Source organism: Vipera berus (genome assembly GCF_964194415.1).
Source record: "Vipera berus genome assembly, chromosome: 2".
Lineage (NCBI taxonomy): Eukaryota > Metazoa > Chordata > Lepidosauria > Squamata > Viperidae > Vipera > Vipera berus.
Window position 1 is genome coordinate 139,115,595 of NC_138203.1, and position 72,089 is coordinate 139,187,683.

At 43.2% G+C, this 72,089-nt stretch overlaps 4 protein-coding genes across 4 annotated transcripts; all 4 read left to right on the forward strand.

Annotated features, from left to right (window-relative positions):
- Nucleotides 1-17,766: 17,766 nt before the first annotated feature.
- HOXC11 (homeobox C11) lies at nucleotides 17,767-20,430 on the forward strand (the record flags this gene model as incomplete). Its single annotated transcript, XM_081321133.1, has 2 exons — nucleotides 17,767-18,481; nucleotides 20,148-20,430. 2 exons carry the CDS (start codon nucleotides 17,767-17,769, stop codon nucleotides 20,378-20,380), a joined length of 948 nt encoding a protein of 315 aa, XP_081177259.1. The 3' UTR covers nucleotides 20,381-20,430.
- A 12,312-nt stretch (nucleotides 20,431-32,742) lies between these two features.
- On the forward strand, nucleotides 32,743-37,565 carry HOXC10 (homeobox C10; the record flags this gene model as incomplete). Its single annotated transcript, XM_081317052.1, has 2 exons — nucleotides 32,743-33,604; nucleotides 37,288-37,565. 2 exons carry the CDS (start codon nucleotides 32,743-32,745, stop codon nucleotides 37,563-37,565), a joined length of 1,140 nt encoding a protein of 379 aa, XP_081173178.1.
- A 14,188-nt stretch (nucleotides 37,566-51,753) lies between these two features.
- On the forward strand, nucleotides 51,754-54,886 carry HOXC9 (homeobox C9; the record flags this gene model as incomplete). The annotated part of the gene is made up of 2 exons (XM_081316297.1): nucleotides 51,754-52,312; nucleotides 54,639-54,886. The coding sequence occupies 2 exons, from the start codon at nucleotides 51,754-51,756 to the stop codon at nucleotides 54,884-54,886; spliced, it is 807 nt and encodes a 268-aa protein (XP_081172423.1).
- Nucleotides 54,887-63,113: 8,227 nt separating this feature from the next.
- On the forward strand, nucleotides 63,114-66,313 carry HOXC8 (homeobox C8; the record flags this gene model as incomplete). Its single annotated transcript, XM_081316958.1, has 2 exons — nucleotides 63,114-63,863; nucleotides 66,021-66,313. Exons 1-2 carry the CDS (start codon nucleotides 63,428-63,430, stop codon nucleotides 66,311-66,313), a joined length of 729 nt encoding a protein of 242 aa, XP_081173084.1. The 5' UTR covers nucleotides 63,114-63,427.
- Nucleotides 66,314-72,089: the final 5,776 nt, after the last annotated feature.

Here is a 72,089-nt window from a genome sequence, read left to right on the forward strand (position 1 = left end):
ATAATGTATATACTGTTTGCCCTGCCTTGAATAGCTCTTCTCTCCCCCCCCCCACTTCCCATCGATCTCCCTTGCAATAGGCATTTCCCAACTTACTATAGATGTGTTGAGCTGTGGAAGAAATGGAAGAAGCAGTCCATCAATCAGAAAAGGGGGCCCTCCAATTATGGAGACAGTAGTGATTCCAGTCCTGTCATCCTTGTACTTTGACAACCCCAAATTGAATTCCACAGGTCTAATTACTGATCATTCACAAGGTGTTGCTCTTTTGAAGCAACACCTTACGAAAAGAAATGCTGTCTGGGCAGGGTACCACTGAAAAGCAAAGGTATCTTCAATATTGAGGAACAGTGAATTGCTTAGAGTTGGGACATCTTGGGTTTGAGCTCCATGGAAGACCTATCTTGGGTTTGAGCTCCTTGTCTGCTTCAGCCTTGGATCCAGTGGTGACATTAAAGAACAGTGCAAGGAGTCTCATTCTGCTCCTTTGGTGCTCTAGAAGCAACTAAGAACCTGTGGAGAAAATGGAAAATGCAACAAAATTGACATTCCAGTTGCTCCCAAAATTATAAATATAAATATAAATATAAATATAAATATAAATATAAATATAAATATAAATATAAATATAAATATAAATATAAATATAAATATAAATATAAATATAAATATAAATATAAATATAAATTATATATATATATGTATATATATATATATACATATATATATGTACTCCTTTGCTCAATAAGCAGTGGCTAAAGTCATTTGGTATATGCAAACATCACCATTTTAAAAGAGAAGATAGGAATAAGGCACAATTAAGGGTGAGCTGTATGAATGTAAAGATGATGGTGGTGATTCTTAAAGGGACATGTGAATGTATGCAAATGCTAAATGTATTTTCTTTGACCATGTCACGGTTAAAGAAAGAGTTGGACAAAAAATGAAACAGCAGTACTGTAGTATTTTTAATTGCAGTAATCAACACCAACCAACTACAGTTTAAAAAACATTAAGCCATCATCCCACTTTAATGGAATTTAATCCTCTTTGCATTATCCTAGGAAGGAAGAAAAGGTGATAGTGGTGCTCAGAGGAGCTGCTGAGTATATTTATAATACATGAGAGAATTATTTGCATGCTGCTTTGAGATGGCAACAATGGGAAGTGATGTACAATATATATGAAATAGACGTTTATTTCAAAGAGTTTAAAAAGATGGCTTTAACTTGCCCATTAAAATTGGAGGTATGCTTAGTTTGGTCTGCATTCTTCCAAACATCCAGTGTGTGTGTGGTGGTGTGGTAGTGGGGAAATAAGAAAATAATCTTAGGCACCTACAAGCTCCTTTCCTTATTAACCTTAGCCCCATAAGCAGAAGACAGACTTTGGGATAACAGAAGTTCCTAACTGCACTCTCTTTTTTTGTTTTGTTTTAATTCTGCTGCCAGTTGAACCTGTGCAGTCCTATGAATGTCTCTCGGAAGCAAAATCCATTGGTCTTAAGGGGATTTTGCCAACTCAGCAATGCAATCTGGGCATATCACTTAGAAAGCAGCCGTGTCAGTTCAGTAAGATAGAATGTATATAATATAAGCTTTGTTCACCTCAATGGGCTGGCTCTCCGATTATTCTACACAGAATTGCAGTCATATATGGTATGCATGAATACTTAATTGCAACTTGTATTATCCTTTAAGTATTAATGTCAGAAATATTATTTATTGACATTTATATAATTATACAATTAAGATTATTATTTTATAATTCAGTACATCTGTCAGGTGTTGCAATGGATGTCTGGCTGATGATCTTAACTGGGGCTTATTTGGGGGGTAGGGCTTACATTATGAGCACCCTGAAAAAAATCACGCTAGGGCTTATTTCCTGATTGGGTCTTATTTTCAGGGAAACACAGTAGCACTATTTGGACCATGGGCATCCAAACTTTCAGCTTGCCTGGGACACACTGAGTGAACAGGAATTGTCTCGGGCCACATGTTAAACATGTAATATAGTTAATGTATATAGATAGCAAACTTCCTTGATTTTTTAAATATTTTTTATTATCTCGTGGGGCCATGTCATTAGCTGTTTAGGGCCACACGCAGCCTATGGGCTGCAGGTTAGACACACCTGTTCAGTATGAAAGGCCTGAAGCAAGGTTGTACTCACAGCCAGGGACACCTTGACTCACAGGTGTCATATTGTAGATCCTGAGCACCATCATCCTAATCAGAAACGACCCACATGAGGTTCACTAGGGTGATCCCGGCAGTATTGATTGACAAAGGTTTGGAAAAAGTCAAAGTGAGCCCTCCTTGAATAGCACCAGATGCTTTGTGTTGGGTCAGAAGCTGAGTGAAATTTTACCTCAGCTATGAACCACCCAAAGGACCAGAAGACTGCGAGTTCCAGTTTTGATTTAGATGCAAAGCTCACTGGGTGACCTTGAGCCAGTCCCTTTCTCTTAGCCCTGAAAAGAAGGCAAGAACAACTCACTTCCAAAAGGCCTTGACAAGAAAATCTCAGGGATTAACAAATACCATCAGAGGAAGAAGTAATTAAAAAAAAAATACTGGAATGCGCTGAGATGGACAGACTGACTATGAGTCTGAAAGACAAAGAAGAAACAGAATATTACCAAAGCTGGAATTTATTCTACAAATGTTTAGAGGAGAGAACCAAAGAGTAGGACTTGATTAGGTATTAGCATTTTGTGAACCCAGATCACAGGCTGATTGGAAAATTAACATATGTATGTAGAGAGAGAAAAAAAACAATAAAAAGCTTACTATGGGGGGGAGGGGGAGAAAATTGCAGGAATTAATCTAGGCAGTTCCCAGGATCCATGCTGACTGGAAGGTGTGCAAGCATATGTGGATGTGCGGATATGCTTGAATCCATGCATGAGTGCTCACACACTTCAGTAAGACAGACAGACTTTTGGAATTATTGCTAACTTCTTCCTCATTTCTTCATTCCCCAGGTTCTGGATGAACCTAATATTATATTCCAAAGTGGATACCTGCCAAACAAAATCAAATTCCCTTTGAATCCTTCATATGAAGCTGGATACCTAGTGAACTTATGCTTTTTAAGTGACAAGTGCCATAAAGAAAATCAATATGCTTACCTATTTTTTTACAGAGTATTTTCTCTGCTTTTATAAGCATTGGCTTCATAAATACTCCATAAAGACAGAGCGGGCATAATTAGTAGTGTTTACCAACATATGCCACCCACACCATCCTTGATTCCTTCTGATACTTTGGGAAATAAATAGAATACGAGTAATTAGTTTTAAAGCAAAGCATTTGAAACAGGAAAACTTATGGGTAAAGCCTAATGAACTGCAGAAGAGGTTTTTTAAAAAAATATATATCTAATTTTTATATAACGTGGTAGATAGCAGCGGGAGACATAGCAATATTTTACTGCTGAGAGAATAAATTAATTAATACGTCTGTAGCAACCAACTGCAGTGGCTCCATGGTTGACTGCATTTAAATGAGATATATGTATCAAGCCTCACTGGTGTTGTTAACAAGAGTGATAATAAAGATGAAAAGGATAGGAAAGATGAAAAAGATGGGCCCGTTTGTATTCCTTGCAGGAGCCATAAGAGCCTGCTTAGATTTTATTTTTTTTTAACAAAGCCTTGTTGTGTGATTACATCAACCAGCTGAGTTCATGAATCAAGGCTGCTCCTGTTTAGAACAACCCCGATCAGAATATGTATATACAGCTGTCTGTCAATATAACTGCATTTGTCTGTACATTTATGCAATTACTTTATGTGAATCTACATAGTTTATCCAGAGACACACATATTCTCTCTCTCTCTCTCTCTCACACACACACACACACACACACATTTTACAAAGGAATGATTTGGTCCTTTAACATCTGATTTCAGTTGGATAGTTGTTAGCCCATAAACCATTTATACTTACTCTGAAGCATACTGAGTTCAGTGAGGCAAGACCAGTGATTTCCAAGTAGCACTGTGGACTGAAACAGGTGCTTAAATCTCGCCTCCTGAAATCAGATATTGCAGCTCCACTGGTTCCATTAACTCAGAAGTACATTAATATTTTAAATGGAGCTGCCCAAGTCTTCTGCTTAAAAAAATAAAACCACAGACCTGTATCTGGGAATAGGCCCGTTTGAATTTAAGGGTAATTTACTTCTCAGTAGTAGTGTGGGCAGAATGTTGCCTCAAGAACTTTTCCATAATTAAGTACTCTTTAAAAAAAATCTTCTTTTACAGCATGCTCAGAAGACAGAAAGTCTTAATGTCTTTCTAGGTGTTAAATAACATTACCATTTCAATTTGTCTTTGGCTGGAATGCTGACTGTAATGTACCAAGGCAAATTATTTGCTTAAAAAAATGTGTCTTCTTCCCTCTTCCCACACTGAATAGAATGGTAGGAATTCCTCTCTTGTTATGCAGTATTTAAAGATCTTTAAGCATCCCAGCTGAACTCAAAGGAGGCTTTAGCAGCCGTACCTTCCCTTTATCTTCTCCAAGACACATGTTCATTGGATACGAGTGTATAATTTACAGGGTGTGTGGAAATTCATTTCCGTGACAAAGAATAATTCATCTGTTATGAGATTTGGGAACAGAGTGATTATCATGCATCATTAGCATTATTTCATGAAAGAGAACAGGGGGAAATGAAATACTAATATTAAATAATGGTTCCAAATGCAGGAACATTATTATTATTAGCATCAGCATCTGACCTAGAAGGATATTACCTTGTGCGGCTCCCCACCCCACCCCACCCCAGACAGCAAATCTAAGCTTCTCAATTGCTACCTTGGGTTTTCCTGCAAAACCCTGAAAGAACCAAAAATGTGTTGATTCAATTGGAGGAGGAGATATTGCCACACTGAGTACTTGTAAGGTTGGGTTTTTGTTTTTTTGTTTTTTTTGTTGTTGTTGTTTGTTTGTTTTTAATGGTGGTAATAGAAACAATCAGAGGAAGAAATGCTGCTTGTTTTTCAGGACTTGTTGCACACCAGAATGCAGTCCTTTGGATCGCCTGTGGTTATTTTTGTGAATTAAAATTAATCTAATTGTTATTGCTTGCCAAATAGAAGTACTTCTGAATTCAAAGGAAACCGAGAGAGCTTTGAAAGAAAGGCAGCAACTAAAATGTCAGGATTGCATCCATATTTATTGGCGTAGTTTCCAACTTAAATCATCCTCCTTTCTTCACGCCTGTAATGCCCCCGTAAAGTGAATGTTTCCAATGTGGGGGGGGAGGGGAGGCTAGTCAGAAACCCAGGTTGACTAGAGACATGGAGGCAGATGACACACACAAATAAAAATATTTATAAACCCATAAAAATCCACCCAGGCTTCATCAGGCACACATTGGCCTACCTTGTCAGGATGCCAGCATACTACAACTTTACTAACCTACCTCTATGGGCTGCTACCCTATCATCAGTTTGCCTGAACCAATGAAGTAAAGTACAAGGTGGAAGGTATAGCCTCAATCTCTCTCCCACTGAAGGAGATTGAAGAAGTTACTGGCTTTTTGTGGGCTGCCCCCTCCCTACATTCCCTTCCTGAAATCCGAAGGAAGAAATCCATCTGGTTTTTAAATATTTGGGATAGCATCCTTCACATTGGCCAAGAAGTGGATCTCCCATCCTGCCCCATTCACTGAAGCAGAGGAAAGTGTCTTTAAAATGTTAAGGCTTGCATACAAATCTAACCCCTCCCCCTGTGTGCCCTTTCCTTCTCTCTGATGGGAGATATTTTTTTTTCTCTCTGTGGATGTCTGGCATATGTTTGTGGATGGGTGTAAGTGTGTGTTTGTCATGTGTGTCGGAGTTCCAGAGATACAGTCAACAGACCATTTCTGTGCTTCTCTCTCTCTCTCTCTCACACACACACACACACACAAATGTGGAATAATCCTCCTTGCTGAACCAGCTCCACAGCCTACATTCAACATGCAATAGAGCTTAATCTTATTCTCTGATCAGTTGCAAACTTTAACCACAGCTATGAAGTAACTGAGGAAGGGGTGGTGTTTCTCTCTCTCTCTCTCTTTCTCTCTTTCTCTCTCTCTCTCTCTCTCTCTCTCTCTCTCTCTCTCTCTCTCTCTCTCTCTCTCTCTCTCTCTCTCTCTCTCTCTCTCTCTCTCTCTCTCTCTCTCCTTTTTCTTTGTTTTGATCTCACTTTGACTTAAATTCACAAAGCCTTCTGTTGGTTATTGCCCTGGGCTTTCTTTTTTTCAGCCTCTGGTGCTGAAACTAGTATGAAAGCTGAAGGGACATTCAACTATTAGAAGCTGAACTAAAAGATGCGATTCCCAACTCACCAGCCCCGTAACACACGCTACCTCAAGGCCACATTCAGCAACAAGAGTCCCTGGGGACTGGATCAACCAGACCAAGTACTGGAGGGCCCTTCTGAATAGGCTTTTAATAAAGAAGCTGGTTGGTGTCCATGCCCCTCTCTTTTTTTTTTCTCCCTCTCTCTCCCTCTGTCTCTCCCATTCAGCTTCCCCCTGCTGGAGTTTAGAGGAAAAAAAATGTTAAGTCTCTTGCTGCAGCTTACACATCATCAGAGAAATTGGCAATTTTGTGGCCTCGTCCTTCCTTCCTTCCTTCCTTCCTTCCTTCCTTCCTTCCTTCCTTCCTTCCTTCCTTCCTTCCTTCCTTCCTTCCTTCCTTCCTTCCTTCCTTCCCTTTTTGCCAGGCGGCTTCTGTTTACAACCGTCTGTCTCAGTGGGCGGGGGCCGCCATTACAAAGTGAAGGTCAAGTTAGCATCCTACCTTATATGGTAGACGGCGCTCCTCCATTTTCAGGGATTTGTCACAACTGCCCCTTGCCTTTCTTACTCCAGTAAACTTGTGGCTCCCTCTTCCTCCGCTCTCTTTTCCTCCTGGGGTTTGTCTCCCCCCCCTTCCCCTGTTACATTCAAACTCGCAGCGCGCAAGAGGAAAGGCCGGGGTGGGTGGGTGGGTGGGGGGAGACATTCTGGAGACCAAGATCCTTCAGGAGGACAGCAGCTCGGAAAGTTTGTCCTCCCCGCTGGCCCCGTCCTTCTCGGACTGCAGACTTGAAACAAGCCTCCTTTCAACCGAGATGCCAACACCTCTGTCTGCCTGGAAGCCAATCCAGCCTCATAAAGAAGAGCCCCGGGAGGGTTAATGCCCCCCCCGTCCCCCCCGCGTTGGCGTTTCTTCCCGACCGGCTCGGTAAGCAGAGGGACAAATGCAATAAGCGAGGAAGGGGTGGGGTGGGGGAAAGTGAGACTAGCTTTCCATCTTGCAAAAGTCCAAGGCAGCGTTGCCGGGGGGGGGGGGGTAGGGGGAGAGAAGATTACGACGCGGGCCTGGAGAGAAGCGGGGGAGGGTTGGAGAGAGGGAGGGAGAGGGAGAGAGAGAGAGAGAGATTATGAAGGGGGCCTGGAGAGAAGCGGCGGGGGGGGGGGAAAGAGAGAGAGAGAATCACTGAAGTTTTGAATGTGCGTGTGCGCCTGCTCACCACCCACCAAGATGCCTCCCTTGCAAATGCGCGCGTGTGGAAACCCGGTGCACACGTACCCGAGCTTCTACTTCTGCAAGACAAAAGGCGTCCTCCTCCTAACGTTTAGGAGACCTGCCAAAGCTTCGGGGGTCGCTAAAGCAGGGCTGTTAATACTTCAGTGGAATTGGGAAGGTAATATCGGGGCTAGAATATGGATGGCCGGGGCGGGGGGTCGGGGTGGGGGAGACGGGCGGTGGCCTGGAGAGAAATGGGGGGGAGGGGGGGAGGGAGAGGGAGGAAAGAGCGACAGCGAGAGGAGCAAAGTGTAAGTTGCGTGAAGGAGCAAGCCGCCCTTTTTTTTTCTCCCAAAGAGCACTCTCCTTCCCCCCCCACCGCCCCCCCCTCTTCCCACTGGCGAGCTATTCTCCGCGTGGGAAAGATAACTTGGGTTTTTACCTTCCTCTCGAGGAAACAATATGACCCTTTATGAAATATTGGCAGCAGCCACTTGGCCAACAAAAGAGGGTCGATTTAATCTATTACAGCCCCGAGGCCATCCCATAATTTAAATTCTTTCTCTGTTCTTCCCTTCCTTCCTCTTCCGTCTTGGTTTCCAGAGGCAGGAAAGCAGGATAGTGACCCAGACAATTGCTTGAGAACTCCTAAGGTATCCGTGATGAATAATAATAATAATAATAATAATAATAATAATAATAATAATAATAATAATAATAATAATAATAATAATAATAATAATAATAATAATAATAATAATAATAATAATAATAGTAAAAATAATAGTGCTACACGCCAACGGTCAATCGCAAAAGGCAGCTTCACTCGGAACAGCTTACATCCTGCCAGAATACATTTAACACCATCAAACACCAACATCTGCCTATCCCGGGTCCTTGGGAAGGACCGGATAGGTTGAGAAAAATCTAGTCTTAAGCATCTGGCTGACTGTGCGACTAGGCTAGCCGATAATAATTCCAAACCCCAGAACACATATAAATTCCCTTAAATATTGGAACTCCATATGCTGTATTTCCTCAGAACCAAAGTGGAGAAAATCTTTTTTTTTTGCCACATTACAAACTCCCAGAAAAGAAAGAACAAACTTTTGTGGCGGGTTGTCCTTCCTTTTAATGAAGGGCTTGGCCTGCTTGGGTTTCTTGATGAACCAACCCATCTTTTCTTTAAAGAGTCTGGTTGGGAAGACATGGAATTTTATTTAGCGGTGGTTATATTAGTTCAGGATGCCCTATTTGTGTGTGTGTGTGTGTGTGTGTGTGTGTCTGTGAGAGAGAGAGAGAGAGAGAGAGAAGAAAAAGGTTGGGTGGTTTGGTTCACCAGAAAAAATTAAGGTTGGGCAAGGATTGACAGCTGGCATGGATATTCTTGGATATTCTTTTCTGGATGAGTGAGGAGAAATCACAACAAATCACACCAATCCAGTGAGTGACAGCTTTCAAAACCAGATTTAACCTCTGCAATGTGTGTGTTTCTGGTATCTTGCTCAGGTTCAGGCCAGATGTACATTGCAAGTTTCATCAAACCTTTCCCCCCACTCCCCCCACACTTCTTCCCATTTTGTGCTTCCGGTTTGGTTTCATCTTGGTTAGTCTGGAAACACCTCACACAGCAAGGATTTTTTTTCCTGTTAGTCCTGCCAAGCAGATAAAAAAAGAGGAAAAGGAAAAAAAGGAAGGTAGGTCCTAGGTAAAATAGATGGTGTGTGTGTGTGTGTGTGTGTGTGTGTGTGAGAGAGAGAGAGAGAGAGAGATTGTCAATACAAACTCCACTAGCCTTACTTTTTGAGAATTTTGACTTCAATCTGCTAGCATTTAAAAGTAGGCAAAAGAGAAAAGAAAAGAAAGAAAAGAAAGCAGGGAGATAGGTAGATAGATAGATAGATAGATAGATAGATAGATAGATAGATAGATAGATAGATAGATAGATACTGCTCTTCAATAATTACATGTTCTTTACATTTGCAAACTAATATAATAAATAATAATAATATAATATAATATAATATAATATAATATAATATAATATAATATAATATAATATAATATAATATAATATAATATAATATAATATAATATAATATAATATAATATAATATAATATTATATTATATTATATTATATTATATTATATTATATTATATTATATTATATTATATTATATTATATTATATTATATTATATTAATAAATATAATAAATATAATATAATATAATAATATTATACTCCAAAAATATTGTTTCCGTATGCAAAGGTGGAAAAATAGGCTTGAAGAACTTGGTCCCTGGGCAAACTGACTGACTATGTGGGTGCATGGTTAATTATTGAAAGGGGTGTAGGAATTCATTAAGATAGATTGATAGGTGACAATATTTAAAGTGGAATGCATAAATCAGGACATTAAGTCCTAGTATAAATAACCAATTCTGCTGTCTTTAAAAATAACATCTCATTGGTGATTACCTGAAATATTGGCTGCGTGGTATGTTTTTATCTGTTATCATCTTAAGGGATAGACATATCAAAAAAATATGTTTAAGTTCCTCCCCTATCCACACCCCACCCCGTACTTTTCTTTTTACATTGGAAAAGTCAGTTCAGGATGACTTTCTTAGAGGGTTTTGTGACATTGTCCAAAATATACGAGTTCTTAAACGATTAATTGGATTAATATAGTCCCTCTTTTTCTCTCCTGCACCCATCCATAGACCTCAACTTGCAATTAAAGAATATATTTGTTAGGGTGGTTTGGAATAACCATCCTTTAGAAGGCATCTCAGGAGTTAAATTATGTCCCATTAAATAATAAACACCCCCCCTCAAAAATGTTTAAACATCTGGGGGGGAAAAAGAAATCATTTAATTTAACTTCTTCAGTTGCCCCACTTGCTCCTGACCGAGCAGTAACCATGAAAATTCAGCCCTCTTCAAGGGTCCGCGTGTACACCGACTGGGGGAGAAAGAGGGAGTACACACACACACACAGAGAGAGAGAGAGAGAGAGAGAGAGAGAGAGAGAGAGAGAGAGAGAGAGAGAGAGAGAGAGAGAGAGAGAGAGAGAGAAGGCTGTGCTGCGCACGCGCACATGGCCCCATGCAAACAAAGAGACAGATATTTCCTAGGAATGAAATAATGTAAAAATTCTCCAAACTGGGTTTCTGGGTTTGTAGAATGTCACTTTTTTCCACTCTTTTAAGGCATTCTGTTTCATTCAGCTGTCGTAAATGTGGGCTGATTCTAACATCGCCGACCTATATTGTGCAGGAGAGGGTGTGTGTGCCCATGAGGGAGGGAGGGAGAAAGAGAAGCAAGGGGAGGGTTTTTAGCAGTTTTCCCCTATAAAAACCCTGAGATTGTACTTGGATCAGGTTAAATCAAATGAAAACTGAGTTGCCTGTGGGCAGAAATCAAAGAAACGTACTTTTTAAGAGGTGGATGAATGTTTGTGTCTGCGTCTCTCTAAGCCCAGAAAGTTATAGAATGTATAAAGATGTAGATAAAGGGAGTGGGGAGATAGTTTGGGCACCACACCTGACCCAAAAGAATATATTTCTTAAGAAGATTTAGGTTAAACTTCATATTAGCAGCGGCAGCAACTTTTTTTTTCTCACAAACTCCTGCAAAGAGATAGGTAGGTCCTGATGAAAAGGTTGGTCATACCAGGATCTTTGCCGATAAACTAACTTGAAAGTGATGAAATATTCTTACTGTAAAGGGAGCCTTTTGTACCCTCTCCCCTTCTTTCAACAAGAGCCTTGTGGAGACAATAAAGCAATTTGACTGTGTATGCAAGTCTTTTTTCTTTGTGCGTGTTGTACAAATATGATTTAGCATGCTGGCTGATTTGGAAGAATTTGCCTAGAACAGGCTGGTCGACCCCCTTCCTTCTTTTTCTTTCTTTCTCTTCCCCCCCCCCTTAAACCCGATTATTATTATTATTATTTTTAAGTGATGCTCTGTACCCTGAAAACAGATTTCATGGGTGAATGAGTAGGTCTCCTTTTTCTTGCTTACGAGATGAATTGTGGACAATTTCCCGTGGATGTGGCTTTGCAGCATCTATAGTTGAGCCCGTGTTTTTTGTGTGTATGCGCCGCACACATAAATGCCCCCCCTCACCCCCTCCTCACCCCTCGTACTCACTAGTTTCTTGTCTACTCAGAGCTTGACCTAAGCGCTGCTCTTCCACATAGTTAGGAGGCGGCGGAAATGTTAGGTTTTCTTATTGAGGAAGAAATCCAGACCATGTGGTTTCGCTTCGGAGCAAAGCTGTATCCAAGTATTACCAGATCTGCACTGGAATCCAGGAAGGATCCGAGGGGATGAGACAACCCTGATCTTCTTAGGCACCCCGGGATCCCAGGATCGCAGCCAGCGGTCTTCATGCATTCATAATAGGGCTGCTAGATGAGGATCTCCCTTTCCACCATCCTCCCTCCCAGTCCCCCAACCCTCCTCAGGGTGGGCTTTGCGTGTGGGATGGCCCTTATCAGCTTTTATCTTTATGGGGTCCACTTGATTTTGAACTTGCAATCCAGCCTCTGAAAGTGGTCTCAGCCTGCCCCTCTCTGGCCTTCTATCCTGGAATCGTAGGCAGCTTATGAAGTCATCTTTAGTAGGCTGGCTCCTATCCCATTAAATTTATCTTGTGACATTGGAGGGCAATAATATTTCCCAACAGCTTCCTTCTTGGAGCTATTGTGTCTGGCCCTCGGTTCCTTAACTCTACAACCTAGTCTTTTCCTCTTAATTACCTGCAAGGTTTGCAGTTTGATTTAAATACTTGGATTTTGTTTTATTTTGTTTTAATTTGCCGGGGTTTGGTGTTTCCCCCCCCCCTCCTCCTTGGGAAGTAATGGCTCTGTTTGCTGTGCCAAAACTGCAGTATAAAAGAAAAAGCAATCAAATGCCAGGCTGTGATTCCAAAGCCATTTATTTGCAAGCCCCTTCCACTGAGACCGATGGGCCTTAGTTGGAGGTACAACAGTGAGATATGTAGTTCATAAAATTGGGAGTAGTGGGCTTCATACAAGGCAGGAGAAAACAGCTGCTTAACGCAGGCTGAGCGGTGCCGGTTCCCAAATTATTGCAATGATTATCTTCCGACATAATCATCTGAATTATCTGAAGCAAAAGGAAGTACGTTAAGAGTAGTATCTCGAATTCCCTAGGAAAAAGCCTGCAAGGAGATGAGGGGTTTTTTTTTAATGCTGAAACGGCAAGCCCTGTTTTCTTTTTTCCCCTTCTCTCCTGATTTGTCCCTGCATGAAAGCCTTTGATTAATATGCTGGGAGCGGTGACTGGATCACAGTCATTTTAATGGATAACATCTAAAGGACCTTCTCCAAAACAGACTCCCTTCCACAGTGACTAATATCAACCAAAGAACTCTGGAGGAAAAAGTTGTTAATAGTTTGGAGTGGGAAGTTAATTAAAATATATACAGGAGAACACAAATTTATTTATTTTTCTCTCGCTATCCTGGAGAGACTCATTTACCAGTAGCACATGTTCCTAGCTCCTTTCCAAATCAATCCTCTGGATGCCATAAGGGTCAGATTTTACTTGCTTAACATATACAAAGAACCCCAGAACTAAAGTCTGGCCATTCTGTTAATTTCAACAATTCTTTCGGCCGGGCCTGCTGCAAGGAAAATGGGGCCCTGCTTCTTTGAAGGTTAATATTGGAGAGAGAGAGAATGAGAATGAAAGAGAGAGAGAGAGAGAGAGAGAGAGAGGGGGGGGGAGGGAGGGAGGGAGGGGGGGAGTTACAGAAAGAGAAAGAGAAAAGAAAAAAAGTTTCATAGAAAGTCTTGTTCAAGCTGAACTATCTCACTTGTGTGCCTTTAAAAATGATTTCAAAATAAAAATGCTAGCGTGTGTTTAAGCAGGCTCATCCTTAGGTTAGAAAATGAATTGGCAGGAGGGGAATGGAATGTACTGTTGTATTAACATAGCCATTTCATGCAAGGCAATATTGAAAGAGCAATAAACAACCAGCTGGCTGTAGATATACACATTTAATTGCATATATGAAGTCTGGCCTGAGAAAAGGACAGAACTGCCACCATCCATCTTTCCTTCCTTCCTTCCTTCCTTCCTTCCTTCCTTCCTTCCTTCCTTCCTTCCTTCCTTCCTTCCTTCCTTCCTTCCTTCCTTCCTTCCCTTTTTTAAGAAGCAATCAATTTTTTTTATTTTTTTTAATTTTAATTCCATTTATATCCTGCCCTTCTCCGAAGACTCAGGGCGGCTTACAAGCTTAGCAGTAGCCTTCATTCTATGTATATGCCTGCTTATTAGGGCTTTCACCCACACCCCAAGCGGCATTATTACAAAGTCAGCTTAATTGCCCCCAACAATCTGGGTCCAAATCTATTTTGAAATAACATTTGCATCCCGCTGTCCTTTGTTTCTTAAAAATTAAAAAGTGTCCTAAAAAGTTGGGTCGACTGCAAAATAATAATAATAATAATAATAATAATAATAATAATAATAATAATAATAATAATAATAATAATAATAATAATAATAATAATAATAATAATAATAATAATAATAAAATCTCTCAAGGATGAAAGCAGTCAGTGGACCTTGCAGTTTATTTGCCATATATATGTGCATCGGGCTTTTGTTTTTCTTTGTTTTTCTTTTCTTTTCTTTCCTTTTTTTAAAAAAAGTGGAAACCAAAAGGAATGTGAGACTTCCAGCCTTCATTCTTCGGTTTTATGGTAGTCAGGGAATTGACTTTGGTGGTTCAAATTCAAGGGCTCCACAGCTGTCTCTTCTGTGTTTCTTCGCAGGAAGCTGACAAATCCTATACTTTAAACCGGGGCATTAAAACAGGCAACAGCGCTGGGCTTGTTCAAACTTATATCTACCTATTAAGAGCCGTAAATTATTCGCACACCTAGAGGAAAAAGCCTCAGACATTACGCCCCACATACTTTTAGCCACAGTCCTTTAGATCTCTTCTGTTCACCACCAAAGGAGTTGAATAAAATGGGGAAGTAATTCTACCCCAAGTACAAAACTGAGGCTGGCTGGGCGGTGAGGGGGGTGTGTGTGTGGAGAAGGGAATCCGGTCAGAGGCAAAGGCAGTGCCTTTTGCATCCGAGGACGTGGAATGGAGCATCTTCCCCGTCAGCCTTAACTGAAAATATTACCTCCCAGGCAGGTTTCAGCGTGTTGGGGGAGTCGGGGTTGAGGAGGGTGTGAATGGATGAGGAATAATAAGCCTTGTAAACAATACCTTTCGTAGTGGGTTGTACGGAGGAGCATTACTCTATAAAAGGCAACGGGAAGGTTCCCTGATGCTTTAATGGACAGCTGGGAGAGGCCAAAAAGAGCCTTCGGCTCCTCAAACTAAGGCTTAAGAAATGGAGATGTTGCTTCAGTGGCAAAGCACGGGGCCTCCTTTGCATCCTGGCACAGAGGTGCCTCGTTTGATAGGGGAAGGTGAAGGAAGAGTCTGGAGGAGAACTTGGGCATGATTGGAAAAAAGTTACTTATCCAGAGGAAGAGATTTGTAAAGCAGCCCGAATCGTATCTGGGGTGAGGATATATAGCCTTGGAGGCGAGTTTAATCCTTTGGCTTATGAAATGCTACAGACCACCCTTGACTTTGTTCCAGCTTATCCTGAAAGGTCCCTAATAAAGCCCCTGGCGGCACGCTTTCTGACACACACGCACACACACACACACACACACAAAATTTTTATTTATTTTTTTAAAAAGAGGTGCTGCCGGCCTTTTGATTTGGAGTGCCATAAACTAACAGGGGTCTCCTGTTACATTATCAAGGAAAGCTCTGAATTTAAAAGGCTTCCAATAGTGCCATCTTGGCTTTAGATGGCGTGTCTCAATGCCAGGTGTACCACCCTGGGAAGGGTACTTCAGTACACACACACACACACACACACACACACACACACACGCCACCCCTCTAACTCACTACTACCACCACCCCTCACATTAACAAGGTTTTGGTCTTTTATGAGGTAAGGTCCATCAAGCTGATCTCTCTCTTGCTGGATCCATTTGGCTCTGAGCTGAATCCTTCCCAGAAAAGAGTCCCGGGAACCAGGTTTACCTGTCGACAAGCCCTTATCTGTTGCTTTGAAAGTCAAGCTAGCTTATCCTGATCAAAAGACGTCAGTGAAAATGCATCAGAAGGGCAAATCAGGTCATCCGAAGTAGTTCCCTTTTCTTTCGTGTTTTCTTATTAGGATTGCATTTTAAAAGATTCCTGCCAGCCTATCTTCCAGAGAAGAAGAATGGTCTTGCAAATAGTGCACAAGCAACATTCTTAAAGTATTCTTGCGTAGCAGCAGCCGGCCACTACATTTCTGGGCTTTCACGTTTCTTCCTGTGAATTTAGTTTCCTACAACACATATCGACAGGATATCACTACTAAAGTCATTTTGCTCTCCTGATACTAAGTGCATTTCCTTATGGGGCTTTGAAACTGTCCAAAAGTGGAGCCAGTGAGGGCAATAAAGGCAGGAGGATTTTATCTAAAGGAAGCAAAATTGTGGGTGATTTCCCGGCTCCCAAACCATCTCACTGCCCAAAGGTGGAACAGACTGAAAGAACAGAATGGAGCAAACAGAATCAGCAAGAAGTAAATTAAAGAAGAGAAACATAAAACTCGGGAGGGGAGGAGAAAGGGAGGAAATAACAAAGAGGAAAGAGAATATTAGACAGCTCTGTTCTATTAAACAAATGCATATATATATATATATATATATATATATATATATATATATATATGCAGCAAATCAAGTTCATGTTCGCTTTTCAAAAAATCTGTCTCTTTTGGATGCTTTTATAGATATATGAGTCACCTCATCCAACTGCCCATATGTTTTATATATCTTTTATCATAGTTTTCTAATCAATATTGGGAGAAGTGAACTGTTGATTGAAAGTCACTGGAAATGTCCATAATGGGAGATGCTTCCCAAATATACCTTCTTTCAACTTTAAATACTGGTGTGCTACGAAATGAGAAATAAAATATCCAAAGCCAAAAGCCTGGATACAAGGACAAATGACTTTAATAAAACTCCTTAATTTTTCCACACATCCCTCCTCCAACTTAGTTGACCAAATAAATTTACCAGACACGGTGAACATATATTGATTGACAATAAACACTTGCATTAAATATTCACTCTACTTCTCTTATCTGATAAATATTTAACCAAACATTTTTTTAAAAAAAAACAGGCTTCCGGTTCTTTATCAGTCCTTATCTTAAATCATTGGTTCTTCATTTTGAGCTGGGCCTTTTTGATACCGGGCTTACTCCGATCTTTAATCTAGGCCTCACTAGACTCCAGTTGTATATTTCCATCTCTGGCAAAAGTTTTGAAGTTTATACCACCACTCCCCCACTCCCCTATGGCTGCCAAAGGACATTTCCTTATGATTTCTGCCTACCTGCTCGAGCAACCAGGCGACCCATCAATGGGGAAGGCCGGGGGGGGGGGCTAACTGCTCCCTCCCTTCTGTCTGTCCCCCTACCCTCCTGGGCAAGATACACAGCGAATGCGGATGCTAGCCGCACTCCCAAATGGAGACCTTGAGAAATATTTGAAAAACTTACTGAAGAATCTTTATCCTCTCCTCTGAGCTTCTAGTAATTCAATCCCCATTAAAGGGGGGAGGAGGAAAAGGGGGAGAGAGATAATCCAGCACTTAAAATATGACTAGCATGGGAAAGGAACACACATGCGAGGGGGAGATTACAGTTAAAGCCTCGGGTAGACCCTCCCTCCCTCCCACCCACCCCCTCACTCCCACGCTGCTACCCCACATCGGAATCCCCCCCCACACGTGAAACCACGAAAGCCAAATCCAAAAGAGAGAGGAAGAGGAAGAGAGAACTTCCTCAGCCATCCCTGGGCCGGCCCGTCTGCTCTGAATGCTGACCAAGGGGTGGGTGTGCCTGGCAGAAAATGAATACAAATCTGCGATTGATTTTCATAATGTTTCTGCGGTGTTTGAAAACCAATCGTTTGAACCTCTGAGATGGTACCTAAGCGCCGAACCACTCCTACGCTTTCCGAAGGGCTTCCAAACTGATATATGGCAATATCTACTTTGGATCACGTGTCCCGGAGAGCGCGACTAAGAAGACGGAGCGCGCGTCATCTCGCCTTCCCAAATTTTTCCCCCTCTGCACCTCGGATCCCCGACCTCTATCTATAGGAGCGAGAAAAGGAGAAAGATGTTTAACTCCGTCAACCTCGGCAACTTCTGCTCCCAGTCTCGCAAGGAGCGGAGCGGAGACTTCGGGGAGCGCGCAGGTTGCGCCTCCAACCTCTACCTCCCCAGCTGCACCTATTACGTCCCCGAATTCTCCACCGTGTCCTCCTTCCTGCCCCAGGCCCCGTCTCGCCAGATCTCCTACCCTTACTCCGCCAACCTCTCCCAAGTGCAGCCCGTGCGCGAGGTCTCCTACGGGCTGGACCCCTCGAATAAATGGCACCCTAGGAGCAGCTACGCCTCGTGTTACTCCGCCGAGGAGCTGATGCACCGGGACTGCCTCCCGCCGTCCACCATGACCGAGATGCTGATGAAAAACGAGAGCGCCTACAGCCACCACCACCACCCCACCCCCGGCGGCAACCCCCCGCCGCCGCCGCCCGCCGGCTTCTACTCCGGCGTGAACAAAAACAGCGTCCTGCCGCAGGGCTTCGACCGCTTCTTCGAGAACGCCTATTGCTCGGCCGAGACCCCGCTCGAGGGCTGCCCGCAGAAGGCGCAGAGCAAGCTGGAGAGCGACCCAGCCGCCGCCGCCGCCGCCGCCGCCGAGCCCGCCGCCCTGTCATCCCGCGGCGAGCAGGGCGTCGACCCGGAAGACGAGGAGGACAGCACCCACCCGGGCTCCTCAGCCTCCTCTTCCTCGGCCACCAAGGACACCGGCAAAGCCAGCAGCGCCAGTAGGTAGCGCGGGAGCGGAGTGGAGCGAGCGAGCGAGCGAGCGCCGCGGCCGTAAAGGGGGAAAGGTGAAGGGGGAACTAGCCGGCTGCTTTCGTCGGCCAGGTTTTATGTGGAGTTTTATAAGCATTCAAAGGGATTTTATGATAAGCTGCAAAGCTGGGTCTTGCAACGGGAGGCATGTTTACGAGGGGAAACGGCTCCGGGAGAGCAAGGGAGACCGGGTGGGGGGTGGGGGGGTGGGGGGTGGGCGCAGACTCAGGGGCCCCCACCAGTCGGGGAAATTCGAAAAGCCCACCGGGGTGACAAATATTAACTTTGATCGTGAACTTACAGGACCGTTTGAAGGGGATTGTGGTCCCAGGCTTTAGAGGGGTAGGACAAGGCGGGCGGGCTAAGCCGTGGGCGAGATGGTGTTGCGATTATGATTGTCATGATTAAAAATACGTGTGTGCTCTGCACGGGTGTGTATGTAAACGTAGGGGAGAGCAACACCTTCGCGTCATGAGCACCAGCTTGGTTTGTTTTGCTCGCAAGAGGTCAGGGATCTTTCTCCAAGCCCCGGCCAAATTCCCTTTTAATTTGTTTATGCAGTTTTTAACTATGCTCCTAAAAGTATTTTGCTGACATCTGAAATCACACACACACACACAAAGAGAGAGAGAGAGAGAGAGAGAGAGAGAGAGAGAGAGAGAGACCCCAGAAACAGACACAGGACATCTCAGAGACCGTACACGCTCTTTCCAACCCCCCACCCCACCCCACCCCCGCACCCTCGCACAAGGCATACATTTATGGTTCTTCTTTGAAAAACGTGGATCGAAGCAATTGACCAGACATGTGTCCTTATGGCATCGATTTTCATTCATAACAACTGAATGGGACGGTAAAATATTGTAGGAACTGCCTGCGCACGTCCAGGTTTTATTTGCCACTCGAGTGCCTGAGGCGGCGGCAGGGGAGGGGGGGAGTGTTTCCTTTCTCCCCTGTTCTTGGGTGGGGGTTCCGTTTAGATCGGCGCCTTTGATTTTCTTTGTGCGTGACAACAACGTGCGCGGAGGCTGGCGCTCCAGTTAATCAGAAGCATAAGCAGAGCGCCTGGTCCACTTCTGCTCCATCCGGAGCCGGTGCTGGTGGTGAAAAGGGCAAGGCCAAAGAAAAAGTCTTGTTTTTTTCCCCAGCAGTTGTGGCAGAAGCCTGAACTCTTCCTTGGCTCTTAATTCCGAGGGCCAAGCCCAGGGTGGCAAATTGTCCTAGGTTTAAAAAGTGAGCGGGAAAGATTTGCCCACATGGTTGTAATATGCTTCCCATCCTGGCCAGAACGTTGCAAACGACGTGGGCTTTGTTGGCAGAAGTCTCTGCTTGTGTGCGAATGGTGGAAGGACTCCCTGCAAGTGAGCTCTCGTTTGTGTGTGTGTGTGGACGGAGTGTGTGTGTGTGTGTGGGGGGGTAGGTTAGGATTTTGCAGGGTATTTTGTGTAGCTGCTTTCCTGCCTTCTGCTGGTATATTTTTTTTCTCTCTCTCTCTCTCTCTCTCTCTCTCTCTCTCTCTCTCTCTCTCTCTCTCTCTCTCTCTCTCTCTCTCTCTCTCTCTCTCTCTCTCTCTCTCTCTCTCTCTCTCTCTCTCTCTCTCTCTCTCTCTCTCTCTCTCTCTCTCTCCCCCTTAAGGTGCCCCCCGTACGAGGAAGAAGCGGTGTCCCTACTCGAAATTCCAAATCAGAGAGCTGGAAAGAGAATTTTTCTTCAACGTCTACATCAACAAAGAGAAAAGGCTGCAGCTGTCTCGGATGTTGAATCTCACCGATCGACAGGTTAAAATTTGGTTTCAAAACAGAAGAATGAAAGAAAAAAAACTCAGCAGAGACCGCCTGCAGTATTTCTCGGGGAATCCCTTATTGTGAACTTTCTTTTATTTTATTACCCTTTTTTGTAAACAAAAATTAAAAATTAAAAAAAAAGCCCTCCACTCGTTGAAGTATTCTGTGTATGAAGAAGATAGAACATGGCAAGTACGGTTTGACTTGACGGTGGAGACTGGAAAACAACCCCTGACTTTTAAATCTTTTTCCTTCCTTAGATTTGTATTTTTGAGAATTGTTTGGGACACGTTAAAAAAAGTCTTCTATAGTCCCTTCTACCTTTCCCTAAATCTTGAAGAAGACTGAACATTTGTATGAACTTCTAATGAATGTTTCGTTCTGAAGAATGGGAACCCGAATCGTTGTTATAATTATAATTATTAATATTATTATTGTTCTCCTTTCTCATTACCATCCTTCAAATCCTTCATCTCCATCCTTTTGAAGAACCTACAGGGCTCTGTTCAGAAAATGCTTCGGGGTGGTCCTGATTTCCCAGATGCAGGTTGTTGATGCTAAAGTGAGTTTAGTGAGTCCTAAAACATTCCCTACCCAAAGATTTCAGCCTTCAGCCTGGAGGAAGGCTCCCTGCGAGTCTGCATGGATAGGTGTGTGTGTGTGTGGGGGGGGTAGGTGTGTGAGAGCATGGTGAATGTGTAGGTAAGCTTGCATGTGTGTAGATGCATAGATGACCCCCTGTCCCACCATGCCCGCACATGCCTCTTCACAAGGGTTTCTACTGCTAAACACGCTAAGGATACTTGCTGCTTGAAAACTGATTTAAATCTCCTTTCTGAGAATTGGCACCACTATAATAGTGTAAGTTCCATTGATTCCCTCATAGACCTGTGACACACACACACACACACACACACACCGAGGCAGCCCCGGGTTGAGTTTTCTCCTCCATCCCGTTTCTTCATCTGGGGTCAGGGTGAGGGTGGGGGTGGACCGGGAGGAAGTGGAATGGACTACAATAAATTTGCAATAACTGTCTCTTAAATAGTGTGTAAATGCATTTCCCTCCCTCTCCTGGACATTGAGAGACCAGCAAACAGGAACAAGGACAAGAACAGCAACCGCAGTTATAAATAAATCTTGGTGTATGTAAAGAGCTGAATCCAGGGCAACTCTGTGAAATTCTATGGCAAATAAAGAGATTTCAAGCTGTTCTATATTATGATTTTATTTGACCATTTTATTAGTATTTCCCTCTTAAAAGACAAACTGCAGTCAGAGTGGCTGTGGACTTTCCTGCAGGACTTTAAATGCCAGAACAGAAAAGGTGTTGTCCATGTGCTGTATGGGCTAGTGGATAGCTGTCTGACAGAGAAAGATTTGTGCAAAATAAATCACCATATATACGTGTGTGTGTGTGTGTGTGTGTGTGTGTGTGTGTGTGTGTGTTTGCATATATAACCTATAGAGAAACAGCCTGTATGGGAGTGTGTATATACTCACATCAGTATGAACCTTCTGTGTTTAACTAGACATTTGTAGTAGAGTTCATTGTTTTTTCCCCTCACTGCATTTACATTTATAGATGTTTCTTGGCCCAGTAATACAGGCCCGCTATGTTGGGCTCCAGATGTCTTTGTCTGTTTCTCCCATGTAGTAATGTTTTTGCTTCTTGATTTTCCCCGTTTCTTTCCTCCCCATCCCTGCAGGAATGATATATTGCAATATGCTGAAATGGTGGTTAATGAGCAATATTGCAATATTCTCTCTCTCCCCCCCCCCAATGCAATTACGGCGATGCTTAAGGAGACCGTTTCTGTCTGCCCCGACAAGAAGTCGAAATTCTCCTAACGTCAAGGATAAAGCACCTCGCCCCCTCCTTCCCCCCCCCAACCACCACTTCCCGTTGCGCGAGGCGCAAATACAAAGTCAAGTACTTAATTCCTTCTCTTAAGCAAAACAAGTTCAATCCCAGGACGTGGGGACAGGAGTGCAATTTTCTGTTTGTGTGTCAATAAGTCCCCCTCTGGCCCTTGCTCAGACAGCCTCAATTTGCTAACAGTACGAGATAAATAAGAAGAAAGTGCCTAACTGGCTTTATGCATGTTTTAATTGTGCAAATGTGGGGGTATCACAAACAGGGAGGGAGGGAGGGAGGGAGAGGGAGGAAGAAGGGAAGGAGTCTAATATTTCTACATTTGGCACTGAACCTTGGCCAGCCTTTATATAATTTCCCTTCATGCCTGAAAGTATGCAGTCTTTGGATAAAGGGACAACTGAGCTCAAAATATGTTTTCTCATGCAGGGGCTGATAGGCTTTTAACACAGATTATATCCAATTAAAATACTTTGCACGGATCTTTTGGGTTTTATCCAGCTATGGGGAAATCCACAAGCATATGCTCAAGTTTAAAGCGGGTGAGAAACTTTAGTTTGCTTGTTAGATCCATTTCCAATTTCATCATGAAGAGAGGATGGATTATCTGGACAGAAATGTTTTCCATTACATGAGGTAAGGATTGCCTATATTTCTATCTCTGTCTCTGTCTGTCTATCGTCTATTTTGCACACGGAAATGCTAGGCGGGAATTGCTTTGCCTTCCCCCCCCCTCTCGCTATTCTGTTTGGGGTCGTCTTCTTTCCAGTCGACTCTTGAGCCCCAAACGCCAAAGTAACAAGCTTCTTCAAAGATTCAGAAAGTCTGTGCATAGGTTTTAATCTAAAGAAGTGTTGTGGATGGTCATTTCACAAACTAGCCAAAACATACTGAAAGGCTGATGAAGTCCAGGTTATAAAAGTGAAGTTGAGGGGGGGTGTACTACTGGAGGGTGAGGGAGGGAGAAAGAGGAAAAAGAAAGAAAGAAAGAAAGAAAGAAAGAAAGAAAGAAAGAAAGAAAGAAAGAAAGAAAGAAAGAAAGAAAGAAAGAGAAAGAAAGAGAAAGAAAAAGAAAGAAAGAAAGAAAGAAAGAAAGAAAGAAAGAAAGAAAGAAAGAAAGAAAGAAAGAAAGAAAGAAAGAAAGAAAGAAAGAAAGAGCAGCCTGGGAACTGAGAAAACAAAATGGCGCGCCACTTCAAGGTGCCCTTTTTCCTTTTCCAAAGCTGCGGGGGCGAAACCCTTCCAAGGTTAAGGAAAACTTCAGCCAAGGTGCAATAAGGCGCAGATCCCCCAATCCCAAAGTCCAGTTCAAGATACCTTCACAGCGGCAGTTTTGTCTGGACAAAGGAGGCGACTAGTCTAGACATTGTAATAAAGCCTGCAGCCCTAAACAGCTTACTTTTTCTTTAATGACCACCGTCTGGCCATAGAAAAAGACTTCCGCAGTAAATAGTAAACAAATAAGGGTGCCTTTGCTGAGCCTTTCTCCAGCTTCCTTCCCCGCCCCGCCCCCCCTTTGCCACACACACACACACACACACACACACACAGAGACAAGCTCTGATTCCGACCTCTCCCCTTCCTCCCTTGCTCCCCCCCTCCTCTTCCACATCTTTTTGCCAGGGCTGCGGCATAATGAAACTGGAGGCCTAGTTCAAAGTTTTTCTCCAGCTAAAATGGAATGCCAGTTGTAAAATCCAAGTTTATAGACCATGTGGGACTTTACAAGGGTATTAAGAAGCCGTGCGAGGTAGGACTAACCCGTTAATGCGCTTTCCCCGGGAGGGGAAAGAAGAAAAGGGGGGGGGGGATGTTTTGTTTTTTGTTTTTGTTTTTTCTTATTTGGATGCGGGGATTGGGATCGGGAAGGTCACCGTGGAGGGGCACCCTGTAAGGCTGAGTCCAGAGAAGTGGCTCTTTTTTTAACCTTTCCTAAAATGGGGGCATCTAGCTGGAAAAAAAATAAAATAAAATCCGAAGAGCCGAATATCCTGGCGCACTAAGATTCTACTTGTTGCGGGGGAGGGGGAGAAAACGGGGGGGGGGGAATGCAAGAAGCGGGGAAAAAGTGAATATATGATGTCTTTGAACTTCAAGGGAGTCAAGTCCATCACCTTTAACCCTTTTGTAATAAACCGGAATCAGAAAGGCCCTTAGTCGCTTCCCCCCCACCCCATGTTCCCGCCTACTGAGTTCAGTAAGTGGACTGGCGGGGGGGGGGGCTGCGTGTCCGCGCGCGTGTGCGTGTCTGGGAGTGCCACCCAAATTTCGAACCCAGCCGCGGCGTTTATGATCCTTCGTATTTAACTCAGCTGCTCAGTAGCTCCGTGTATCTAAAGAAAAGGTGGACATTAACGCATAGACACCCAGACACCCGCTGCCACATACGAGGTTTATGATTGTTATAAAACCTTTTAATATCTTAACGCATGGAAAGTTTTTATAACTTTGTTTGGCATAAAAGTTTTACGGCTAGGCAAACCCCTCCCGACGACCTCTCTCCTTTACCGGCCGTCTCTGCCTCTTCCGCCGCTCTCCTCCCTCCCCCCCCCCTCCCCACCGCTCCGATTCCTACCAGCTTTGAGCTTTTGCAGAACGCAACTTTTTGTTTGTTTGTTTGTTTGTTTCGCTCCGAGAGATCGGAGGAGAAAAGGCTTCCTCGTAGGCCGAGGATTGCAGGGAAAAGCCACTTTAATGAGCCTCGGGCTAATTGCGGGGGAACTCTCTGTCTGGCTGCCAACGCACACACGCGAGCGCGCGAGTGCGCGCGCGCACACACACACACACAGAGAGAGAGAGAGAGAGAGAGAGAGAGAGAGAGAGAGAGAGAGAGAGAGAGAGAGAGAGAGAGAGAGAGAGAGAGAGAGAGAGAGAGAGAGAGACAGCAAGCCAACCTGTTTCCTGCTGCTGCTAGGAATCCCGCCTGAACTTACTGGACGCTGTTTAAGAGGCGGTCTTGGCGGGGAGACTAGTGAGGAAGGTGAGGGGGGTGGAGGCGAGCTCGGAGCCGGCTACTGGGAGGACCCACAGCTGCCTCTAGGTCGGCTGGAGGGCAAGAAATGTCTCCTCCCGACGTTCTTAACGCAGTTGTAATTCGCTAACTGCAAGCTTCGCCTTCAACACCACTGGCGGGGTGGAACGGAGTCGTCCCGGGCTGGGTGCGAGAAAATACCGGAGGACTTCGGCGAGTTTATCTACTCCTCCTGGGTTCGGGAGGCTAGAAACGTGGCAGGAGAGCCGGAGCTCTGCCGTTGAGGAAATTGACCGAGCGTGCGGATTCGGGCTCCACAGGGCGAGTCCCTTATTCGTGGGGAGGGGGGGGGGTTGCACCGTGTGAAGCACGCCACCCTTCGGGGAGCGATCCCGCACAGATCCGCAAGATCCGCGCCTAGGGCAACGTGTCCGAGTTGACTGCCCGCTGAGTTTCTCTTTAGGCTCGGGAACTTGGCCAAGCTGGACCCACGGAAGCCCGAAGAACCGCGACAGTGGCTTTGAGAAATGGACTTGAAGCTCGCCCCTCTTCGCTTGGCTGCGTACTTTGGGGGAAGGGGGGGAAGCGGGGGGCTGATTCTTTTCACGCGAACTTTCGCGGGAGGCAGCCCTGAGCGGCCAGAAAGAAAACCAGCTCCTCTTTGTATGTAAATAAAATCCCCTCTTAGTCCCGTTTTGCTAGTGGAATCCGGCACTGGTGTTTTCGAACAGCCCCTTTCTTAACAAATTAAAATGTGTTTCTTGCTTTCTTTTTCTTTTTCTTTTTCTTTTTTTGAACATCTGACTGGCACAAAACTTTCTGACAGAAGAGACAGATTCATTGAATGAAAGATAGACGTAGAGATAAATGATAGATTGATAGATTAGATGATAGATAGATAAATAGATGATAGATAGATGATAGATAGATAGATAGATAGATAGATAGATAGATAGATAGATAGATAGATAGATAGATAGATAGATAGATAGATATTCGTAGGCAGTTAATGAGTGACATTGATCTGAACTAACGAAAACAGCTAGCCTTTTCATTTTCCACTAGATAATATTTCTGAACAAATCTGAAATTTCTCTGAATCTGAAAAGAAGCCAGACATATCTTTAGCCTCCTTATTAGAAGCGAGCTAACCCAATCCTCCCTCAAGATGGCGACTCATTAAGGCCCTTTTTATATGCCTTTAATAAAGGTGGATCATATCTGGCTGATCAACATATGTTGGACTTAAGCACTGTTTCTCTGCTTGTGATAACTCACAAATCATACCATGAAATCACAAGAATGCAGCCTGGAGCCCAGGAAAATCTTGGAATCTTTGCTACAGCAAATAGAAAATGGATCACTGTTCCATGGAAGCTGCTCAAAATCTTTCTATAGCTTGTTTTGTTTAGCGTTTTGTTTGTTTTAGGGGGCAAAAAACAGTTAATGCTATTTATAGTGTAGGAGAAAGGAAGGAAGGAAGGAAGGAAGGAAGGAAGGAAGGAAGGAAGGAAGGAAGGAAGGAAGGAAGGAAGGAAGGAAGGAAGGAAGGAAGGAAGGAAGGACGTCAAAAGCCTTTATATGCATTGGTATTGAGCCATTATTCTTCGAGATTTTTAATGTAAATCTTAAGATTTGGTTCAAATGATCTTTGCAATAACTGGATCCCTGTGGGTCAATTAAATTTTCCACACAAAAGAGACAATTTAAAATCTAAAAAGGACAGAAGGCAACTAGATCCAACAGGATATTTATACAATATCCAAATTTCCATCTTTATGCAAAGATCCACTTGCCTGCATGAAATCAACCACTTACTACCACTGATCTTTACAATATAGTGAGGCAGAATGAAAAATATAAATAAATAGCTAATTCTGGTTTTATGTGAACAATCGTCTCTCACAGTAGGGGAAAGTATCAGTTTGAGAACAATGGGAAAGGATGGAAAATAGGAAAAGAGAAGAGAATATATATTTTGAAATAAAACTATTTTTACACAGACTTTCAAAGTATATTCCAAAGGTAGTTGGAAAAGAGCCCCCCCTTCTGTAATTCACAGTAATATTTTGCTTCTTCCTTTCAAAATAAACATTTTATATATTTTATCACTTTTAATTTTGTGTGTTGGTTCCTTTTTTAAAAATCTAATATTTATTTGTTTCTTTCTTTTCCTTCCTTCCTTCCTTCCTTCCTTCCTTCCTTTCTTTCTTTCTTTCTTTCTTTCTTTCTTTCTTTCTTTCTTTCTTTCTTTCATTTTTTTCTGGTACATTTTACACAATAGTTTTCATTACAAAAGATCAGGCACTTATGGAAATACCATTTTAAGGGGAGCAGAGAAAAGTATCTTCATATATATATATATATATATATATATATATATATATATATATATATATATATATATATATATATATATATATATATATATATATATATATTCACCTATTAGTTAATTTAATTTCTTTTTTTTAGCATTGCTCCTTAATGTCTTAAAATGCTGATACTAATAACATTAGCATGCTACTTAGGCAAAGTGCTTTCGATTTCTATGTTATGAAAGCATTTAAAAGGTTTCTTTTCCGTCCCCAGATTAAAGTCACGCTTAACTTCTAATGTGAAAATGGAATTATATCATATAGCAAATATATATGGTTTTCATTTTTCATTCTAAAACAATGAGCTGTATTGTTCCCCACCAGGCTTCAGTGGATCTACTAAATTGAAGAAGATGAATATTTTTTTTGTGTTCATACATCTAGATATTTATCTATTATAGACATGGAACAGTGTGCGGATAAATGTAACATGATCAGGAATGTGAGTACTGTAGGAGGAAGTTATGCACGTCAATTTTAATTTCTGAGCTGAAGCACAAAGGGAGAATACCTGCGTGTGCGTGTGTTCATTCTATGTTGGGGGTAGGAATAACTGGAGCACAGTTTTTCAATACCACCTCAAGGCATGTAATATGATTCCATAATTCTTCAACTTAGGTTATGCCAAAAAAAGGGAAACAGTATAAGACGGACTGTAAAGTTTGATAGATTTCTTGTGGTGATAGTTTACACTTTCTAAGCCAACATCTAAAGGGTTGGGTTTTATTTTTGCATAATTGTTATTGTACTCTCGTGTACTTTGTCATAAATCAGAATATTTATTTCCTTCACAACATGGGGTATAATAGCAGGCAGAAATACAAATTTAAAGTAATCATTAAAATGTTCCTACCAATTTTTTTTCCTCAAGAAGTGAAAACGAATGCTTATCATAAAAATGGCTAAAGCGGGTGGGGGGGGGAGAGAGAGAGTTGGTTAAACATATGGTGGGCATAAGAGGCATTTTGTGGCGTGTAACTCACTCCTGATGAGATAATTAGGGAAAGGGGGGGAAAAAGAACAAGTAAAATATGAAAAGTTTGAGATAGTGCTTTTGTGTGAGTTACAAAACACACGCATGTATATGATTTTTAAGGGACATGTGCAGCTCAAGACAGGACTGTGACAGTGTTCCTGCATATTTCTCTCTCTCTCTCTCTCTCTCTCTCTCTCTCTCTCTCTCTCTCTCTCTCTCTCTCTCTCTCTCTCTCTCTCTCTCTCTCTCTCTCTCTCTCTCTGTGTGTGTGTGTGTGTGTTTGCAGCCCACTCCTTCCTTGCAGCCGCGTGCCCTGTGTCTTTGGGGCTGAAGGCTGTTCCGAGGGAAGCAAAGGGGAACTGGTTTCAAGACCTCGTTTTGGGGGTCAGCTGAACTGTCTGGCTTTGGCATTCAGAGAAAAAGCAATCAGACACTCCAGACAATAGCAAGCCGTCTGCAGATTGCTCCATATACTCAGGAAGGCAGAAAACTGGCAGGGCGCACTTTATCCTGTTTCTTTGACTTTTTAAAAAATTAATCACTTCCTGACTTTTACTTCGGTCAAATAATTCCAAATAACTACCAGGCCCAAGATAAATGCATTAATGAATCCAAAAGCACTCACAAACCAGCGTCAATTCTACTTATGTGTAATCCCCATGACCCTCGGTGGACTTACAACCTCAATCTTTCTTTTGTGGTTTTATTTTATTACTATTTTTTATGTACCTAATATGCACTGCGTGTTTTGTTCCTAAAGTAATGTAAAAACCCAGATTGAGATGTTAAGATCTTTTTCTGCATTTTAGAGATTTCCCCTCCATTTAGGTTTTAATAGCATTTGTTGGTATTTATTTTCCGCAATTAAAGCATTTTCCCAACGGAGGGTCTACTTAACCTGATGAATTTTATTTCTTTTTCCACTAATGACCCATGTTTATCATGCTTCTAATTATTTTTTACTTTAAGTGTTATTTGGACTTCTACATGCACTCTCTTGCTCCGGTTTACAGCAAGACCTCCGCTTAATGTATAGGTTTATACGCACATACACAAACCTATTCTGAACTGAAGCTAAGAAGTATGTTTCGATTTGTTAAATTTCACCATTCCATTATCCATTAGGATAATCTGTTTGTGGAAAGCTTCAATTTTATCGGCCCAATTTACACTGAAAACTTTTCTATGTGTTTGTACAGATAGATTCGGAGAAACAAAAGTGCTTCTTCTTCTTCAAAAAAAAAAAAAACCAAAGCAATCATAATGACAAACAGGCAATCAATATATAATTTCTACCGGCTTTACACATTCAAAACCCTTCTGTCCTATGTCTAACTATGTTCAATCTGATAAAAAGGCCTCAGTGGTGTATATATAAGAATCTCTGGAAAAGATCTGGGGGGAAAAAACAGTATTATTTCACAGGCTTTATCTCAATGCAGTTTGGACTTTTCTTTTCCTATTTCCCAGGGGGGGGGGGAAAGGATGGAATTCAATACAGACAAGAAAACAGAGTGGAAAATATAGATACGGAAGACTTTAGAAATGTATTGTCACTCCATTATCATTTAGACACTTTTTCTCAAACTGTCCCAAACTGTATTGGCCTTTAATTTCTTCACCTATAAAGGAGGAAGCATTGGTGCTCCCATGCTAAAATTTTTACTCTTTGCTTATAAATAGTATGTGGGATTTTCATTGGATATCATAAAACAGAATGATTTCTATCAAACTGTTTCAAAAAGACCTATGCAGATAACACAAATAGAGGCTGTAAAGTCACAAACAGCTTTCCAAAAGAAAGCAAACCATGTTTTAAAGTGCAGGAATGTTGTATTTTGAATTGTGTGGTGCGGGGGGGGGGGGGGGAGGGCGTTTGTGTATGTGTGTGAAGGAGGACTTGAGACAAACAGAATTATGTGGTTTTAAGACTTCCTTGGCCTAAGATATTAAAACTTCTCACCCTTGAAGATTGGAGGGAGGGAGGTTGAAGGTGTCCTTTCCCCCCCCCGCCCCCCGCCCCCCACCCGCACTCTGCAAATCCTTTCAAAGCAACAGCCAAATTGAATTGTAAAACCAGGTCATAGAAAACTTGCGTTTAAAGCTTGGCTGTTCTAGGAAGCAATTAGCATATTTAAAAGATATATATATATATATATATATATATATATATATATATATATATATATATATATATATATATATATATATATATATATATATATATATATATATATATATTTAGCCAAAACCAGTTAAGTTCCACATCTCCACATCTCTCAGTTTGTGAGTAAACTTTTCTTGCTCTTTATCTGTTTTTGAAAAGGCATTCAATCCATCCCTTGAAAATGACTCTGAACCCTCTCTAAAGGTTTCAGATCCCTTGCAATGATCTTGAGGTTCCTTCCATTGACTGAATCTATTCTTGTGAGGTCATCATGATAAGTATGATCATCATTTGTCTCTTTATCAAAATTTCAGTTGGATGGCAAATACTTCTTACACTACTCATCCACACCCACTCACACACAAGATGTAGAGAAACATCCCAAACTGACAGTCATCAACAGGATTGTCAGTTTGGGATTGTAAACACGTTAGTCAATTTAATATACACTAAAGAACGATTTGACTTAATTCCAACCCAATTTAGAAAATGTCCAATAAAAAGAATAGTCACCAGAAAAAACATCTCGTTCAACATAACTTAACCTATGAGATACCAATTATTATTTTGCGATCATTAAGTTCACAGAGAGAAAGAGAGACGGCAAAGGGAAAGAAAGCATAGAAAGTTAAATGAATCTAGAATAGGAAAATTAACTAAAGGAAACAGCCATTTTTTTAAAAAACAAAAATCTTAGTGTGCAATCTATAAAAATAAGATCAAATAAAATTGTGCCTAAAATTGCCTTTAATCACTCTTTCTGCTAAATAAAAGTTTCCTCTAACATCCCACAATTTGATATGTTGCTTGATTGTGATTAATTTCCTGAAAAAAGTAGATACCAAACCCACACACTCCTATAAGAAAGAATGCTGTTTTCGTTTTGTTAATCTACCTTAGTTTATTTACAAACTTGTGCTTAGGTTTGGATTTCTGGAGAAGTGTAAACAGGGTATAAATATAAATAATGGCACAGGGTATCTTTTTCAAAATTTGAGGAGGAGGTCCCCCCCCCAAATACTAGAAGGAAAGACACTTAAAGACGGAATTCGTACAGTAAAGGCAAGAAAAATACTTTTTTTTAATAAACCCTAAAACAGCACAAATGTCAGTGACAATGCTGATTTTCAAATGGAAATCTCTGAGTGATTTAATCTGAAGGCTTCATATTTCTTTGACTCCAGGTGATGATAATTGATGACCATGATTTTCTAAAGACTTTTGGGAAGTAAACTGAGAGTCCCACGGTTAACACAGAACCCCCCCAAAGTACTGAAGAAACCACAAAATAGATGAAGAAACATTTTCTGAGCATTTCAAGTTTAATTGGGGTGAAGAATTCAAAGGATCCAAAAGTTCATTTAGTGTTCGATTATTGGCTTATTTGTTTTTCTTCCATTTTTTTAAAAAAAATTATTTAAAAGATAGATAGATAGATAGATAGATAGATAGATAGATAGATAGATAGATAGATAGATAGATAGATAGAGATAGATAGATAGAGATAGATAGATAGATAGATAGATAGATAGATAGATAGATAGATAGATAGATAGATAGATAGATAGATAGATGATAGATAGATAGATAGAGATAGAGATAGATAGATAGATAGATAGATAGATAGATAGATAGATAGATAGATAGATAGATAGATAGAGATAGATAGTCTTAGCTGACCTTTTAATTCGAATTTGACTTTGTTTCTATTTACGGGTTCACTTGCTTTATTTTCCCCCACTCCGCTGCAGACACGCGTTCGTTCATTGGTAAACAAACCCGAGGGAAAGCGTGTCGCCCTCCTTTGTTCAATGTGAAGGTCCTGGGTTTCCCTACCTTCCAGAAGCGGATAGATGTCGCTGTTGCTCCACGCAGGTTTTCTTCTCTCGCAACAACTTGACCCCGGTGACGTCACTGGCGTCTGAATCATCAAGGCCATTTTCAATCCTCATTGGCCTAGCGATCACGTGGTTGGGACCGATGCGTGGATAATTATGGTGCTGATATTTTTTTCCCCCTCTAAAAAAAAGATGTCAGCTCCTGGCTGTAGTATTCCTCTTTAAAATCCTTCTCTGAAAATGTCATGTCCCAACAATGTGACTCCTAACTCGTTTTTGATGGACTCGTTGGCTGGTACCTGCCGGGGAGAGAATTATTCCTCTAATCAAGGAATGTACATGCAGTCGGCGAACGACTTCAACTGTGGGATGATGAGGAACTGTGGGATCATCCCGGCTCTTTCCAAAAGAGACGAGGTGAACCACCCCGGCGGGCTGTCCCTCAACACCTACCCACCTTACCTTGCTCAGCTAGATGCCTGGTGTGACCCCAAAAATGCCTACCGAATCGAACAACCTGTTGCAAGGCAGCTGCCCTCCTGCTCCTTCCCGGCCAGTGTCAAGGAAGAAAATGCTTGTTGCATGTACAACGCCGAGAAAAGGGCGAAAAGCGCCTCCGAGGTCACCCTTTACCCCGGGCAGATGCCTGAAGCTTGCCTCGCTGACCAAGAGGTGCCCCTGCCTAGCTACTACCGCAGCAGCCCAGGCTATTCCTCCCTGGAGAAGGCGCCCAACGGCGGCAGCCCCAGCGCTTTCGAGGCAGGTTTTGAACCCAGGGCGGGTCTCGGCCAACCGAGCGAGCGTCGGGAGCAGCCCCCGGGTCCTCCACCGCCGCCGCCCGCCGCCGCCCCGCAGCCCCAGCCGCCGCCCGAGCGGCCAGCCCCACCTCCACCTCCGCCACCCGCCTCCCTCGCCCAGGCTGGAGCAAGAGGGAGCTTCCCCGACAGCGCCAAGCCGGACCCCAACCTGCAGAACAGCCCGGCTGGCGACGTCAAGACCGAGAAGGGTCTGGCCGTGGCCAAACTCAGCCCGTCGGAAAGCGAGCAAAGCGGGCAGAAGTGCGCCGAGAGCAGCAGTGACAATTCTGACCACGAGGCAAAAGGTAAGGCGAGGGATGGGTGTGTGTGTGTGTGTGTGTGTGTTGGGGGGGGGTTCCTTCTGCTGGCTTCCCGGGAGAGGAGCCCTAAGGGATGAACGGGCAGCGGTTCTGGCTGGTGCTGTTCGGAGGTGGGTCGGCTATTGTTATTGCGGTGGCCGCGGTTGTTGTTGTTGTTATTGTTGTTGTTTATTGTTATTAGGCTTGTGCTTTGAGAAGCGGAGCCCTGGCTTCTGGGGCTGCGGTCTAACTCCGTCAACTTTTCTCTTTTTGGACCCCGGGGCGGCGTTTTTTGTGGCCCCCCCCCCCTCTCTCGGAAGCGCTCGGCCACCCAGAGCTGTCCGAACGAAACGGGCACGATGACAGCCGCAATCGCAACGACAACAGTTAACGGCAAAGCCGCTTAAACTCCGCTTGAAAGGAGGCGCCGCAGTGTGGTTCTCGGTCATCCTGGCCAAGAAGTGGACGCCTCTGCCTGGCGTGACTCTGGCTTTCGTGGGGGCAGCAGCTGGGGCTGACGGGGGAGAAGGGCAGGCGGCGTGGTCTGGTTACGTTGACGGAGCTGAATTTTTTTTTTAATTTTTACTATTTATTTATTTATTTATTTATTTAGTTTGGTCTCAGGCGGGATCCCAAGGGGTTCCGGCCGCTGAACGAGCCCTTTCGGAGGGGCGAGGGAGCGGTTCGAGGAGCGCTTTGCAACTTCTCAAACGGGCTCTTTGAACGAGCTTCGCCCCCTTTCCCTCCTCTCCTTTCCCCCAGCCCGGAAAGCAGGCATTAAAGTTCTTGGGGATGTGTTGTGTTGTGTTGTGGTGGTGGCGTGGCCGTGGTTGATTGTCTTGAGGAGAAGTTGACTGGCGAGGGCCCGGCTGGGGGTGAAGGTGGCCGGAGGGGAGGGGGATGTGAGGTGTGCTGGGAGCGGGTTGCTAAACACTTCAAGCTGGACTTGATTGTTGAGCTCCATTATCAAAGCTGCATGCCCCCCCCAATCACCCAGGTTGCTGCTTTAAGGGTCTTGTTTGCGCAGAAACAAAGTCCTCTCCCCCACCCTTCTCCTCCTCCTCCTCCTCTTCCTCCTCCTCCTCCTCCTCCATTTGCGAGGGTGTAGGAACCTCTGCTTGAAGTTAAGGTGCTCTGGGCAAGATCAGCTCCTGGAGAGATCAAGAAGGCGCTTTCAACAGAAGATACTTAAATTTATCTTGCAGATGATGCCTTAAAAAAGGGGGGACAGTGAACAGAAGGGTGGGAGAGGGCTTAAATACGTATTATTCTTTATTATTTATTAAATTTATATGTGGCCCGCACTCCCGATGAAGGAAGAGAAGAAAAGGAATGAGGAGGGCGGAAGCATTAAAATATGGAGTTTATTTTCCTCAAAATAGTATTAACTTTACGCAAAGAGTTCCTCCACCTCCCCAAAAGCTATTGGGAATAGATACAGATAAAAAGAAAGGTGTTTCGTACTTTGGCGTGTAAGTCTCCATAGTCTCACAAAGCCCAGTCTGGAATTGGAGGGGGGAAAAAAACTTAGAAAGAAAATAGAGAGGATTTGGATTATATGGAGCCCTGTAGAAGTACGCCTACATTTTCTTAGCATACATATTTGTGCTAGTATGCATGCTTTCACCAGTACCTTTTTCACACATAAGTTGCTTGAATTGCACCAAAGAATACAAGCATTTCATCCTCTCTGTTTCTCATCTGATCTAATGTATATGTGTGTCTGTGTACGTAAATGTGTGCATGGGTATGCATGTGTACACATATATACACTCCATACGTGTATATCTACATCTACCAATGTCGCCACCCACATCTTTACATATACATTTATATAGAGCTAAAGTACGATTTTAAAATGGCCTAAAACGGATTTTCCAATCCTCTTCCGTGCAACCACGAATAGATTATTTTGTCTACCAATAAGAAAATATGCAATGTCAAGGTTATGTGAAAATCTCTAAAAACTATTCGCCCAAAACACTTTCTTGCTTACCCTTTCTCAAGCGGCCTCAATTCACAGAGGTAAAATGAACAAAACTAATAAAATACGATTGGCTTTATGGGATCTCGGAGAGAAGTGGAAAAAGAGAGGGGAACACCCCCCCCCCCGCAAAACCCAACAACTTCATGCTCTCTCTTAATCTCAACAGTCAGTTCTAATGAAGAATTTGAAATGTCCCGCCGGCCCGCCTAGGTTTTTCCAAAGTTTTATTTTATTTTCTTCCTTATGGAAGGAGAGAGCTATTTGTTAGAAGTCTAACATTGTATGTATTATGCCAGCAGGGGGATGAATTTTGATGGGGATGATGACGATTATAATTATTATTATCTTTCCATCCTTCTCTTTGTCTTATATGGAGTCTTCCTCTCTGTTTCTCTTGCTCTACATTCAGCACGCTCCCCCCCCCCATGCAAGGTGTGGAAAGGGAATTTAAGGTTTGTGGGAAAGGCAAACCCTTAGAAGGAAATAGCAAGGTTCAATGGCAGAGGGCTAAGCACGTGAAAGGCATAGTTCCCTGCAGCCGAATTCGCTGGTCGGTTTGGGAGCAGCTTGCTGAGATTCCTAAATTTGGGGCAAGAATTCGGATCCTGGGACAGGAAGACTCCGGTAGACAAGGCGAGGCTTCAGGCTTGATCTTTCACCTTTAAAGAGAGGAGAGGTGATTACCTCTGCCACCAGTCACAGAAGGTCCAAATTCAAATCTGGGGAGGTGTCTGTGAATTTGCAGGCTGAAGTGAACAGTTGTGCATGCCTGTGTGAAAAAGGGATATTTGGGGGGGGGGAAGTCGGGGTGTTGCATATGTGAGTGTGCCTGTGTGCCTGTGTTACAGGCAGATAGGAAGATGAGTCTTCTTTTTTTTTAAAAGTACAAACAAATCTTGGTGGGTTTGTTTTTGTTTTATAAAAGTAATGTCGAAAGTTTATCTTCACTCATAATCAAACTACCCAGAGCTTTCACACCAAAGGAAAATGGAGTCTGAACTATTGGGAACGGAGGGAGGGGAAGAGAGAGAGAACCACCATAGGCAGACAAAATATTTCTCTCTACCCACCCTCTCAATCTCCCACCCCATCTTGTTTTGCTTTTGACTAGTTTTGAATATGAAGTGATAGTTTCAGAGCAGTGTCTGAGCCGAGAGCTTTGCGCCCTGCAAGCAGCAGCTAATTTAGGACTATCATTAAACCTCTGGAATTAATTAATTTTTTAAAAAAAATTATTTAAAGACTTGGATGGAATTTTGTAACTCTAGGGGTCTACTAAAAACTCTTTTAAAAAATTTGGCCTGTCCCCGAGGAAAGTCCTATTTAGGCTCCCCCCCCTTATGTGTCATAAGAGAAGTGTGTGTGTGTGTTTAAAAAAAATCCAGCAAGAGTTGGCATTATGTAGCTTATATCCAGGTAAATATTGTTAAAATAAGACTTCAGTCCCAGCTTTTTGCGAGCCCTTAACTCCTGTTATTTGTCAGAATGCTTAATTGGGCTGTTGTTGTTTTTTTAAATAAATCGGTAAATGTTAAGTAAAAAAAAAAGAGCTGGAAGTAGAACGCCCATTATTTTTTTTACCACTGGACAGAGAGATTTCCTATTAGCAAAAGAAGCTGCAGGGGGGGGGAGTAGTCTTGACTCTAGGAAGCTCTCTTTGCTATTCCAATAGATACTTATTTGATAATATTATTTTTAACAGAGGATATAAAGGCAGAAAACACGACAGGAAATTGGCTGACAGCAAAGAGCGGAAGAAAGAAAAGATGCCCTTACACTAAACATCAGACGTTGGAACTGGAGAAGGAATTCTTATTCAATATGTACTTGACCCGCGAGCGCCGCCTGGAGATTAGCAAGAGTATTAATCTAACAGACAGACAAGTCAAAATCTGGTTTCAGAACCGCAGGATGAAACTCAAGAAAATGAACAGAGAGAATCGAATTCGCGAACTGACTTCCAATTTTAATTTCACTTGAAAGCGTTCAGAGGAGGAAAGGATGGGCTATATGGGGAGAATCGTTGCAAATCTTGTGCAGTATTTTTTTTAATTATTATCATTTTTTTCCGCCCCCCCCCCCCCCGGGTATAACTGCAAGGAGTATATAGGAGGGAAAAAGAAAGCGACCTCAGGCTATATGTTAAATTCTATAATTTGGATATTTACAAATTACAGAGCGGAGATGCATTCATCAGTATGAGCATGCGAATATATATATATAATCTATATCTATATATATTGCATCAGTGTCTCTATATGTAAAATAAAGAACCAGGTGGTTGCTTACTTAGCTTTTCAAACAGCTTCTAAGATGTTTTTTTTAAGTTATTCAGTAACAGCACAAAGCAAAGGGAAGGGTGTGTTGGGGGTGGAAGACTGAAGGATCTGCATCTATGCCTTTTTTTTAATGTTTAGGATACTAGCTACGTTGGAAAGTTTGCTTTTCTTATCTTAGTGTAGCCTGCCTATTGTACAATAATAAAAGATATAATGATGCCAATGAATTCCATACGTGTGTGTGTGTGTGTGTGTGTGTGTGAGTATGTGGAAATAGCAGAGAGAAATGCTTACTCTGTGTAGTTATGCAGTCTCCTTTCAGTGAGGTGGTGCTGTCACCCGTTATATTTAAAAAAGAAAAAAGAAAGGAATAAAGCAGCACTGCTATCTTATCACGGGGAGTGTGTGTGTGTGTATGTGGGGGGGAAATGCCTGTGGGTTTTTTTTGTGACTGTTATTTAAATATATCCTGTATGTGGAATCTGTGCATGTATCTTTCCATATGGAGCCAAATAAATTTCTTAGAACCCTGGACAACTGGGTATTTTTCAAAGTGATTTCCCCCCCCCCCGCGCGCGCCAAAAAAGCACGTCTGCCCCCCCCCCCTTTTTTCCCCTCTCCCGTCTAGGGTATTTTTTCCCCCTAGTACTCATCCTTTTAAGGCTTTCAGGAGAGTATCCTAGCGGGTTTAATATAAGTGAGAGACCATAACGTTGATTTAAATATTATCCAGGTGACCACAATAAGTCAAGGTCATAAAACAGTAATGTCAGGACAGTCTTGGTAAGCGCTGGAGGTGGATTTTATGATCTGCAAATATAATGTGCCGCAGCAGTAAAAGATGCATTTAAAGGTGACTGTGGAGGAGGGAAGCAAGTCAGAAGCACAGCAGCTTTCTTGGGATGCACACTCCTCATAGCTAGGGGTCTTTTTCTGTCTGTCTGTCTTTCCACCTTTTTTTTCCCCTTTCCCTTTTTCCTTTTTTTATTTTTAAAAAGGAAAAGACACGCTGGTTTCTCTCCTCCTCTGGAAGAACCGTTTTATATTACTAAAAAAAAAAGAAAGAAAGAAAGAAAGAAAGAAAGAGAAGGAATACACTTTTTAAAAAACCACTCTCGCTCTCAGCCTGCCTAGCACAGGGAACGGGGATGTCACGGCGGCGGAAAGGCGTGCAAAGGTAAGACAGACGGTTTCTTGGCTGAGATACATGGCTGAGGTGCAAGTGGAATTCTCTCTGTGTGTGTGCGCGCGTGGTGTATGTGTCTGGGTTGGTCTCCCTCCCTCCCTGCCTGCGTCTACTCAAGGTAAAGGCAGCGTGGATGTGAACTCCACTTTGAGGCTACCTAGGTTTGATCCAGATGGGGCGTCTGGTTTGGTGTCTTAGGACTTCAGGAGGGGGGGTTAGATTGGGGGGGGCTTCCCTGTGCCTGTGTGACAGCTCATTTTCGACCAGAATATGCATGGCTGAAATGGTGGTGCATAGATTTCCGTGTTGATCCCCTTGGCCACCGACACCCCCACCACACCCCTTCCTCCTCCTCCTCCTCCTCTTCCTCCTCCTCTTCCTCCTTCCTTCTGCCTCCTTCTTCTTCTCCTTCTTCGCCTTCTCCTTCTTCTTCTTCTCCTTCTTCTTCTCCTTCCCCCTTTTAAACTTACTTCTCATGAAGTTGAGCTTTCTTTAGAAGGGACACCAGAGAGTCTGAGGTTTTGGTTTTGGTTGCTCGGCAGAGGATTTTGGGCAATCCCCCCCCCCAAACACGTTGTAGTTGGGTATTCCCTGAACGTGCCCTTTCGGTTTCGGAGTTTGGGCTGACCCGGACTCTAAAGAAAAGGAAGGCAAGGGCGTTTTGGTGGCATTGTGAAATGTTGTGGGATCACAGGCACACACGCACGCCCACGCAGAGACGTTCCTTTGTGGATATTTCTCTTCTTCCCCACCTCCTTTCCTTCCTCCCACCCCCCACCCCCGTCCTTCTTTAACAGAAACTGCCATAGGAGTATGCAATGCAAAATGAATAATGTCAGACCGGAGCCAGTTTGCCAATGAAGGAAAGTGGATATGCCAGCAGCTCAGCTAAAAGTGTCAACCGCAGACCCAGCGACAACTAGAGAGAGAGAGAGAGAGAGAGCTGAATGCAGATTCTATTAAAGAGGGAGAAAGGGGAGGGGTGGGGGAAGAGGAGGGGGAGGAGAGGGGGAATCTTAATGAAGAGATTAAAGATGTTGCTTTAATTTGAAGTATGTTTTCTTAAGGGGCTTGGTTATTCCTTTGCTCAGCTTCTAACGTGGGGCGAGAAAGGAAGCAGGAACATATTCTGAAGCATAGCCTAGGAAGGGACTGGAAATGTTGTCTTTCTTTCTTTCTTTCTTTCTTTCTTTCTTTCTTTCTTTCTTTCTTTCTTTCTTTCTTTCTTTCTTTCTTTCTTTCTTTCTTTCTTTCTTTCTTTCTTTCTTTCTTTCTTTCTTTCTTTCTTTCTTTCTCTTCTTCCTTCTCCCCCTCCCCCTCTCTCTGTCCCTCTATCCCTTTTTGTCTTTCCTTCTTTCTGGCAGAAATGACTGTGGATCTTTCGCCCTTTTCTGCAGCTGTTCCGTGGTTTAGGTAGTTTCATGTTGTTGGGGTTGGCTTTTAACTCGGCAACAAGAAACTGCCTTAATTACGTCAGTTAGTCTTCATCAAGGGCAACCTTCCTCCCACCCCCACCCCACCCCCGCTTTTTATTTTGACCCCCTTTCCTTTTCCTTTGCTACTCACACGCAGCCAGACGAAAGAAAGCAAATGGTCGTAGACAGACTTCTCTCCCCCACTCTCCCGTTCCCCCCCCCTCCGGAAAAAAATTAGCAAGAGGAAGAGGAGAGAGAGAGAGAGAGAGAGAGAGAGAGAGAGAGAGAGAGAGAGAGAGAGAGAGAGAGAGAGAGAGAGAGAGAGAGAGAGGAGGGCATTTCTGGGGGCAGGGATGCAGGTTCGCCCAACATTACAACCCTCTCCAACTCACCACTCGGCTTCATATACCTTCCCAACAAATCCCCAAGCACTTATGATCGCTTCCTTACGGACTTAAGATGTATCTTGCTGGTTGCTGTTGTTTCTGGCCGACGGGGCTCTCCAGACGGACAAACATGGAGGGGGTCCCTCTCTGAAAATTTCTCGGGTGATTAATGCTTCTAAGTTTAAAACCGGAATAATTGTCTGAATGTGTGTAGCCGAGAGGTTTCGGATTCAGGACCACTTTGCTTTCCTTCTCGCGCGGTCAACCTGGTGGGTTCTTTTGCATCCTGAATTTCTGGAGCGAGCTGAGGTTTTGTGAGAGGCGAATGAGGGCTATGAATGTGTAAAAGACCTCGGCTTATATGAACGCAGGTGCTCGGTAAATGGCCGGGCAAGACTGAAATTACAGCCTCTTAACTCCCAATGGCAATCTATTGCTGGTGTAACCTGCCCAGTGGACTCTGAGAATTCACTTAGATAAATTATAGTCTATTATGTTCCTTGGCTTGAAAGTGGCTTGAAGAACAAAGCGGAAAATGGTACTGTAGGGTTCCTTAGACTCTCCTCGACAGTGTGTCCAGGTATAAAAAAAGTTGTGCCTCTTAAAAATGAAGGGGGAGCAAAAAAAACCAACAACAACAACCAACAACCAACAACCAACAACCAACCACAACAACCATGAGCTCAAGATTTGCTGTAGTTTTCGAAAGGCAAGCCTGGATTACAATCTGTTTCTGTCCACCCCGCCGCCCTTGCCTCCCTCCTCTCCCACTGCACTCGAGGGCTGTGCAAGCTAAGTAAACTGTTCAGGAAGAAAATCCTTCTGCGCACTTTTGTGATGAACAAGTTGTTGGGAAAGGTGGTGGTTGTTGCTTTGGTGGATCGGAGAAACAGGGTCGAGATTTCAACGCGGGGGTGTGCGTGCGCGAGCGCGCGAGGGTGGGGTGGGGTGGGGTGGAGCAGATATTTTCAGGGCGGGGGGGAAATAATAATCCGAGGTATGAGGATCCAAGTGGAAAGGGAGAGGTTTTGTAGCCATGTTTGCAACAAATATCGCTGCTAAAAATGAGCTTGAATTCTTCCACGTGGAGTTCAGGTTTATATTCGGTGTGTGTGTGTGTGGGGGGGGGGAATTCATGAAGATACGATCCCACCGCCGTCACCCACCCCCCCAAAAAAAAAAGAATAGTGCCAAAGAGACAGCCTGGCCTTGGGGGAAGAATTCACCCAGAGTTCTGCAACCCTGAATCCATGAATAAAGGGCAGGAAAAGGAGAGCGAGAAAGAGCAAGGCACAAGGGCAGGAGCCTGTGGGGGTGGGGGGTGGGGGGTGGGGGGGGGAGAGAGAGACACTTCTAATAGGCGAGAAATATACTGCTCAAAAAAATAAAGGGAACACAAGATAAGGCACCCTACTATTAAATACAGTACATTGTGTTGTTTAAGTGTTCTCTTTATTTATTTTTTGAGCAGTATACATTTCCGCAGCTTAAGTACAAAGGTGCGTTGTGAACCTTCTTCCGAGTCAAGCTGTAAGGAGGGTTCTTTTCTAAACACAAATTTTTATTAGAAATAAAGTCTGTGCTCCCCCCCCGGGGGGGGGGCTTATGTATCTCTGCTCTTTCACTGGAGAAAGGTTATTTTGCTACTGCTGTGATTCTCGCCACTGTTTTCACTGTTTTGTTTTTTTCTTCCCTTCTCAAGCTCTTTAGCAACTTTTAGCAGTCGATTCGGGGAGACCTGAGTCCCCGAGACTGAAGGGTGGGGTAGGGTTGGGGGTGCATGGATTCCCATTCTATAAGGAGTGGGTCAACCTGGTCTTGACAAGGTACCACAAAATGGAACGGAGGAGGCGGGTGTTTGCTGTAAATTGTTAGCTCACTGGTCCAGGCTGGAGCGGGGGGGGGGGGGGGCACCCGTTGTCTCCTATCTTATTTCTGGTTTGAAAATTAAAGCCCCCAATTTGGGGTAAGACAGCGAATGTCCTGGGAAGCTACTTTCTTCGAAATCTCTCTCGCCCCTAATGTTAAATAACACACCCAATGCACGCCCTTGGATTTTTTAAAACATTTTAATAAGCGGACATCAAGGTGGAAAGGCAAAAAGTGCGCCCATTGTGCTTGCTTAACTGTGAAGTCACGGGTCTGCAGACAAATGTCTCTCCTCAAAGGCTTTAATTATTCGCAATGATCTTGAGATAATTGAATGATTTCATTATGTGCTATAGATAGAAAAGTTTTTCCCTCCTCCTGTTAATCTATCCCCTATATAGGAATGTAAAAAAGAATGGGGTAATAGTACTAAGTATCCTTCAGTCATTTGTGTAGTGTGACTGTGTGTGACTGTGTGTGTGTGTGCATGTATCTATATGTATACGTGTATGTATGTATACATATATATGTTTCCATGTATGCGTATATCTATGTATACACATATATGCGTACATATATATGTGTTTCCCACATTTTTTCTCACATGCAGAGGGGATCTAAAGTCATATATATTTAATCCACCCAAGTCAAGAAATGTAATAAAAGTTAAATCCTCCCCTACTGTGTCTTCCCCCTTTAAATAATTCTATTAGACCTGGGTGTGAGTGAAGAATTTAGAGACTTAAACCTTATTGCAGCTTGCTTTTTAATCTCTAATGTCAGAGAAGATGTAATCAGAAAGATTTCTTGCTGTTTTGTGCATTTCTCTTTCTCTCCTCTCTTAGCAAAATACTGTTTTTCCTTGCTTGCTAGATACTGTTTTTGTTCTGGGGAGGGGGCTGCTGTTGTTGTGCCTGTAAAATATTAGCAACCTCATTTTGCACTTCCAGTGTTTGCTCTATTTTTCCTGTCTGTGTCTGTGTTACTGTAATTCTGCATTTCACAGCAGGTGTGACTTCAAAAAAGTTTCTCTTTGGGTGACTCGAATTTGATGGACAAACCTGTACGCAATCTTTCTTCCCGTTTTATCTAGGTCTGTTTTTCTGAGCATTTATGGAAGATGCTGGTAGGGAACAGGGGCGCACATGTCTAAGCAGCCATACAGGCACACACACGACTGTATGTACAATATAATGTATGCAATATAATGTGTAAGCATTTCTGTAAGTTAATATAATCTCTATACGTTGGTACATTAAACGTGTATACGTATCTAAATACAGTGATTGCCCGGTGAATGCTCCCAAATAAAGTTTTGTGCGGGGTTTTTTTTGCCTTTTTTATGTTTATGTAATAAGACTGTAAGACTGTTGTTAAGCCTGTGCTGTGTTGTATTGATACACAGTCTTTCCCTGAATCATGTGAGTATCTTGTGTATTGTATTCTGTGTATAAAATAGACATGTATCACGTACATAGACATATACCTAGAAGTATTTACAGCAAGAGAGCGTGAGGAAGAATAATTTGTAAGAAGGCTGCATAACTGGGGAAGGCAATAATCAGAAATAAGCTATTTTTCATTTGGCGCAAGGCAGAGGGCTGTTTGGTCTCTACCAGGCATGCATTTGCAAGTATGTACTGTTGGCGGAGGGTTCGGCTTCCTTCACTGCTATGTGTGCGTGCATACATTACACGCCTATGTGGGCCTGCATACAAATAAAAATTAATTTCGACAGCCTAGCAGCTAATGAAAGGGAGGTATATCTACATCTATATACATCAGGCAGGCACATTTGCTCCTTCCTCGCCTTTTTGCTGTTTCCCATTTGCCTTCACCTTTGAGGGCCCTACTGCACGCAGTTCCTGGAAAGTTCAAAGGAACGTTCTGAACTGTTTCAGGAAAAAGAGAGTGTGGGCGGTGGTGGCTGGGTGGCTGGCAGGCAGCCGGTTGTGCCTGCTTATTTGTTAAGGGAAAGTTCTCCTGACTCAGCTCTAAGAGAGGCTGCTAAGCCCAGGCCAGGCAGCAGGTATCATTAATTGAGGACAAGGCCTAGCCATGGGACTGGGGGGGGGGGCTGAAGAGTGGGGCTAGCATCCCCCGTCTGCCTTTGGCTGAAACTTGCCCTTGTTTATAAATGCTGTCTCTCCCCACCCCACACACACCCCTGTTTATGTGAACTAACACCTAGCTGGCTGCCAAGCCCCTTGGCAGCAGTAGGCTTTAGCAGACAACAAGGGAACCAGCTTCCTTGTGGGCCAGAGGCATCCTTCTTGATAAAAAAAGGGGGGGGGAGAATGCTGGAGTGGGGAGGGCCTTTTTTTAAACAGAGAAATAGGTGGGGATAGTCTCCCCTGATTTTTCCTTCCCCCCCCCCCCCAGACATTCCATTTGGTGAGGTCTGGTGTGCACTTTTATTTATTTATTTTTACTATTCTGCCTGCTCCTTCCTTTTCTGTTGTTTTTTTTTTTGAGATCTATGCTGTTGTGAGTATTTGTGTTACCCTCAAAACGAGATTTGAGATATGGCGCAGAGGACCAACCTCTCACTTTACGTCTCAAACACTGTTGCCCTTTGAGGACTCCCAACTTCATCTTGCATTTGTGAATTTGCCGCCTCCACCATCCTCTTCCTCTCCTGCTGCTTTTTCTTCTTCTTTTTTCATCCTCCTCCTCCTCCTCCTCCTCCTCCTCTAACCTGTAATGTTCAAGAAAACAACCACAGCACAGTGAAATGAATTAGTCCTGAGGTTTAATTGCGCTTCGGAATTTATTGTCTTCGGTCCCCACCACCAAAGCACTAAAAAGTCTGGCATCTAAAGTCCTAACATCTCACAAAATTCTCAACCACAAGGAAGAGGGTTTTCAGGGGCAGGGGAAGAGGGGTGGGGGATCAAACAGGTACAGACTCCTGGAGACTAAATTTAAATTAAAGGTACTTTTTAAAAAAAAAATAAAATAAAATAAAGCCTGCTGGTTTCTTTCCATCCTCCTACCTTTTCTCCTTGGGTTCAACAGAAAGAACAAGCCCACGGGGGGGGTGGGAGGGGGGAAGGCGGAGGAAGTAAAGTCCAATGCACATAACACGTTATTCCTGTAAATAAATCGTTCCTACAGAACTATCTCTGAGCTGAAGCATTTTAAGAAAGCCAGGAAGAAAGCAAAGAGATGGTTGCCCGGTTGAAAGGACACCGTGGCTCTTTTCACCACCATCACCATCACCATCACCATCACCACCCACCACCCACCACCCTCGCCCAGCGGTTACTCTCCCTGTCGCTGCCTCCATTGTTCCTCTTCTCGCAGTGGTAGAGTTCCATTGCTCGCTCTCGCTCTCTCTGTGCGTCAAGCATCCGTTTGGGTAGCAGAGAAGAATCGGGTAACCCAGTTCTCTCTCGGCCGCGTTTGATCCATAAATGCAAGTTGGAAGCGGGGGAAGCCTAGCAAATCGCTCCCCATCGAAAGAAGGATGAGGAAGGACTGGCCGCCACAAGCCAGGCCAAGCCTCCAGCCTCCTCTTGGCCGCCTGTTCGTGGACCTTCAGAGTCCATTTGATTTCACCACCATCACCACCACCACCCCCGCTTTCTCTTTTCTTCATTCAGCTCGGGTGCTTCGGTTGGGGGAGAAAGGCGTCCCCACGCGGGGAAAATATTAAGCGGCGGGGGCGCTTTGGGATCGACTGGCTTGCCCTTAGGAAGAAGGGCTGTCAAGCCCGCGACGCTTTCAGTTTACAACCGCGGGGCCTTGCAGGGGAGGCGAAAGCGGCTTCGGCAGTTCCTCGGAAGAAGGGAAAAGAGGGACGGGGGGGAGGGGGGCGCCGAGGAAGTGGATTTTTTTTTAATCCGAACTTGACGGTGTTTATTGAGACAACCGGGCAACCGGGAACCGAAGGAATGCGAGGGGAGGGGGCGAATTGGTCTCTTGATTCCGTGGAAGTGGTGGTGGTGGTGGTGGTGGTGGAAGGAAATGGGTGTCTTCAGCTCCAGGGCTGGCTCAACCCAACCTCTCGGAGAGGTTCGCCCTCGAGATAGCTGACATGGTTTCTCTGGCGCTCCTACGGTTCGCCTCCTCCTCCTCCTCCTCCTCCTCCTAGCCTGAATCCAGCGGCGGCTCAGGAAATTCTGGGAGCCCCGTGGGTTTGGGGATGTTGTGATTGCTCCCACGGATCCCCCCCCGCCCCCTTAGGCCTGGAGTGGGCGACTAGACCAGGGTGGGAGCTGTTAGAGACAAACGGAAGAAGACCCCTTTGCTCGACCTTCAGCGCTTTTCCTGGAGGAGAAGAGCAGGACTAAGGTGCTGGCGGCGGCAGCGGCTGAGAGGGGCTACCCGGGTTTTAGACTTCTGAAATTAGGGGAAACTTTTTTTTTTCTCCCCAGGAGCCCAAAGAAAGAAATTGGAAGTCGGGAATTCCTGATGCCCGCAGTTTATATCCAGATCAGATCGATAGGGGACTGCGTGTGTCTGTGTGTGGGCTAAAAGGAGGGACGCCAGAAGAAGTGGGCAACCGTGCCTGTGGGTGTGCGTTGATGTGCAAGTGTGCGCTAGGGGGGATATAGGTAGCTGGCTGCTCGCCAAATGTCAGCTTTCTCTACCTAAACAAAACTGGCAGAAATCGCTTAGAAAATAATAATTCTTCAGTGTCATATTTAAATGGAAGATCGATAAAAATCTCCAGAGGGGTTCACGCTACATTTTTTTCCCCAGGCACTTCACAGATGACAATCTTTTTTTTTTTAATGCAGCTTTTAAAAAAAATGACTCTTCCTTTCCTTTCTTCCTTTTTCCACGCTTTAAAGACAATTATATACATATTATATATATATATATATATATATATATATATATATATATATATATATATATATATATATATATATATATATATATATATATATATATATATATATATATATATATATATATATATATATATATATATATATATATATATATATATATATATATATATATATATATATATACACACTATCTATCTATCATCTATCTATCTATCTATCTATCTATCTATCTATCTATCTATATATATATATATATATATATACACATACTATATATATATACACACATACTATATATATATATATACACACACATACTATATATATTGTATACATATATAGTCATATAGAAAATAACCTGGAGATAACCTGGACACGCCATGTTCTTTTAAGGAATTTCTACTGTACCTTTTACCGAAGGGCAGGATTTTGCCTTGTTAGCTGGCTAGATTTTTGCCTTGCTACTTAGATAACTTGAGGCAGAGTCTGAGCAGAGTGCATAGAAATGTAGCCAACACGTTCAACTTCTGCATCTCGAAATTCTGGTCCCCAAAGAAGAGCTTTCAAAAATATACCACCAACATCCACACACACACACACACACACTGACAAGGTTAACTGAATTAACTGAAAATTTGCCCCTTCCCAGAATGGTGCCCATTTCAATTTGGGGGCATCTTTCCTAGTTAGGAAAGAGGAGCTTTGAGAGACATGATATAAATGATAGTTAGATAGCTAGACAGCTAGATATAGTTAGATAGATGATTGATTGATTGATTGATTGATTGATTGATTGAAAAATAGAAAGATAGATAGATAGATACATAGAAAGATATAAATATAGATATAATATTCTCGCTGGAAAGGATGTCTTTGATTTTATTTTATCTGTAGACAAGGTTCCTTCTGTCGCTTTCATTATCTTATTTTCCCTGACATAACAGGACTTCGGGGGGGGGGGTTAGGGGGGGGGAGGCACTTGTACTTCTGACCGAGTTCTTTCCATCATTGCCCCAGGACAACCTGCAGCCCTGATGGGAATTGCTGTTGTTTTTGTTGTTTTCGGGATAAGAGGATGGCTTGTAAATAAAAGTGGCAACTTTCACTTATCAGCTGCTGTCTGCGCGTTCATTCCAAAATGCTTCTTTCAAGGATATTTAAGTGCCCTTGCTGGCTGCTGTTAAGGTTGCCTTGGTGTTTACGTCCTTTTCTATTCATAATCTGTTATTCTTGACTTGGATTCATGCTCTTAAACCCTCATTTTATGCTTAATGTTATACTTTCTGTTTACTCTCTGTATTAGGGATATATATATATATATATATATATATATATATATATATATATATATATATATATATATATATATACACACACACACACACACACATATATATATATATACATATATATACATATATATACATACATATATATACATATATATACATATATATATATATATATATATATATATATATATATATATATATATATATATATATATATATATATATATATATATATATATATATATATATATATATATATATATATATATATATATATATATATATATATATAATGTATGTATATAATGTGTGTAAAAAAGCAAAAGAAAGCAATTTCCTCACCCATTCAATCTATCAATCAGTCGGAAGATTGAGTCTTTGCAAAGAAAAGTATATTTCTTTAGTACAACTCAGCAGGGATTGCATCCCTCCACACACACCTTCATATATTTCTATCCATATAAAGCCTAGAGGCAAGATCATCAAAGCATCCTAGGAACTAACTCCCCCCCCCCCAGGTACTAACCCCCCCCCCCAAGATTCAGAGGGGAAAGATGAAGTCATTAGAGAATTGTCATTGACAGACAAAGTGAACTCAAGGCAGGCCAAAGGACACATTAGGTTCCTCCAGGACAATTTCTCGTCCAGAAAGTGCAAGGTTGAAAACAGGAGGAGAACTGTGGACAGAAGGTGGTTAGTACAGACTTTGCAGCAAGACCGTTTTCAAATCTTGGGTGCAGAGAGAAGCGGCAGACAGGCAGAGATGACACACATCCCAAACCTTACAGTATTTCCACTTCAAGTCTGCTCCATGTGGAATGAAATACAGTTTTACTACTCCCACCAGGGCAGGCTGGGGCACACCGATTAAGGGCTCCTGAGTTAATATCCATTCAGGAATCTTTAATCAGTTCAGTCAAACAACTTTTTCCCAGTCTTCTTCAAGGGAGGAGAAAGAGGAGGACAATAACCAGTGAATAAGCGCTAACTGAGAGGTCTTCCGGAGAAATGGCTGTGCCTGCTACTTTGCCTGCCTGCCTGCCTGCCCAAATGCACCTTCAGATCTCTTCAGCAAGCTGCCTAAAAATAAATCCATCGCCTGCTCTTACATCAAGAGGAGACCTGAGTCCTCAGCCCTGAGTGTGTCCCTAGTGGTTATTCCACCTCCCTGGGGCACAGGTCCCCCCCCACCTCTCCTTTTCTTCCCTCTGAATGTCCTTTTTCTCTCCCCCCCCATCCTCCACCCTCCATAGCGTCCACTTTCCTTAAGCCTTGCAACCCCCTTCCCTCCACTGGGTTAAAACTGTACCTCACTTCCAAGCCGTCTCTGCTGTTTATTGTACTGGAAATCTTGGTTCTTCTTTGACAAAAAACCACAAAAGGAACAACACGCTTGCAGTAGCTGCCGCTGCCTCTCTTGTTGTGTTCATATCCTTGAATGGGGACGGGTCGAGGGCGGGGGGGGGGGGAGGAAGAGACATCCTTTTTGCAGATTTCTTTTCCAGAGCCAGGGACCAAAGCCACCCTTCCAGACCACTAAGGGTAATAAACTATACCGATCACCTTACTCTACCAAGCCAAGGTTATTTTTTTTCTAACACACGCACGCGCGCGTGCGTTCACCCATCCACACCCACACACAGAGAGATACGTGTTTTCAGTGAAGTTCTGCAAATCGATTAGTCGACAGAAAGTTTCAGGTCTTTTTAATGCGCGCAAGCACACACACACACACACACAGAGAGAGATTAATCTAGGAAACCAGAATAAATTGGTTTTTTTTAAAAAAAAGAAAAGAAAAAAGAAACACCCTAGCGTTCTGTCAATTGCAAAAACAAACTCCCTCACTCCCAGTTATGCCCCATCGCTGAAACTTACTCGTACAGTTTTATTTAGTGAACGACACATTCATGAACAATCAAATGATCCTCGTAAAATTTTTATTGAAGGACATAAAAACATCTACGACTACTTGCCGAATAATGTAGCCTCTCGGGAAGATGAATGCCACTTTTTTTTTGGGGGGGGGAGTTCTTGCTATTTTCCAGTCTCTGGGTTTACAAAGTCATCTTCTTCTTCTTCCTCCCAGAAAGTGTGCCTCTGTGCATGCGTGTGTTTTTGTGTGTTTGTGTGTATGTGGGTGCGTGCTTGCGTGCGTTCACCCAGTCCCTCCCTCCATACATGCACATGTATGTAGAAACGGATGGTGTTAATCTGGCAAAAAAAATAAAACGAAAGTGTATATGTATATATATATATATATGTATAATCTGTGGCTATACACACACACACACACACATGAATATAATTAAAATTCAGGAGCTGGTGCCGGAGAGGCTGAGAGCTAAGCAGGATTACTCCGTGAGGCCCTTCCGTCGGCCACCTCCCCTTTTAAAGATCTTCCATGTAATGTATCCATTATCGAATACAAGCTGTAGAAGCAGAAATGAGTAGACAGAGACAAATTGCGTCAAGAAATAGTTCCTGTGTTACCTTGCTACACCAGATACCTTACACCCTCATTAGCAGCAGGGCTATGGGAAAGCCAGGTCGCCGAGCCAAGCCAGCCAGCCAGCCAGCCAGCCAGCCAACGAGCGAATCGCCTTTCAGCTCACGACACGTAAGATCCGACCGCTGCTGCTAATAACGGCATTATCTCAAGAGTTTGATGAAAGCCCAAGTCGCATAGGCACGATTTAAAAAGAAAAAAAGAAAAAAGAAAAAGGAAAGGAAAGGAAAGGAAAAAAAATAGAAAGAGGGAAGAGGGGAAGGAGAAAAAAAAAAGACCTGCGGATTGATCTACGCTGTATTTTGGGTAAATATAATCACGTGGGATCTCGGAGCCAATGGCGCGCTAGGAAAGGCTGAAAAAATAATTACCTGCCCTGATTGTTCTATGAGAAGATAAAAAGTACACATACAGTTCATACAATAATCTTATGAATGTAAAAGAGGGGGGAACAATGTCGGCTTCGGGTCCCATAAGCAACTATTATGTAGATTCGTTGATTAGCCACGAGAGCGACGACTTGCTGGCGTCCCGGTTCCCAGCTACTGGCTCTCATCCTGCCGCAGCCCGACCGTCAGGATTGGTACCGGAGTGTGCAGATTTTCCGTCCTGCAGCTTTGCCCCCAAACCGGCCGTGTTTACCACTTCGTGGGCTCCCGTGCACTCCCAGTCGTCCGTGGTTTACCACCCGTACACCCACCAGCCACACATTGGAACTGACACTCGGTATATGCGCTCCTGGCTGGAGCCTATCTCCGGCGCGGTTTCCTTCCCAGGTTTTCCAGCCAGCAGCCGCCACTACGGGCTTAAACCCGACGCCTTCCACGGCCGCAGGGACTGCGGACCGGTGGATGGACGTAGTTATCCGGATTACATGTACGGATCCCCGGGAGATCTCAGGGACAGAACCCCGCAGACTATACCCTCTCCGGAATCCGAGGCCATCGCTTCCAACAAACACAAAGAAGAAAAGACGGAATTGGACCCTAGTAAGTCGAAGTCATTCTTGTTTACAACCGGGAAGGCATTACAGCCTCCTGGCACGGAGCTCAATAAAAAGAAATTACCTTGCTGTTTAGAATTCTTGGCGTCCTTCCCTTGGATCTCCAGCTACAAGGGCTGACAAACCTAGGGGGAAAGCTGGTTTATTTGGTTTGGGAAAGGGGGGCGGCAGGGGGCGAAGAAAAGGGATTTTTAAAAATTATTATTATTATTAATTATTATTATTATTGTGACGGGGTCTCGAGGATTCCTTCCTCCCCTCTCCCTTGCTTTCCCCTTGGCATCCTGGCTACTTTGTTTGTTCCTAAACTAGCCATAACCTGCTTTGCCGCCCCCCCCCCTCTTCCTTGCATTTAGTCCTTCTGACTTTTGGAAGAAGTCTGGCAAAAGCCATGAGGGGTATGTGGGAGGAGAAAGAATATTGGGATGTTGATGTATACCGAAAATCAGGGGGGGGGGATTGGTGAGAAAGCTATGGGGGGGGGAGAAACAACACCCCACTCCAGACAACATTTCCCCATATTTTTGCCTCCAGCTAGAAAGGGGATCGAAAAGTTAGGGGTGGCAATGGGAGGGAGACCGCAAATAAAAAGGAAGGTGATCAGAGAACAAATAACTGGATTAGGAAAAAAAAGTACAGGTTTCTGTACTTTTAGAGTTTCGCAGATGGGGAGAGATGTCCAGACGTTTGAAAGAACACCCCATCTATCTCCCCCTTTCCATTTTTTAAAAAGAAAAAGAATTCCACAGTGTAACTTACTAGTAAAGGGACTAAAAAAAGAAATAACCTTGAACACTGTTAAAACAGCTGAAAGAGTCTCTAAGGGATTTGTGCTTTTGCTTGCTTGCTTGCTTGCTTTTTTTTTTAAAGTAATCATTCTTCTGCACAGTGAAATGTTCATTTCCTAGTGGACATCTGCCATTTAAACATGGGAGAATTTTTTCCCCCTTGTGTGCAGTCGATGGGAGGCGAGATAGAGAAAGCAAAATAGGTGGGATTTAGACTACCCTAGTGCCAAGAAATAATGCCCACTTGTTTATTGATTCACATGCCCCGCAAAGAGATGTGTGTGCATTTCTGTGCCCATCTAGAGATAAACAGAGCTGGTCTCTCCCCTCCCCTTCTGCTCTATAGACAGATTCCCATGCCAGGTGTGTAGAAATCCTTTCAGGCCTGATGTGCTGGTCAAATACTGGTTCATCCTGATAATTTTAATTGTATTTGTGCCACATGGACAGATATACTTATAAAAATTCATGGAGAGAGAAAAAGAAAGAGGGAGAGAGGGAAAGAGACACAGATCACGGGCTAAAGGAGACTATTATCAACAGCATATTCATTTCACCCAAGAAATAATTAGTCTGAAGGATGAGCTAATTCCTTTATGAGAAAGTTGTAAAGAAGGTCTGCAGGAGATGATGTTTCAGTGGTCAGAAAAGGGAAGAGTTTTGTTGTTTTTTTTATTTTTTGCAACTGCTAGGCTTAATTCAGGGGCACTGTTATGAAAATATATATATATATATATATATATATATATATATATATATATATATATATATATATATATATATATATATATATATATATATATATATATATATATATATATATATATATATATATATATATATATATATATATATATATATATATATATATATATATATATATATATATATATATATTCTCATTCCTTTTAAAATTGCTGGCAGCTCCATCAGTGGGAAGTTACAGGGAGAGAGCTGGAGAGAGCCAGTGTTGTAAACAGAGTTTATGGGCCTATGAAGTGGTGGGAATTTTGACTTTTCATGACTGCGTTCTTGGGTTATCCTTAATAGAATCCAGAGGCATATTATCATTGTTGTTGTTATTACAACCTCTTTGCCCCAGTTTTATTTTAGAATTGCAGTTGGTGGGAGAGAATGATCATTAAATGAAATCAAGTGATGGACAGAAAGAGGGTGCAGGAGAGAACTAGTTAAACTCACTCCTCTTTAGTGCCTCCCTGCTTGCACACTGATGAACACAGTGCACGCTCAGTTCCTATAAAAGAATGGATGTGCCCTTACAAATCCTGAAGGTCATTCCAGGCTTGAGCAGCTGAATGCTCGCTTGTCTAAAGAGACTTTGGATAGGAGACTTTAGATAAGCACTAAAATTATAAGGATGGGATACAAATTTAGGGAGTCCCTATTTGAAGGCACTGCCATCAATAAATGCAGATCTGGGGTAAAGGCTGAATGGCTAAACAGAGATGGGCAGGTAAATAAACAATTAATGATAAATTAAACGTCCCAATCTTTATCTTGCAGATAATCCTGTTGCAAATTGGATTCATGCACGTTCTACGCGAAAGAAAAGATGTCCTTATACAAAGTATCAAACGCTGGAACTAGAAAAAGAGTTTTTATTCAATATGTACCTAACTCGGGACCGCCGTTATGAAGTGGCCAGGGTTCTTAATCTCACTGAGCGCCAAGTCAAAATCTGGTTTCAGAACAGGAGGATGAAAATGAAGAAAATGAATAAAGAGAAAACCGATAATAAAGAGCAGCAATGAAACTGGCCAAGTCCTTCCAGTTGTGGAGAAATCAAGGCGCTGGTTTTTCCTAAGAAAGAAAATTGTTCCTGACTTTTTCCCCTTAATGTGCTGATGAGTGTTTAGAATTAGTTAAACACGGCGAACCTTTCTGGAAGAAAAAAATAATAATGAGAGAGAGACAGGCAGAAAGAAAGGGAAACAGAAGAAGTGCTTTTCTTTACAAAATGCAAACACACACACACACAAATCCCTAACAATTGCAACTAAAAATAAACTTTTTTTTCTTTTCAGAAAAACAACAAAGTACTTGAATTTTTGGGTTAGTATTTTATTTTATAAGTTAAATTTATCCAGTGGGGGTTTTTTTAATTATTATTTTATGATGTTGTGGTTGCATATTTTGTACAATGGAGAGAATAAAAGTGGGTGGGTGGGTGGGGTGGAAAGAAGGAGAAAGGAAAAAATGGTGTGTGTGGGGGGGAGTGATTGCTCAAAACAATGTTTCTGTCCTCGTGTCAAACTGGTGTACTTATTTGTGTCTTCTCTGATTGTCACAGAACCGTTCTGTAACACTGTTATGTTTTGCTATAGTAGAACAGCTTTCTGTAAATATATACCTAACTTCACCCAAAAAAAGGAGGAAAAAAAACCCATCGGTAATCAAGGTGTCTTTTTTTTTAATTAAAAAAAATGTAAACTCCTATGGAGGAATAATATCTCCTCCCCCCCCACCCCCACCCCCACCCCGAATAAGTTGTAAAGGAAGGAAAGAGGAAGGACACGCTGTTTGGGATTCTTAAGGACACAATTCTGGGAAAAAGATGTCCATTTAATTACCGCTGGTTTCCTTCGGAAAATATTTAGAAGAGCAGAATAATATCTTTTCTCGGGAAATTGTAGGAAAAGAAGAGAGATCTTCGGCTCCCAGTGTTTACCATTTTTTTTCTTTCTCACTCTCCGAGCTCCTCTTTCTCCTTGTGTCTCAATATACCAATATCAGCCTAATGCCCTGCTCTAAGAGAGAGAGAGAGAGAGAGAGAGAGAGAGAGAGAGAGAGAGAGAGAGAGAGAGAGAGAGAGAGAGAGAGAGAGAGAGAGAGAGAGAGAGAAGTTTCGGGTAAAAGGCGGCAGGGTGCTCTGCATTTTAATTTGGGGTAATTAATTGTACTAATTTATGACCCTGGGCAATCAAAGAATGTGTACGAGATTAAATACAGCTCCAGTGCAGGTTTGGCTCCCAGATAAAGTCCTCTTTTACTTTTGTGATCGTCCGGAGATAATTCTATTGGAACGCTTTGGGATTATCAGCAAAGTGCCAAAAACTTGTTAGTGCCTCGCTTGGGGGCCCAAGCAATTACGAATTAGGTTCGTAATGTACCACCACCACAGGGAAGGTGGTGGGGGGAAAGAGGAGGGGGCGGATGGTGTGTTCCTAATGGCAGCGTTAGGGCTGAATAGTGAGAGAGCATCATCTAAATAATAATAAAAAGCTTAAAATGTGATAAAGCCTAAGGGAGTGGAATTCGGAAGGTTCCCCTCCCCCTGCCCCTAGGCCTCTTTTAAAACCGCTTTCTCGGGCAGGGAGAGAGAGAAACTGGGGGTGTAAAAACTCCGAAGGTCGCTGTTTAGGAATGAGTTAAAGGACACGGGGCCGGCGGGAAAGGTGGCAGCTAGAGCAAGGGGCTTTGGGAAGGTGGAAGGCCAGGATTTCTAATTTTTCACAGCTGATTTGAAAATCTTTTTCTTACAAAGGCAGGGCTCTTGTTGCCAGGGCCGGTTAAATGAAAGTCAAAGGATTTTTTTTTAAAAAAGAAAAAGAAAAAAAGAGTGGGGGGGGGAATCGGAGAAGACATCCGCGAGATGCTTCATCCCAACTTGTTATAAAGCAGGGCTTGCCGAAAAATCCTCTAATTTTTCTAATGGTAAACAGATCGCGGTTGGCAAGAGCCAAGCTTCCCTTAGAAACGAACAACAAATATGGGTTTTTCAAAACAACACAAAACAAAAATCTCTGGAGGCTTTTTGGCCCGCTGGCGTTCTCAAACTATTACTTCGTGCTTTTGTCTGCCTTTTCGCTTATGAAAATTAAGTTTGCAATCTTATGGGTTTATCTAGGTTGCATAAGACCGGCGGTGGCGGTGGGGGGGGGGGGGAAAGAGAGAGACTTAGGAGCAGGAAAAGAATGCTCTCCGTTCCAGCGAAAATGTAACAGCCAAGCTTAGCTTTATGTAGTGTTTTTCAAGAGGGTCCCAGCACCCAGCAATGCGGAAGGGCAGGAAGGATTGAAAAGTTCCGTGTAAAGGGCAATAAATAAATATGTATAACAACCCCTCCCCCCCCGTTTTCCTTTTGTCTGCTATAATAGGAATGCTGGCGGAGGCAATTTACTAGTTACAACCCTGTGTCCGATGTGAATTTGAAAAGATAAAACAAAAAAAGAATATCCATCTTTAAAATCCTTCCTTCCTTCATCTGTCCTTCCTTCTTTCCTTCCTCCTTCCTCTTCCCTCCCTCCCTCCCTTCCCTCCATCTGTCCGTCCTTCCTTCCTTCCTTCCTTCCTTCCTTCCTTCCTTCCTTCCTTCCTTTTCTCACCTTCTCTCTGATAGACTAGTGCCCAGCCTGGGTCTCTTTTATTAACTTTGAGCCTTCCCCATGCTACCCCTTCCACCAGACCTCATTTTCAAGATGACTAAAGATGCAGCCTCTTTCACCTTTCTCTCTCCCTCAACCACCTCCCCCCCCCCCCCGCAGGGCTGAGCTCCCATTGGAGGTAATGGAGAAGAAAAGAATGTAAGTTATGCTTCCTTTGTTTCCATAAGACTGTTGTTCTCTCTCCTCCTCCTCCTCCCTCCCTCCCTCCCTCCCTCTTTCTTTCTCCGTTTCTTTCTAGCTTGCTTTGTTTTATGGAGGAATATAGAGTCAGTTTCTGCACAAGCCTTCCACATAAAATCCAGGGCTTCTCTTTTCACAGATATAATATAATGGCAGGAGTGTACGTGTGGATCTGTGTGTGTGTGTGTACATTTTTCCAGAAGTAACTAGGAATAACTGACTCAAATATGCTTATCAGGACTGCATCTTCAAGCATCTTCACCCAACAGGATTGACTTTGCAAGCAACCTTGCATTCGTTGGTGAACCCTGCTTCTCGCCTCAGCAGATTCGTTTTGCTTTCTTTGCTTTCTAAATTAAAAATCCCGGTAATAATCCTCCCAGTTTCCCAGTTTCTCGCTGTTGTTGTTTGAGTGGATGTTATATGGGGGTGGGGGTAGGGTGCGGATATGTATACCTATTGGAGAGGCAGAGAGGAGAAAAAGGAGGGGAGGGAGGGAGGGAGAGAAGGATGGAGGGAAGGAGAAGGGGGAAAGGAAGGAAGGAAGGGAGGGAGGGAGGGAAGGAAGGAAGGAAGGAAGGAAGGAAGGAAGGAAGGGTGGAAGGAAAGAAGGAAGGAAGGAAGGAAGGAAGGAAGGAAGGAAGGAAGGAAGGAAGGAAGGAAGGAGTGGGCCTCTCATCTTGCCCTTAAAACCAAAACCCTAAACAGAACCCTTTTGTAGTCAATACAAAGAAGGACAGGATACAGCAGCTTTGAAAGCAGCCCAGAGGTACATTTCCGCAGCCCAAAAATGCCAGCTTTACAACTTTGATTGTCTCCGCTGCTGAATAGAATGGAACAAAACAGGGCCACGGAACCGGCTAGACGTCTGGCCTTAATCGTTTTATGGTTTTCATAAGGTGGGGTGCTCTTCCCTTTGAAACCGGATTATTGGAATGTTTTGTCTACCGGCAACGAACAACAGACGCGCATTTCCCACCCACCCCCCCTCCTCCCCCTCTCCCACCTTCTGTTCCCCCCCCACCCCCCACCCCCCCACCCCCCAGCTTCTAACGCTTGGTAGTGGAGGAAGCCCTGTTTGTTTATATATAATAAATAAATAAATAAATAAATAAATAAATAAATAAATAAATAAATAAATAAATAAATAAATAAATAAATAAATAAATAATAAAGGTTGTGAACCGGGGGCGGGGGGGGGGGCGAGGGCGGGAAGGGGGTGAGGTTGACAGGGGAGGTGAGGGAAGCGGCTGCATTTCGCTCGGGCAGTGGTGTAAGGGTGTGAGTGTGTGCCCGCGAGCGAGCGAGCGCGTCAGGGTTATTGTTCTGACAACCGGGGCTTAGCTGGGGGGCAGGGGAGAAAAGAGGAGGGGGGGGGGAAGCAGAAGCAACCTGAGCGAAGGGTGCGCCCTTGTGTGTGTGTGTGTGTGTGCGCGCGCGCGCGCGCGCGCTTGCTTGCTTGCAATAATTAAAACCTAATTTTTCTCCAAGCCTTCAGAATCTGTTGTCGATTAAGTCAGGCCAGATGTTCTAATTCTTTCCCCTTTTTCCCCCCCCCTCTCTTTTTTTAAGGGGAAAAAAAGGGGGGGAGGATTTTGCGTGGCTTTTGTTTCCTTTGGGACATAATAGTATGCATGGGCTGGGAGTGCGGAGGGGAGAGAGAGAGAGAGAGAGAGAGAGAGAGAGAGAGAGAGAGAGAGAGAGAGAGGCGGGGGAGGGAGAGGTGGGTGGAGTAAAAAGAAGGTGGTGCTGGGAGATCTCTCTCTATTTTTGATTTCTCGCCCCCCCCCCTCTCTCTCTCTCCCCTTGGAAAGGGGCTCTTCTTCCCACCCCGCACCGTTGGCTCAGTTCGGCAGGCGCCTGCCTTGGAGACAAACCGGCGCGAGATGGCGCTGTTGCTCAATCTTAGAAGCCCGGAGCCGCTTTATTTACAAAGCGGCCGCTTACCTCGAGGCCTGTCAGGACGATTTCAGGAAAAGCCCAACTCCAGAAGCAAAAGGGCTGGAATGAGCGTCTGTCAGCGATGACTTGCAAAACAACGTCAAAGTTAGGTTGGAGCACAAGCCCGGGTTTGATGGCGTACCGCTGGGTCGTGTACGTAAAAAAGGAGGGTTCGCGCACGCACACCCCCTCCCCCGCGCCGTAGCCTTAAGGCGTTATGAACTATGCAATTGGGGGGGCGGGGGGCGGGAATCCTCTTCTATACGTCCTCGGCTAGTAGGCATACACGCCTTTTGCACAAAACGTGCTTCGCGTCTTTACCTTTACTTTTAGACGAAGGCAAAATACAGGTAGATCTGTGTAATAACAGGAAGGCCAGCAGTTACATTTTATAGCCCGAACCTACGAAACCGCAGAATCCAGTTAGTTATAATGAGAGCATATGGCACTTTCAGTTGCGATAGTTTATATGGTGTATTTCACCAACATTTATGGATATGGAAATGGAAATAAACGTGCCGTCCTGTATGAGCGTGGAAAAAAGAAACAACAGCACACGAAATGATGCTGCCTTTACAATAAAATAATGCATAGGTTGCCTTTTATTAAAAGTTTTACCTTCTTCTCTGTCTTTTTGACGGATTCTCTCTCTTACAGCTCTGCTTCCTAGTGTGACAAGCACATTGTGCTGTACACCCCCCCTTCTCCCTTTTCCTTGCCCATGAAGATAAATCCTTTAAAAAAAATCAAATAAATGTTTGTATGACTGAATGAAATATATATGACCAACTTTCTATCATCACAGAAGTTTCTAATAATAATACATAAGAACATACATTATACACACACACTATATATATTCATACATACAAACACACACACACACACACACACACACACACACGTACCACAACACTCAATATATTGTACTACATAATAAGATAATCATGACAAAAAATTTAAATTCATATAAGTATTGCTTTCCAGTTCTGGTAAATCATCCTGTTGATGACTCTGAGCTTTAATCTGCCAGTTAAGACAAGTCAAAAACCCCAAAATTGTTATGCTATTTAAGAGTTGCTGACCTTGGTTTCAGGATTCTCTAACTTAAGATCTGGTAGGTTTTTCTAGCATCCAGTGTAGAAATAAGTGTAGATGTCTTTTATCATTGCAATCATATTTGATATAATGTGCTAATTAAATAAAAATAGAAAGAAGAAAAATTAAACTAAGTCTTGGTGTTTTGTGGGAGGGAAAAGTGAGGGGATCCACTTCACCCCAATTTCTTGCACCATTCAGACCATCTATTGTATTGAAGAATGGTTAGCTCTTGGTTACTTTTTCTCTTTTTGTGTCTGTCTCTGTGTGTGTAGAAAAAGTACAACCAAAGGACAGATAATGTGATAGTTGTTCCTCTGATTTCAAAGGATTTAGGAACCAATGCTCTTTGGCTCACCAACAGAAAAAAAAATGTGAGGGATGAATTTGCTCATAGATGGACATAGTGGTTTGCTCTTTCAAATCCAAATGAATCTTTATTGCAGCCATAGCCCAGCACAGCTTTGCTTTTTTGCACACTGCCTAGCAGTTTCGATTTCCTCTCCCCTCCCTTCTGAAATAGACTTAGTTGCCATTTTCTGGGGGAAGAGAAGGCAAAAAGAGAAACACTGAATGTTTTGAGGGAGGAGGGATTGAAGAAAAATGGCTCTGATGGGTTTAATGAAAGGGCCTGGAGGACAGTTAATTTATTCCAGTGGTTTTGACTTTTTTCTAAAAAAAATATCCTTTTTTGCTTTTAAAAAGCACAGGAAATATTAATTTGCAAACTTTAGAAAGAGAGAAGAAGGTTGCTGATTTTTATGCTTCTGTTTAATGGCCTAAGCTCTTTAATGCAGCCATTAAAAAAAAACACGAAAGGAAATCTCCCAACTTAACGCTTTCAGCCAATGGTCACTGTGGAGTGGAAAAAAGTATTGAGGGGGTGGAAATGTGGTGTGGGAGAGGTTTGCAACACTACATGTTGGAAACATATCACACGCATAAGATATATGAACCATTCCCCAACATTAGATAATAGAGACAGGGGGGGTAAGTGGTGGTGGCCCGTTACTAAGTCAGGGTCTCTGTTACAGAAATTCCTTCTCTGTCCCCTCTTACAAATGTGTGTGTGTGTGTGTGTGTGTGTATATATATATATATATATATATATATATATATATATATATATATATATATATATATATATATATATATATATATATATATATATATATATATATATATATATATATATATATATATATATATATATATATATATATATATGTAGGTCTAGAGTCTCGGGTTTCTTCCCGCGTTCCTTTCATCTTCAGAAAGTTGTGGCGCGTTCCTTTCATCTTCAGAAAGTTGTGGCGACGTTTCGACCCGAGACTCTAGACCTACACATACAGACAAAAACAAATATATATATATATATATATATATATACACTATATATATATATACACTATATATATATACACTATATATATATATACACTATATATATACACACTATACACACACACACACACACACACACATCTATATATATCTCCCTTTCCCCTTCTACATCTCTTTCCATTACTCAAACCAGAGGGACTCCATATTCTGTATTCCTCCAAAGGGATGCCTTGAGGGCCTCTTCAGAGAGGAGCCCAGTCCTCCCCACCACCACCCAACGTATCCCCGCCATTTTTGTTTTGGGGATCAAAGGTGTAGGCAAGGAAAGTGTGGGAGGGGAAACCCACCAACACCGCCCCCACCCACTTGGTAGTGGGTTGCTCCTCTACAATGGGAACTGTGGCCCCTTCCTTCTCCTGAATTCTGACTCACCAACTCCCTTGTGGAGGGGCAATTCCGCCTTTTGAAAGGGGCGGGTGGGCTGGGCTTGCTTAACCAACTCCCCTGGCCTGCTGAGGTTACTGTCTGGGATTCCTTTTCTGCTAAGCACTCTCTCCAGCCAAAAAAAAAAAAACATGATCCGGATTGGAGTTTCCTACCTATTACCTGTTGAAGTAACCTAAATTGACCTCGCCGCGCATGCATTTGCTCAGATCAGTGAAGAGGCTCTTAGCATAGGGAGGGGGGAGCGAGGGAGAGAGCCAGCGAGCGAGCACCTCGGAGTATTACTGCGCACCTTTCATAACCCTGTTCCATTCATTCGATATGAGGGTGTCTGATTCCTCCCTCCCCCCCACCCCCTTTCCTTCGTCCGAAGGGCTGCTTCCTCCACCACCCCGTCACCTCGCCGCGAACCCCCCGCGATTTCCCCTTGTCAATTTCTTCCTAGCCTGCCTCGGCGGGTTGGATTGATGAAGCCAAGATCGCGTGTGAGAGCCTCACCACCGGGAGTTTGAGGAATTTGCCTGTGGTGTTTAAGGGGAAGGGAACAAGTAAGAGAAACTGAGGGAGAGAGAGCTCTACCTATCGACGGATATAAGAGAAGTCAAGAGCGTTAGCCATAAGCAGCCATACCCACTCAGGCACTATGAAACGTCTTTGAGGGAGAGAGAGAGAGAGAGAGAGAGTGAGAGAGAGAGAGAGAGAGAGAGAGAGAGAGAGAGGGAGAGCGCATTAAAAAAAAAACAACACACCAGCAGAGCCACTACACCAGGACTTTGCGGAGTCCAGGGAGAGGGGAGAACGAGAGTCCTTAGCACTGATCTCATAGAATTAAAGATTTTTTTAAAAAAAAACTACCAAAAAAAGGTCGACTTCCTTCTTTCCTTTCATGCGAGAGCTACCATGAGCTCCTATTTTGTAAATCCTCTTTTCTCCAAGTACAAAGGCGGCGAGTCCCTGGAACCAACTTACTACGACTGCAGATTTCCACAAAGTGTGAGCAGAAGCCATGCCCTCGTGTACGGACCGGGCACCACGGCTGCCGGCTTTCAACACCCTTCACACCACGTCCAGGAGTTCTTCCACCACGGAACCTCCAGTATCTCTAACTCTGGATACCAGCAAAACCCCTGCGCTCTGGCGTGCCACGGAGAGGCGTCTAAATTCTATGGATACGAAGCCCTACCAAGACAGTCGCTTTATGGTGCCCAGCAAGAGACGGCCGTGGTTCAATATCCTGACTGTAAATCCTCCTCCAACAGTAACTCTAGCGAGGGACAAGGGCATTTAAATCAAAATTCTTCTCCCAGTCTCATGTTCCCATGGATGAGACCGCACGGTTAGGATCTTTTCTCTCTCTCTCTCTCTCTCTCTCCTTTCCTTCCTTCTTATCGTGGTTTTTGTTTTGTTTCCCTTCCCTATTGAAGCAGAGAAAGGAAGGAAGGAAGGAAGGAAGGAAGGAAGGAAGGAAGGAAGGAAGGAAGGAAGGAAGGAAGGGGGGGAGTGTAATCTGTATTTTGAAGCGGCGGGGAGAGGCAGACAGGGGAACAGAAGGGTCGGTTATAATCCTGTTTTTTTCTTCCTGTTTGGGCAATGGCGGGGAGGAGGGTGGGGGTGTTGTTTTCTCCTTTTTAAAAAAAAGTAGAAGGGCTGCAGTTGTCTTTGAAAAGCCAGGAAGGTGATTTCTGGGTTTAAATCACAATAAAGTAAAACTTTCTTTTTATGGCTTGCCGGAGGAGAGCAGTAAGAAACAGCTCCCAGGAGGTTATTAGCATGTTCATATATACGCTGCTTTTTTCTAAAATGTCATATAGCTTTGCTTAACCGCTTGACGCCTTGGGCTAAAAGGTGAGCTTTGCCACAAAAGGATACTTGGTTGAGAAGATGTGGCTGTTTTGAGTGGGGGTGGCAATTAAAAGTTAAAACCTTTGAAGGGCAATTTAAAATTCCATTTGTGGAGGATTTTTTTTTAGATGAATCTCTACTAATAATTATAATTCTTCTAGATATTGTTAGATATAACAACTACATCCAGATGCTCCACAGATTAGTATGGCAGAATACTTACTTAGGGCAAGTTTCGCCTTCCTAAAGTATTATTTAGAAGGAAGGCCTTTTAATTTAAAACACATGTTTTAAAGAGGGAAATTAAAGGACAGTTTCAGTCAAAACGTTTTAAACCCAGTTGTTTTGTTAAGATTAAGATGACTAGAACGGGGCCCAGAAAGGCTTAGGAATCAAATGTGCAGGGGGAAGACCAAAAGTTATTGTTGTGATTGAGGGTTTTGACTTCTAAGCAAATCTCTAGTGGGGCACTTAGAAGAATGGGGCAAATACATCCTAACATGTGTGGCACTTGATATCATAGATTATGGAGAGCCAATACGGATAGAGCTGAGTATTTTGTCTGTAATCTATAATCGTTGGGTTGCATTTTCAACGCCTCAGTTGCCACAGCCATGCATATGGATGTATTGGGAAGACACTCCCACATACAAGCAGAAGCATGGAAAACAAAAAGGAAGCGGGAGTGAAACGCCTATCCTGGGGGTTTCCATCAGCAAAGATGGAGAAACGAAGAAGAAGAGGCTGCGTCCCTCCGTCCCTGTACTAGAAAGTAGAGAAAAGTCCTGACTTGGCCACATCGAGGATGGAGGGGAGTGAGAGAAGCGAGGTTGCCAGCAGACTCTGGCTAGGAGGTTGGGTTTATTTGAAGCCAGGGTTGGTTGTGTGCAGGTAGGAATACGAAGAGGAGACAGTAAGAGTTTGCAGAGAAGATAAGAGAAGGAGGGGTGGGGGAAGGAAGGAAGGGCGGGAGGGAGGAAGGGAGGAAGGGGCTTCTTCCTGTAGGAGAGAAAAAACAGAAAAATAAAACAGGAAGGGAAGGAAGGAAGGAAGGGTCTAACACATAAATATTTGTTGTCCTTATTCATATTATTTTTGGTTGTTGTTGTTGTTATTATTATTATTATTATTATTATTATTATTATTATTATTATTATTATTATTATTATTATTATTATTATTATTATTATTATTACTCGTCCCAGCTTCTGCCAACCTAGCAGTTCGAAAGCACGTAAAACTGCAAGTAGAAAAATAGGGACCACTACAGTGGGAAGGTAACAGCGTTCCGTGCGCCTTTGGCGTCTAGTCATGCCGGCCACATGACCACGGAGTCGTCCTCGGACAATCGCTGGCTCTTCGGCTTTGAAACGGAGATGAGCACCGGCCCCTAGAGTCGGAAACGACTAGCACGCATGTGCGGGGGAACCTTTACCTTTACCTATTATTATTATTATTATTATTATTATTATTATTATTATTATTGTTGTTGTTGTTGTTGTTGTTGTTGTTGTATTGTTATTGTTGTTCTTATTATTATTATTGTTGTTCTTATTATTATTATTATTATTATCATTATTATTATTATTATTACTATTACTATTACTATTACTATTACTATTACTATTACTATTATATTGGTGTCACACAGCTCCTGGAAGGCGCAGTGGCAGGCAGACTTACAGCCGATATCAGACCTTGGAGTTAGAGAAGGAATTCCTCTTCAACCCCTATTTGACGCGGAAGAGGCGCATTGAGGTCTCTCACGCCCTGGGACTGACGGAGAGACAAGTCAAGATCTGGTTCCAGAACCGGAGGATGAAATGGAAGAAAGAAAACAACAAGGATAAGCTACCGGGAGCGAGGGATGAGGAGAAGACAGAGGAGGAAACCAATGAGGAAGAGGAGAAAGAAGAAGAGGAAAAAGAAGAAAGCAAGGACTGATGTCTCCTTGAAGTCCTCATTTTATGGCGGATGATAAATCGAGATGTTTACGACCTGTCATTCGCTTTTATAGAGTATAGAAACGGAGAGACTCATGCACAACAGTAACTACCTGTCAAACAGTTGTAGCCCTCCCTTTTTTTGTTTTTGTTATTGTCATAGTACTTTCCCTGCTCTCTCTTCCCCACTCTCCCCCCAGCAGCGGAGATTTCTTTATTTTATTATTCACTCTAATTTTTCTTCCAATAAAGTAAATATAGAACTGGACTGATCGCAACCACGTTGAAAACCCGAGTTAGCTCTTTGAGTACCGTCTACTTTGCCTCCACCCCCACACCAGCAGCACCAGCATCATCCCCAACTCCGTGCAATTTTTCCTACTCTTAAGAACAAAAATATGTGCATCGTATTCTTTGGAATGCCTGCGCCGCCCTCCCCAGCTTCAGAATGCTCTGAAAGGGGCTGTGTGTGGGGGTGTGGGGGTGTCACAGAGAGCAGGATAATCACTTAGGTTGATCTTAATTTTAAAGGAAAGCAGCATCAACAACAAGCTTATCTACTCATCTGCTGCTCTGCACTAAGGTACCTTTACGATTTCACTTTTAGCCAGGACCACCTAAAGGACAATTGTTATTGTTTTGATGTTGGTGTTGCCTCTTTAGGAAACAAGTGGAGGCTTGGCAGATTCCTGAGGACAAACATTTCCTACTTACTGAACTTAAGCTCTATGAACTTAAGAGAGAACTTACCTACAGCCCCCCCCCCCCACTCTGATTTGCAGGAGACGGGTGTATCCCTAAACATCCTGATATGAAGGGGGAGGAAAAACGTGCTACTCTGATCCAGGAATAAATATACTTAGGGTACCCGTGAAGAAGCGAGGAGCTAGATTAAGGATTCTGGGGCGATGGGATTATTTGCTATAGATCACTTGTGTGAGCATTCTTCATGTACTACCTAATGGGAAATCTGCAATAATCTTCTATTAGCAACAAGATGGGGGCTTATACATAGTAAAATAACATAATAAAGAACTGCAGAAACCACAGCATCATAATCAGTTTAAGAAGAGTTGTGTATTGCCCTAATTGCAAGCTACTAAGTAGCAGAAAATAATAATATTATTAATAATAATAAGATCAAAACCATTGTAATGTATCTTATCACTACCTATAGAAGGAATCATGCTTTGAAAGTATTTGTAAACGCGGTTTTGTTGTCGTATGTTGCTGCTTACGGTTTGGTTTTTGTTTTTGTTTTGTTTTTGGAAAAAAAAAAATTTTTTCCCAACAACTGAAACTGCCTAGTTAAGAACGCACAGTATTGTATTATTTTATTGTGCTTATAATGTAGTTAGGACTTAATTGCACTGAATGTATAGTTATCTATTTGTCTTGACTTATCTGTAAATGCAAGATGCTCGAAGTACACCCACACAGAAATGTCATCTGTTTTATGTCAACCATAGTCTTCTACGTGTTCAAAACTCTGAATGTAGCAATTTCGGCTAGAAATGCAATTCTGGCCGCCCGTGGAATTTGTATTGTATACGTGAGATATTACGTAAATAAACAATAAAATTTAAGGGGGAATACCTAGATTGAGCTTTTTAATAGCTGGGCAATTCTTTAGATACACCCACCTCTATAAACTCACCTGCTCAAATTTACTGGTGAGCAAGTGGCGCCTTCAAATTACTGGCAGCCTAAAACCAAGATCCAGCTTTTGATTGAAAGAAAGCTGGTACAGGGTTCAAATATCTCGATCCTGGATTAGGATGAAGCTATGAAATGTGGGAACACGCACACTGTGTACTATATGGGCCCCAGCTGAATCAGCCCAAAGGAGTGTTGGGGAGCCTATGTGTGAATCCCCTAATAGTCTGATCAGTATTTCGCTGATGGAATGAAATGTCATGGGAGAAGTTTTCTTAGATTGCATTTTACTGGAGAAGTTACAATGGAATTTATCTTCCAGAAAATATGCTTTAAGGTTGTGCTCCAGGTTAACACAAACAAATCTTGAATCTACACGTGGATCCAGGGATTGTCACCTCCTCCTCCTCCTCCTCCTCCTCCAAAGGCCTGAGGGACAACGCCCCCTGCCCAAACTAAACTTAGCTCTGTGCTTGCCCCTCCCTCCCAATTATTGTTTTTACAATACCATTCCATTTCTTTGTTATAAATGTGTGGCCTTTATTAGGATCTTCTTATCCATTCCTTTAAAAATCAATTCTTTCAGTAAAGATTTTTCACTGGAAATCTCATTATTGCAGGGCCCTTGCATAGTTTTCTGCTTTGGGTAATCTTATTTTTATTTGTATTCTTATTCTTAAGCAAAGGGGGAAATAAAATGGAAGGAGCTGGCCTTTCTGGGCTCCTTATCCAGAAAACAAAACAAGTAGAATATGATTTTAACAGAGGAGCTACAAAGTAGTCTGTGATGTAATGTACGTATTTATAAGCCAGTAGCAGCCAGCTGAAGAAATAATGTGTGTGTGTGTGTGTATTGCACACACTTTACTTAGCAAAAGGCATTTAAAGTACTAAGCATATATGAGTTCTCTGTGATCTGTTTGTCCAAAACATGCATACAGTTAAGCTGCCTCTCTCTCTCTCCCCTCCCCTCTCTCACACACACATCTATGTGTTTCCTCTGAGCTCTTCTCTCCTCCTTCTGCTGCCCCTCCCCCCACATATTGATATCTATGTGTGTGTGTGCGCGTGCGCGTGCGTGCGCATGTATACACACACACACACACACACACACACACACACACACACAAGAAAGGCATTCCGCTTCTGTAGGATATTCCTATTCCTATATCTCCTCTGCTGAGAAATGGACTCTATCCTAACTCAGTATTTGGTATGAAAGGGGACAGTTTGTTTACGCTGATACTCCAGATAAGTGTAACTACAAGATTCCTAAGATGCATCTTGGCTTAGTGTGCAGAAGCTGGAAAAGATACAGGCCCGCCACCCACCCACCCACCCCCTCCGTTGGGAGAAGTCCTTTATCTTCCAACCTTAAATGCGCAGAACACGTAAATGTACGTGTGGGGGAGCGCAAATGTGCAGGGGTCTACTCCTATGTGCCCGAGCAACTCTGGACACAGAAGAAGGGCCTCAGGGAGGTAAGGCCAGAGGGGAAAAAGAAAGGCCCTATGATCAGCAGCACATTTATTTTGCACAATTACATCCACAGATCCCTGCTTTAGGGTTGCGAGTTGGGTTTGTGATCGGTCCAGAGGTGTGCTGGCCTCTGTGCTTGGAGATCAGGGATCAAATGTTACTGCATTCCAATATGCATTGGTACCCCCAAAGTAGGTGCTTAGGTACTCCCAGGAATTTGGGAACCTGCTCAATGTCATAGAAGTAGGGTACAGGTTGCCCGCAGAGGCAAAGGCAACTCCCCAACAGACTAGAAACACCTCCCCCTCCTTCGTGAGACTAATGCAGGCTCCCATGGGTGACTCTGCACCTTTCCCATATTTTGAGGATTGGAAAGTAGGGGGGAGAAAACCCTGGCCCGGTCTTAAGGTCCCGTCCCACTCCTCACATCCCAAAGGGCAGACTTGAGTCCCAGCCTCGGCTCTAATCCGAATTCACAACCTGACGGCTAGAGCACACGCCCGCCCGCCCTAACTTAAAGGGCATCTCCTTGAGTGGACACCCTAGCGTCCAACCCACCCATCCTTCTGGTCTTTGCACGGGGGTCGACCATAAAGCTTTGCCTCAGTAGACTTTAGCAGGCCGCAGAGTAGAAAGGTAAGCCGATTTATTATTACTCCTCAAAACTAAGAGGGCCCTGGCCTTTGCTAAACTTTCTGCCTGTCTGCCTGTGTGTGTGTGAAGCAGAGAGAGAAGGAGAAATTTTGTACAGGCTTTTGTTTGTGTGTGTGTGTGTGTGTGTGTGTGTGTGGATTCAGAATGTATTCATCTCATGGGCTATAGCCTCCCTCCTTCTTATTAAACCCCCCCCACCAAGGAATGAACAAAATACAAACCTACACCTTTCAAAGCCGTGCTTGGAGCATCTGATCCCTTCCACTAACTGACGCCTAAAATAATAATAATAATAACCCCTGCAAGGAGAGGAAAGGAGAGGAAAGGAGAGGAAAGTTCATTTAATTTAATTTAATTCCAAAGACGGAATCTGAAAAAGCGAGGGCAGAAAAAGAAAGAGAAAGAAGAGCAGCGAGAGGGGCGATCTGCTCTTTATCCATCATATTTAAGCCCACATTCTTGAAGAGTGGCTTGATTCGAAGGAATCTCCCAAATGAGACTTATCTATCAAAGGGGTAGAAGTTAAGTTATCGAAATTGCAAGGAAAAGCTGTTACATTGGGGGGGGGGGACAGAAATGTTTATAGTTTATAAACATCGTTAGGCAATATGCGCTTATTTTTAAAGGGGTGTGTGTGTCGGATAAATCGCTTCTTCGCTATTTGAAGAGGAAAGGAGAAAAGAAGGAGAAGGGATGGCCATTTTTATGGTTGGAAGTAATTTAAAAGAAGATAAGCTTTTCGGAAAGTAGCTGTTTTTGGAAAAGGGTCATTGCTTCAGTATTTTCTGCAGTGTGACTCACCCACCCGCCTGGAGAAAGAAACACCACACCACCTTATTCTGCACTTTTCTTTTTATTAGCCAATCAAAATTTCTTCCTGTCTCCATTTGCGATTTGTGAAAAATAACAATTTCTCGAAAAACTGCGCCGAAGCATAGTGCTCATTTTCTTTTAATATATTATTCTCATCACAACAGCCGTTAGATAGTAATATGCCCCTACCAGGGGGGTGGGATGGGGTGGGGGGGGAAAGAGGGCTTCGACTAAGATGTACAGAAATGATACCTCACCCGCCTGGACAAAACTTTGAAGTTTGGACTCTTTGGGCCTAGCCTGGGGGGGGGGGGGGAAAGAAGGTTTCTTGGGAAAAGTCGGGAGAATTGGAACCTTTCTCTTTCTCATCCAGAGCTTTCTTTCGTGTTCGCTTCCCTGATTTTGATGCGCGCCGTTTATTTTTTTTTTTTTTCCCCTCTCGCAAAAGCGAAGTGCGACTCCTGTCCAGCGCCAGGAGATGCGAAGTGATTTTTTCTCACCCCCACCTGAAAGAGAAGGAGGCATCACCTTGTCTGACTTCGGAGTGGTCGGGGCACTAGGGCACCGGAGAGAACCGGGCAGGTTCCGTTCCTGGTCGGGCAAGTTGTGTTTGGACCGCCTTTCTCTGTAGAAAACGGGGCCGTCCATTGTCCCTTCTAAGCTTCCTCGTCGTAACTTTTAACTACCTGTTATAAAATTTATTGTCGGTTTGTAAAGTGGTGGTGGGGGGGAAAAAAAGTAATTTCCCTCTCATCCGGTTGGACCATTCCCCATAATGGGAATTTCAGACAGACTCATATTCTCACGTAGTCTGAGAAAGAGCAACCTTCTTTCCCCCAGGAAGGATTGGACGTCCAGGCGAGAATATACAGAATATACAGAATATATAGAATATATAGAATATATAGAATATATAGAATATGTATGTATGTATGTATGTATGTATGTATGTATGTATGTATACAGAATATATATATATAAGGGTCTATCAGGCCCGCTCAGAGCCACTGAGAGGCAGGTAAAAGCCGGCAAATATTCCAGCACCCACTTGACTTTTCTCTTCCGCTCTCCCTTTTGTGCAGTTTCCACCACCTCACCCTTTTCTCTGGCTTCTCCCCGCGCCGCGCAACGTTCGTGTTTCCAAGAGACCCCTTTAAAAATAAAAATCTACCCCG